Source organism: Dromiciops gliroides, chromosome 1 (assembly GCF_019393635.1).
Source record: "Dromiciops gliroides isolate mDroGli1 chromosome 1, mDroGli1.pri, whole genome shotgun sequence".
Classification (NCBI taxonomy): Eukaryota; Metazoa; Chordata; class Mammalia; order Microbiotheria; family Microbiotheriidae; genus Dromiciops; species Dromiciops gliroides.
Window position 1 is genome coordinate 152973364 of NC_057861.1, and position 72089 is coordinate 153045452.

General features: G+C 37.3%; 1 protein-coding gene across 2 annotated transcripts; it reads left to right on the plus strand.

Annotated features, from left to right (window-relative positions):
* Nucleotides 1-25403: 25403 nt before the first annotated feature.
* On the plus strand, nt 25404-59109 carry TMEM64 (transmembrane protein 64). Of its 2 annotated transcripts, XM_043979145.1 has the most exons (3): nt 25406-26264; nt 47386-47541; nt 56739-59109. In XM_043979145.1, exons 1-3 carry the CDS (start codon nt 25458-25460, stop codon nt 56928-56930), a joined length of 1155 nt encoding a protein of 384 aa, XP_043835080.1. In that variant the 5' UTR covers nt 25406-25457; the 3' UTR covers nt 56931-59109. The 2 variants fall into 2 exon arrangements, with proteins under 2 accessions (XP_043835081.1, XP_043835080.1); XM_043979146.1 differs by lacking the exon at nt 47386-47541 and having other exon boundaries at nt 25404-26264.
* The last annotated feature ends 12980 nt before the right edge of the window (nt 59110-72089 follow it).

Sequence of the window (72089 nt, forward strand, 5' to 3'; positions counted from 1 at the left end):
TGTGTGTGTGTGTGTGTGTGTGTATGTGTGTGTGTTTGTGTGCGTGTAGAAATGACAGGATGTGGGGAGCCCAATGGGTTGGAATTTTGCCTTTGCAGCTGCTGTAAGTCTGGTGGGAGGGGGGAAAGTAGGGAAATGTTGAAGGAGGCATTGTTGTTGTGTTGGAGACAAGCCCAGTTGGCTATGGGTTAGAGAGGAAAGTGGGATGCAATCCATCTTTCCAGCCTTTGATTGGTTGGTTATACATGCCTTGGGGTCAAGTCACAGACCTTTGGGTGTTATTCCATAGCTCCCCAGTGTTAAGGGTTAAAATTCTAGCTAAACTGTCTAAAATATCTAATGAGTGGTCGCCAATAAATTATAAACTTTAGCAAGAGTTAGACTTTTAAGCATTTATTAAGGAGAATAAGAATTTGGTAAAGAGAGAGAAAAAGGCCTAGATTCCTATCTATTAAAGGGAGAGCACATTTCTAGCTCCGCTCTCCACCAGAGTCCAGAGGAAAGAGAGCGAGACTGAGCGCCAGTCTCTTCCTTCCTCCTCCCACTAGTCCGCGTCACTTCCTGACTCCTGGTCTTGCCCTCAAAGACCTTCCCTTCATGGGCAGAACTCTTCTACAGTAAGTATCCAGCAGGTGGCATTATTCCAATCGTTACAGTCCCCCCTGTTGTTCCTCAAGAAACAAAATGTTTCCTTGACGGAACAGTAAAAAGAATATAATAACTATTGCTAACTAATAATATGTGAACAACAATATAGAAAAGGAAGAGAGGAAAGTTTTGTCCAGAGGGGCGATTTTTTTTTTTGTCCTCATGAACCGACGCTTTGACGTCTTTTGACGCTTTTTTTTTTTTTGCAAAGGGAGGGCCTCTGCAGAGAATACATGTTACAGATGGTGTATATTATAACAGAAAGAGAAAAAAAAACAACAAAAACAACAAATCAAAACTGTTCATTTAAAGTCTCTGAAAGTCTTTTCTCAGATGTCCTCTAGGTGTAGTCGTGGAATGGAAGTCTTTTCAGGGGTTGATGTGTGGATGCTGGTAATCAGCCAGGAAAATTTCCTACAAAATTGAGCTTAACACAACTTTAAAATAGCTTTGTCAATAATCAAATCAAACAATGAAAGTTCTCAAAAACATGTCTAAGGGAATTCAGAATCTTAGTTGTTACACATGAAACATATAATAAAACAAAAATTGAAACATTCTTTAAAATTATAATATTACTATAGTCCCCCCTTATGGAGGGTAATTGAGAAGATAATTGCTGCAATATTAATTATTAAAAATAATTTTTATCTGTTTCATCACTTTTTGCATCATCTGCCTAATTATCCTCATGCCATTATGAGAAATTTTAAAATCTAATATAATTAGTAACAGATGTCAAGGCCAAATTCAACACTGTTATTTATCATGACACCTGAGATAATTATGGGGGTTACCATAAAAGAACAGAGAAATGATGGGATATGAGCATTCCCACACTTGAGCAATATGTACTGCCCATACAGTATGCCAGGCTTAAAATAGGTGGATGGAATATATGTCCAAGCCACCGAACATATTGGAAGAAACTGAGTCAGACTTAATCAGATGCATGGGATTGAGATGTCCATGGCATCAGGCATATAGGAGGGAGCATAGAAGCCAGGTGTAGAAGTGAGATGGGTGGGATGAATACTTCCAGCCATCTGTACAATATTGTGGGGAAAAATAAAATAAAATATTAAACCAAGAGAATCCAACCTCAACATTTGTCAAAAGCCGTTCCCTCGGCCATACCTTAACTTCGTGCATGTCTCCCCTCATGTGACAGTTCAGTGTCTGCTCTTGCATGTATTCCTCTTGTGATTGGATGGCATCTTGGCCAACTGGCATCTGATAACTCAGAATAAAGGCAATTAATGTCTTAAATGATAAGTTCCCATAATCCAAGTCTCATATGGATTTAAAAATTGAGGATAATAAATGATTGCAAAAAATGTGAATACATCTTGACTCAGAATATAATATATAATTATGCAACAATTTCAAATAATACCCCTTTTTTTAACTTAGTATACAATTACTTTTGTGAAAAATCAGAACATATTTAAATACAAGTTAAAGCACAACAGAATCTCAAAGAAAACTTTTTTTTTTGAAAAAAGAAAACTTTTACAAATGTTCCCCTCTTTTTTTTTTTTTTTGGAATATGCTTATCAAAAATAATACTTCTAGAATCAATTTACACTTGCCATGGCAAACAATTTGCCAGGGAAATGCTTTAAAGAGTTTGATCAAATAATCATTTGAGAAAAAATAACAAAAACAAACAACTCAGAATATGGGAGCACAATACTCCTAGAATTAACACTGTATAATAAAATCAAAACCATCTTGCAATGTTTCAAAATTAGATAGACAAATGAATAGAAGAAAATACACATGGAACAATAAAAGACAGTGAAATTCAAACTAAGGAAATCTAAATGAGCATGAACTTAATATTAATAAGAGTATTATAAAATATAAACTTGATTACATGACTAAAAAGCTTTTACAAATATTCTCCTTGTTTTAAAAACTAAGTATAAGACACAATCTCAAAAGCATGAAAATCTCTATGAAAATAAACCCATACCATTAATTTCAAAATGTATGTGTAATAGCATAGAAATCCTATGTAACCTCTGAACTGACATTATTACTCTGAGTGAATTCAGAACACTTTTGATTCCGATATCTAAAATCCCCAATACTCATATCAATACCTTGCTGCTGACTTCTACATTTCTGTAAAATATATACCCTTCCATGGCAAAAGAAGCAGAGTCTTGAACTATGTTGATTGTCATTCTTATTCAGCTTAAGTTTTTCTTCTTTGATCCCTCTATATTGTCTGTCGGGCTTTTCACCATACAAATGCTTTATAAGATTACTAATTAAAGACAAAAGCAGGTTAGCAAAATTATGAACAAAACAAGCATATCTGGAATTTAAAGGGCTTTCTAAGGTTGTCTCAGAAGCACAGCCAGGCTGGGGAAGAGCTGAGCCTGAAGCTGCAAATGTAGTTAGAGAAAGTTGAGCATGCGCATCAGTTCTCTGGACTTCCCAGGCAGGGGAAGCAATGGGCTTGGCCATGGGAGGAGTAGAGGGTGGGGTTTGGAGAGGAGGGGAGGGACCAGCGTAATTTGAATCAGACTTGATTTTGAACTCAGGCCTGGATTCCTCTTCCCCCACTTTGCCTCCAGGCGCTAGGGGATTAAAAGCTACTAGAGGGTGGGTCATTGCCTCCAGGCATGCAAAATTAGAGCAACAATTAGTGTTAGAACTGGGAAAAGCTGCGGGAATCTCTTCAGGTTCCTCTGAAAAAGCATGGTTGGGAAAGGGAGAGATATTTCCTTGTGTGAGTAAGTTGCTGGCTCTTTTAACAAAAATAAAAAGAAAAATAGAAAATCCAGAAAAACAAAGCATTAACATGATCTTATCTCCCATTTGTCTGGTTAAACAGACTAAAATCAAAAATAGGGTAATTAGGGAGTTTAAAAGGTCCATTCGAAAAAATTTAAAGGGAAAACACAGCCAGTGCGCCAGTACTTAGCAGTTTAAAGGGTAGGGGAAATTTCTTACCCAACCGGAAGATCAGAAGTGAGGTTCAGCTTTCCTCTTCGTGGTCAGCCATCTGTTTAAGGGCTAAAATTCTAGCTAAACTGTCTAAAATATCTAATGAGTGGTCGCCAATAAATTATAAACTTTAGCAAGAGTTAGACTTTTAAGCATTTATTAAGGAGAATAAGAATTTGGTAAAGAGAGAGAAAAAGGCCTAGATTCCTATCTATTAAAGGGAGAGCACATTTCTAGCTCCGCTCTCCACCAGAGTCCAGAGGAAAGAGAGCGAGACTGAGCGCCAGTCTCTTCCTTCCTCCTCCCACTAGTCCGCGTCACTTCCTGACTCCTGGTCTTGCCCTCAAAGACCTTCCCTTCATGGGCAGAACTCTTCTACAGTAAGTATCCAGCAGGTGGCATTATTCCAATCGTTACACCAGGGAACCCTAGCCCCCACTTTGAAAACTATTGGATTAGGGAGCTGGCAAGCTTATGAATGGTTTTAACTGCACAAACTCACAGAATCAGTCATAAAATCCCAGAATTTGAAGGGATCTTAGAGACCACATAATTCAACTCATTCCTGAAAAGGAGTACACTCTACAAGATATCTGACAAGTGGGCATCCATCTTTTGCCTGATGACCTCCAGGAAGGCAACCCACTTCCTTCCAAGGCAGTCTATTTCACTGTGGGATAGCTCTCATATTTAGGAAGTTTTTCATTCTAACTGAAATAATCATATTTTATGTTCATCTCTATTAAATTTCATTTTATTAGATTAGACCCAATGATCTATCTTGCCAAGGTTTTTCTGTATCCTAACTCTTATCCCAGGTCTTACCTGTCCCTCTGAGCTTTGGATCATCTGAAAATTTGATAAACATTCTATCTATGTCTTCATCTAAGTCAATGATACCATGTTAAATAGAAAAGGGCCAAACACAGATCTCAAGGACAGTCAACTGAAAATAACCTTCCATATTCTTATCAAATCATTAATTCTTTGGGTCTAATCATTCAACCAGTTATGAATTTGTCTAACTGTACTATTGTCTAGCTCATATCTGCCTACTTGTCCACAAGAATGGCATGAGAAACTTTGTCAAATATTTTTTTAACTCCAGGCACGCTATACCCAAAGCATTCTCTTGAACTAAACATTCAGTAACTCTGTCGAAAATTAAATGTTTAGTCTCATTTGACCTATTGTTAAGTCATGATGACAGTCTGTGACCACTACTTCCTTTTGTAGATTTTCAGTAATTATCCCATTGAATAATTTATTCTAGGGCTTTGCTAGGAATTGAAGTTAAGATCACAAAACTATCATCTCAAGAATGCATTCCCTTTCTTTTTGATAACCAGGCCATCATTGTCATTCTATATCACAACACCTCCCCTATTTTCTATCATCTTTCCAAAATTACTGACAGATGCTTAGTATTCCCCAAAATCAGTTATTTAAGTTCCTTGGGATGTAATTCATCTGCCCCAGATGACTTGAATTCATCAAGAGCAGCTACGTGCTCTTTTCACTTGCCTTACTTTAGGGTCCATTTATATTGTGTCAATTTCCCATTTCCAAAAGAGAATACATAGAATTTTTAAAGTACTAATTACAAATGGTATTTGCATTCAAGTGTAATTATTTAAATATAGGAGTCACAAGAATAGCACTGATTAATTATAAAAAAATATTTCACCCAACGTAATGTATAAGAATAACCACAAAGGAATAAGCAGTACTAAGAAATCATGTTAATATGTTCTTATCAACTGAAGTAATATATTTTTAGAAGATATTTTATTTGACCTTTTAACATTAGGCATAATCTTGTGGGTGGCATTTTTAAACATCTAGACTTGCTCATCATAGGCATTTAGCATATTTCCTATTATCTGCTAAATCCTGTAAAGGTGATTCCTAGGTGATTACACAAAAAAACATTTTCCAGGGAAAATGTAGCATACCTGAGGAATGATATTAATAATCTTGAATAATGACATTATTATGAACTGAGGTTCATGTATCCAATAAAAACAGAAGAAAAAGTTCTGCTAAAATTCTGATTTGTACTTGAATGTATGAAGAACTCTGGCACAGAGGAAAATATATTTTGAAGGCCTCAGTTTGGTCTTTTTTTTTTACAAGTCTTTGCACTTCAATAAGCACTTACTCTTGGAAACTGGAGTATATTATTGTGGTTATTAATGATCTTCACATTATTTCCTATAACCTGCATGATATGGCTACAGTGTGACTCAATGAGGAGGATAAGATCAATTACGTACATCCTTCCTAATGTTGAACAGTTCTGCAATCTGACTCTCATTTAGCAATGAAAGGCAAATAAATAGGAGTGCTCACAACACATGTGGGCAATGCCAATGGTGTTCAAGGTTCAACTGTGTTATGTATTGATGTATTGCTAATATACTTTTTTTAATTCCTGAGGATGACATAAATTCGAATACTGAGTAAACTTTATTTTCTACTATAATGTGCAATATAATTTACAATTTTATAAGAGATTGGTATTTTATTGACACTAGTCTCAGTAAAATAATTCTCTTTTAGAAAACTAGATTCTTTTTCCCTTCTTAGTCTATTTTTCCTTCACATTAACAATGTTCTAAATTGTGAAAGTTATAGTGTAATAGAATGAGTGACAAACTAGGTAGTCCAGTGAGATCTGTGTTAAAATCTAGATTTTGTTATTTCCTATTGCACAGTGAATAGTGCTCCAGGCTTGGAGTCAGGAAGACCTAAGTTCAAATCTGGCCTCAGATACTATGATCTGTGGGATGCTGGACAAATCACTTAACCTCTGTCTCTATTTCTTCTATAAAATAGAGCTAATAGCATCCACATTTCAGGGTTGTTGTGAGGATCAAATGAGATAACTGTAAAATTGCTTAGCATAGTGTCTGTCACATAGTAAGCACTATATGTTAGCTGTTATTTATTATCATCATGATCATCATTATTACTACTTCATCATATTTTAACCTCAGTTTCCTTATCTATAAATTGGAGATAATACCTGAAGTAACTACCTCATAGAGTTGCTGTAAAGGGTATATATATATATATATATATATGGCAGCTAGGTGGACACTTACTAGCTCTATGACCCTGACCAAGTCACTTAACCCTCATTGCCCTGCAAAAAAAAAAACAAAAAAAAATGAAGAAGGTGTATTTGGTGTAGTTTTTATGCTCTTGCACATTTCTGAATATCAGAAATATCCTGGCTTGGAGTCAAGAAGACCAGAGTTAAAATCTGGCTTCAGATACTACTAGCTATTTGACTCTGGGCAATTCACTTAACCTCTTTTTGCCTCATATTTACAGGACCTCTGATTCCCCCTTTCCTGAAGCTGGATTAGTGGTACCTCTAAGCACCAATCTTTGAAGATTATCACCACTGTGAGGTCCCTATCTCCATTTATTTAATATCTTTCTTCTCCCAAGGAAGCATTCTTCAGTGGAACCCCAATTCACTACTGAAGCAATATTTCCCTCTTTCTTCTTTTTGATTTAACTGAGTTTTCTCCCACTTGAGATATTTGGTTAATTCTGGCTCTTTTTCTTGTGTTCCCTATTCCTCATTTTCTGACTCCTTCCCTTTGATGGAGAATTCTTCAGGTAATAGTCTTCAAAGTTGTCTCAGCCTCCTCCAACTCTGGACAATTTATATTTCACGGCTTTGGTTTCTGCATATAGTGACTCCTGAGGGAACAGAACTGACCCCAATTGAATGTCAGTCCCCCTTTCTTTAGGTTTAGTGGAGTTCCATATAGCCAACTTATATTGGTATCCTGCTCCAATGCTCTGAGTATTGTTGTAGCACACAGTATTGCCATGCTAAGTCCTAGGCAGAAGAAACTTCTGCCTTTTGGTTTTATAGAGCCCTGAGGGAGAGGGGAGGAAGCAGAGTTTAATTCTCCTATAAGCTCAAGGTTGGCTTGTGTATCCCTGCCAAAGCCTGCTAGCAGAAAAGGGTGCTGAATGAGCATTTTAGGGGTTAAGGGATTAGCTTTCTTTGCTGTTCACTGGGTTTTTATATTGCTGGGGGTTTTGGTGTTTTAGGGTGTGGAAACAGATGAAACTGCTTTATCTCTTGTGCATAATTCCCATTTTGAAGAGGTTTGAGAAGTTGTGAGGATCAGAGAAAATGAAGAATCCTCCATTGTGTTGTTCACATGACCCAGAAATATATTCATTCTGAGATGTTATTGAATTGGCTCTGTGTACAACAAATCTGCTTAACTGATAGAGCAAATGTGAAAATCAGTAAAATCTGAAACAAAAAGATAAAAACAAGAAGAAAATGTAGCAATGCAATTGTAACTTCAATTTGATCTATTCACAATAGAGATTAATTCCATAAAATAGGAAATTTTAAATTAAAAAAAAAACCATTCTTGGGGGCAGCTAGGTGGCACAGTGGATAGAGCACTGGCCCTGGAGTCAGGAGGACCTGAGTTCAAATCAGGCCTCAGACACTTAATACTTACTACCTGTGTGACCCTGGGCAAGTCACTTAACCCCAATTGCCTCACTAAAAAACAAAAACAAACAAACAAAAAGCCAAACCATTCTTGACATGTGCTATCATCATTTTCTACAGAAGTTTAATTGATTTAAAGAAGTCACCATAACAAGCAGGCTCAAAGAGTCTACAGTCTCAGTAAGCAAATACTTGATCCTCTTGACAATTAGAAAGTAGCCAAGAGTAACATGAGTTTAGAGTATAAACTTATTGTCAAAATCTTATACAGGAAGGTTGTAAATTATATTGAGCTACATTACTTCATAAAATAGAAACAGTAGAAGGGAAAACAAGTTTCCAGAAGGCTCAATGTGAAAACCAATTAAGGCATATTATCACAAGATCACTGAAGGATGAAATTGTAATAAGGATAACAAATAGAATAACAATGGGAATATATGTCAAGATTTCCATAGCAATCTATTTTTCTACCAATAATAGTGGAGCCAGCACATTTAGATTCTAATGTCAAGAAGGAAGGAAGGAAGGAAGGAAGAGAGGGAGGGAGGGAGGAAGGAAATTGAAGAATGCAACTGCCAATGAAGCCATTTAAAAAAAAAAAAAAACAATGCACAGGAAAGGACAAAAGTCCAGAATCACAGACAAGCAGGGAAACTTTGAATGTAACATGTTTAATATATTATTAGTAGTTGTTTCTTTTAGAACAAGCTGTACATAATAGAGGTTTGTGCTTTTATGCACAATCCTCTTTTTCTTTTCCACTCTGTTTAGGACAGGGATTCTTAACCTAGAGTCCACAAACTCAGGAATGGTCTGTGGATAGATTTCAAGGAGTTTGTAAATTGGAAAAAACACAACATTTTGATAACCATGCTTCATTACAATTGGTCTCCTTTGTAATTTCATGTATTTTATTCTATGCATTTAAAACCTTTATTCTGACAACATGTTCACAGGTTTCAGTAGACTGCCAAAGGAGCAGATGCCAATGAGGTTATAAGTCTGAGTTACTTGGAGAATAGAGGTATTTTCTTTTTTCTTTTTTTTCTTTTTTTTTGCAGGTCAATGGCGGTTAAGTGACTTGCCCAGGGTCACACAGCTAGTAAATGTCAAGTGTCTGAGGCTGGATTTGAACTCAGGTACTCCTGAATCCAGGGCCAGTGCTTTTATCCACTGCGCCACCTAGCCGCCCCCAAATAGAGGTATTTTCAACTGAAATAAGAATGTATGGAAGACATGAGAGTTTAATGAGGTAGAGGATGTTAATAGGATATCTAGGTTAATTCATACAAAGCATTTGGAGGGAGGAAAGGCAGTAAGCTCTCGGAACTCACGACACTATCACTCCAGAAAACCTCCAAATAATGCCATAGGACAATTCCTGGAGTAGCAGAACCCACAAAAGCATGAGCTGAGACCATTTTCTAACCAAAGAGAGCTGAGAAGGTCAGCAGGAGTGGGCTGCTGTGCCAGGGTAGGAGTGAAGCTCAACCCCGCAGTCACGCCAACACATATCCAGTCCTACACAGGCTGAGCCAGAGAAAGAGACCCCTGGAGCCTCTGAATCAGCTGCAGCACCAGTGTTGTCTGGAACTAAGTTCTCTGTCTGGTTAGAGGGCTGAGCGGTTGGCCAGGGGGAGATTACAGGGGTCTCTGCTGGCACTAAGGCAGAACTTGGGTGTTTCGCCCTTGCTGGGAACCAGGAAGTAGACTTGAGTGGCCAAGGTGGGGGAGGGGTGCAAGCTTGTCAGAGCTAGCAACCACAGCACACAAAGTTTTGCTGTCTGGTTAATTGGCGAGTTGGCCTGGGCTGTCTGTGGACTAGGGAGCAGGCCAGGTGAGTGAGAAACCTGACCCTCCTTAAATTATACCACCTGGGACCACCTGAAACTTGGGACAGGGCAGCCTGGAAACAGTTCCTCACTTCAAGGAGTTAAAAATCAAGTAAAAGATAGGCAAGATGAGCAGAAAGAGAAAGGTGAGACCATAGAAAGTTTCTTTAGTGACAAGGAAGATAGTGGTACACCCTCAAAAGAGGATAGCAACGTCAGGGCTCTTACATCCAAAGCTTCCAAGAAAAATATGAATTGGTCTCAGGCCATAGAGGCACTCAAAAAGGACTCTGAAGATAAAGTAAGAAAGGTAGAAGAGGGGGCAGCTAGGTGGCGCAGTGGTTAGAGCACCGGCCCTGGATTCAGGAGTATCTGAGTTCAAATCTGGCCTCAGACACTTACCAGCTGTGTGACCCTGGGCAAGTCACTTAACCCCAATTGGCTCACTAAAAAAACCCCAACAACAACAACAAAAAAACAACAACAATAAATATCCCAGAAGGAGAAATTGAGTCAGTCATAGATGAGTTAACAAAAGAAAAAAAAAGAGAGGTAGAAGAAAAAATGGAAAGAGAAATGAGAATGAGGCAGGAGGGTCATGAAGAAGTATTGGGAGATTCAGAACCAAAGATTAGAGAAGATATTAGAAATGTATATATTGACTTGGAATTTAGCTGTGTATAGACAATGGAACCCATGAAAGTGAACATTACTGCCAAAGGATAGAATATAAAAAAGAAAAAAGGGAATCAGGACAGAACCTTGAATTATATCAATGTTTAGCAATTTGAAGTTGGATGTCTGTCTGATCCTGAAAATAATCCTATGAGATAGGTTGTGCAGATATAAATGATTCATTTTGTATATGGGAAAACCAAGATTCACAGTAAGATTTTAAACTAGAAAGTGACTGTCAAGGCTAGTGAATATTAGAAACAAAACTAGAACCCAGGCCTAATTAGTTAGTCAGTCAATGAGCAATTATTAAATACTATTTGACAGGTACTTGTGCTACACACTAGATACACATCTAATCCTTTTTTCCACTATACAATTGTGTAATTTAAAATTCTAAATGTGGGTTCTAATCTGTCCCCCCAGTTTGGGGGGAAACTGACTAAAATCACTGATCAACGAATTTAGGTTTTTTAAGGGTTTATTGAAAGATAGTAAAAGAAAGAGAAAGATTGAGAACAGATTTCCCATAACCTGGTGATCCTAAACATCCCTGGCTTCCACTTCTGAAGTCTTCTGCCACCATGCCAATCTCTCACAGCCGAAGAGGCTGAGCTCTCTCAACAGCCCCCGATTCCTCCCTCCTGTTCCCCTCCCAGAAGTGGGAGGTTCTTCAAGCTGATTGGTCAAAGTTGTTAGCTTCTGAGAACAAATACTTTCTTAAGTACCCTTAAGTACCAGCTGGATGTGCTTACAATATAGTAAGCAGTCAACAGTCAATTGCCTTATCTAATTCAATCAGTTTAAATCTCCAGGTGGGTCCCTGAGTATCTGCTAAATCCATTATCTTAACACACCATGCTGCCTCTCTCTTAATTGAGCTAGCAAACACAAAGGACAAAGGAAAAAATTTTTATTAGCTGGTCTTTACCCTCTTAGAAAACCCCATATATAAAATCAACATAGGCAGAAAGAGCTCACTTGACATCTACTTTGTACATCAGAACATCTGGGGTGAGATTCCCCCATAAACTCACAAATCTCAGTTTTCCACATTCTATTGAGAACTCTGGGACTAGCTAACCATATAAGTGTCTTAACTGCCTCATTTCCTCAGATGAGTAATCTTGGTCCTCTACTGCCAATGTGCCACTCCAATCTACTTTCCTTCATATGTCTTCCCCAATCCCAGTCATCTAATGTTACCATTTTAGTAAGCAAACTTCAGGTTTTCAGCTAGGTTCTTCCTGTTTTTGTTCATAACATTGTCTGTGGCCTTGGCTCCCATCCTTCTGATGAATTCTTAACCATTCTTGAAAACAATACTTGAATACCACTTCTTCTAGGAAGGTATTACAACACTACCAATCATTATATTCTTTCCATGCTTAATTCTCACAACTCCAAAATGCTGACTAAGCATTCCTTAATGTCATGGGTCAGTAATGATGTTTTCCCTCTATGGCCTTGGACAGAACTTTGTTTTCATCTATCTTAACATCTTCACATATTATGTGGGATTGTATTTATGTTGGTCATATTCCAATACTAATCTATAAGCTCCTTAACATCAGGAAGGATCTTTACTTATGTGAATTTTTTATCTTCCCCTCCCCACAGCCTATCATAGTACCACAGTGCTTTATATACAATTCATATTGAATATTTTTAAGTGAATTAACATACATTGATTAAAATGTATTATTATTGAAAGCATTCCTAAATGAAATAGAGACCAATGAAATTTATATATATATATAGATATATATACATGTGTATATATACATTTATATTTTAACTTTAAGTTATATAATTATTACCTTTCATGATTTATATTTTATTAGGCTGATTAAAATTTTCTTAATTCTTATTTTTACCATATTTCATCTAACATGAATGTAAATAAACAAGAGATAGAAAGCACTGTGATGTATAAAATGGAAATTTTTATTATATTAAATTAAAGGTTTTTGTATAAATAAGGTCAATGTATATAAGATTAGAAGGAAAGCAAAAAATTCAGAAAAAAATGATAGACTGTCTCTCAGATAAAGGTCTCATTTCTCAAATATATAAAGAATTTTGTCTAATTTATAAAAATATGAGTCACTCCCCAATTGATAAATAGTTAAAGAATATGAACAGGCAGGTTTTTTATGAAGAAATCAAAACTATATATAATCATATATATAATGGGGGCAGGTAGGTGGTGCAGTGGATAAAGCACAGGTCCTGAATTCAGGAGGACTTAAGTTCAAATCTGGCCTTAGACACTTGATACTTGCTAGCTGCGTGACCCTGGGCAAGTCACTTAACCCTCATTTCCCTGAAAAAAAAAAGGTCTTAATTATTGACTGGAAAAATGCAAAATAAAACATCTTTTTGGGGGGCAGGGCAATGAGGGTTAAGTGACTTGCCCAGGGTCACACAGCTAGCAAGTATCAAGTGTCTGAGGCCTCATTTGAACTCAGGTCCTCCTGAATCCAGGGCTAGTGCTTTATCCACTGCACCACCTAGCTGCCCCAAAACAACTTTAAAATATCATATTATAGCTATCAGATTAGCTAACATGATAGATGCCCTTCAATTAGGAATGGCTAAACAAGTTATAGTATATGATTGTGATGGAATACTACCATGCTATAAGAAATCATTATCTAGTTGAGTTTAGAAAAAATATGGAAAGGTCTGCTATGCTGGGATGGGAATAGAACCCAACCCCAAGGTCGATCTGACACAGATCTAGCCACAGGCAGGCTGCACCAGAGAAAGGGACCTCCAGAGACTCTGAATTGGCTGCAGTGCCAGCATCTTCTGGAACTAAGCTCATGGTCTGGTGAGAGGTTTGAGTGGTTTGCCAAGGGGAGATTACAGGGGTCTCTGCTGGCACTAAGACAGAACTTGGTTATTTTATCCCTGATGGGAACCAGGAAGCAACCCTGAGTGGTGGTGGCCTAGGTGGGAGAGAGGTGCAGGCTTGCTGGAGCTATCAATCCAGTGAAACAAAAAATTTTGCTTTCTGGTTGAAGAGCAAGTAGGTCTAGCGTTATTTGTAGACCAGAACACAGGCCAGGCAAGTGAAGAACCTGCTGCTCCTTAAACCATACGACTTGGGAACCCCTGAAGGTTGGGACAATGCAGCCTGGAAGCAGTGGCCTACATTAAGAAGGACTTAAAAGTCAAGTAAAAGATGGGCAAGATGAGCAGACAGAGAAAGATGCAGACCATAGAAAGTTTCTTTAGTGACAAGGAAGATTAAGGTGCACCCTCAGAAGAGGATAGCAATGTCAGGGCTCTTACACCCAAAGCTTCCAAGAAAAATATGAATTGGTCTCAGGCCATAGAGGCACTCCAAAAGGATTTTGAAGATAAAGTAAGAGAGGTAGAGGAAAAAATTGAAAGAGAAATGAGTGATGAAGGAGGGTCATTAAAAAAAAAGGCAACAGCTTGAAAAGCGAAATGGAAAAGCTCTCTGAAGAAAATAATTGCCTAAGAATTAGGATTGAACAAATGGAAGCTAGTGACTTTATGAGAAACCAAGACACAATAAAGCAAATTCAAATGAATAAAAAAATAGAGGGCAATGTGAAATATCTTATTGGAAAAACCAAGAATCACCTACCCAGCAAAACTGTGTATAATCTTTCAGGGGGAAAAATGGAACTTCAATGAAAAAGAGGACTTTGAGGTATTCATGATGAAAAGACCTGAACTGAATAGAAAATTTGACTTTCAAATATAAGACCCTAGAGAAACAGAAAAAAGTAAACAGGAAAAAGAAATTATGAGGGATGTTAAAAGGTTTAAACTGTTTACATTCCTACATGGGAAGGTGATATGTCTAACTCATAAGAACTTTCTCAATGTTAGGGCAGATGATAGAAATAAATTTAGACAGAGGGCACAGGTGGGAATTGATTATGAAGGGATGAAATCTATAAAGCATTTATTTTTTATTTATTTTGTTTTGGTGGGGCAGTCAGGGTTGGGTGACATGCTGGGGGCAAGCAGTGGGTGGGGTTCTTATATCTGAGGCTGGATTTGGGCTTGGGTCCTCCTGGGTCCAGGGTGGGTGCTTTGTTCACGGAGTGTTACCTAGCTGTCCCATTATGATATCTTTAGAGTAAAATTGAGGGGTAAGAGGATTGCACTGGGGGAGGAAGGGGAGAGGGGGAAGGGGAGAAGTAGAATGGGGTGAAATCCCACATGAAAGAAGCAGGAAAGGGCTTATGGAGTGGGGGAGAGAGGGGGAGGAGCAGACAGGGAATGAGCCTTACAGTCATCAAAATTGGCTCAAAGACCTTAATCTCATCAGAGTTGGCTCAAGGAGGGAATAGCATACACACTCAATTGGGTGGAGTAATCTATCTAACCCTGCAGGAGGGTAGGAGGGGAAGGGGATAAGGAGGGAGGGGTGAGAGAAGGGAGGGCAGATTGGGAGAAAGAAAAAAATATGGAAAAACTCCCATTAAAATAATGAAAAAAATGAAATGAGCAGTACCATGTGAATTTTGTACATAGTAATAGAAATTTTGTCCAAAACCAACTTTGAATGACTAATTCATCTTGAGTAGCATAAATACTCAAACCAACTATAAAGGACATACAAAGGATGATGCTATCCACCTCCAGAAAAAGAACTGATAAATAGAAGTATGGATAGTATGGTTTTACATATGTATTTGCATTTGTGTTTAATTGTATCCTCCTCCAGGGCAGGATGGGGAGGGAAGGAGAAAAAATATTAAAAGTACAGAGCAGAAAACAAAAGAAAACTCAGAAGAAGCACAGAAAAGCAGGGTAGCTTTGAAAATAATGTGTAGTATTTATTAGATAGTTTTTTGAAAAAAGTGAACAGTTTGAAATGGAAGTTCCTGGTTATATATTGAATCATATCTTATGTTGTTCTGTGTATATAGCAATGTTCTTTATTGTCTTTTTGTATTTAATTTCAAAATGAGTAAAAGGATAACAAAACCCAAAATAATAATAATGTAAATGTAGTCTCAAAAGATTCACTGATGCCAAGATTATGCCCTTGCTTTTGTTTCTATTGTCAACCTAATTGATTAACTGTTGGATCTTAAAAAAAAACCCAATAAAAATGCATCATTTTATTCTTTTAAAGCTCTACTAACAAAGGCTGTACATACAAATGGTGTTGTTCATTGAACCTGGCAGAGTAATAAATTGTTTATATTCACTCTTTATACAACTGTTTAATCTTTTGTAAAAAGAAAGACTATTCTCTTTTTTAAATAATTGTTTTTTGTATTTTGAGAATACCTAATCAAGTAAGATAAACAAACCATTAAATTATGAACTAAAGCCCCAGTATAGTCATGATGTTCTCATTTCCTGATCTTTGATAGGCATTAGTTTTTACAAACATACAACAAATTAAAGTACCATAAAAAGTTATAACTGGAGAGGCTAATTAGTGTTAACCTCTCTGAAATATTATGCAGGCATATGCTTGAAGAAGAGTGCAAAGATATTTGGGAAAGAGAACAGGCAAAGCACACAGCTATGTCTTAACAATGTATGTATATACACATACATATGTACATATCTGTATGTATATATTTATGTATGTACGTATATATACATGAATATGTTTGTGTGTTATGTACACATACAAATGTATGTTACACATAAAAAGGAAATCTTGATTTAACCATGTTCCCCCCTTATTGTTCAAATAAAAGTCTATATAAAAACATATTAACAAACAAAAAAAACAGGAAAGTATACAGCAGGATCAGCCCAAACATTCTCTCCAGAAGTGCAGGGAGTCTGCCCTAACATAAAAGTACAAAGTCAGGAAGCAGGCTCAAAGAATGAATAAACAAAAAGTATGAATATAACAAGTTGGAAACAAATAATTAAGGTAAGAAATAATAAAAGGCTTCATATCCATTTTAACCTTAAAAAAAAACCCCAAACTTTAAGGGCCATAATATTCTGATCAATAATATTCACGTACAGAAATTTCACAGACTTCAATGGAAGTCACTTGTTTTTCTAGCCAATATATTTTTTAACTTCCTGAGTTGTTTTCCTTTTTTGTTATTAGGAATATTTGTTCATTGGTATCTTTCTTCAGCATTAGTTTCTTCTCTTATTACAAATTTCTTGCCTAATGCAACTATCTTCCATCTAATGACAAGCATTTTGCAAAAGAGAGTATATTTCTAGATCTGCAAAGGAAGTAAAAATTCAAGCAAGGTGTTTTTGTTTGTTATACCTTTCCTATTTTGAATGATTCATGATTTTATCAATGTAAATACTCTCCTCTCTCCTTGCTTTCTAATCCTGGGCAATTCTCATTCATATCTTCCCAATAATTCAGAGAATTAACCAATATGTTGGAAGCTTTACTTTTCTTAATAACCCACATATATAAAGCAGTTTAAGGTTTAGAAAGCACTTTCTATCAATGAGTCCCTACTACATGGTAGGCACTAGGGATTCAAATACACATAATGCAATAATTCCATGTGATTTTATATCATAAGACTGTGAGATAGGTAGGGAAAACATTATCCCAATTATTCTTTTCATTGTCCAATTATTATTTCTCATTCTCATTCCATTACTGGCCCATCCTCCTTTTTCAGCCATACATAATTTCAGAAATGTCCTTCATACTTGCATATATCTTTTTAGAAGTAGTATGACCTCATCAATAAGATTGTCAGAATTTGAGTCAGAAAGAACTGTGATCAAATCTTGACTCCAGTACTTACTAGCTCTGTGATCATGAGCACATGATTCAATTACTGATGGTGATGATGATGATGATAAATTTAAAACCCAACTTATCACCAGGGGGAAGGGCAATGGCAAAATAGGGAAAGGCCTCCTGCAAAAGGCGAGAACAGATCTGAGACTTGAAGGAGAGGCAGAAGTGAGAGGAGGGAGTGCATTCCAGACATAGACAAAGCTAGTACAAATTCATGGAGATGTGATATTAAGTGTCATGTGTCTATATTGGCTAATATAAAGTATATAGAAGAGAAGTATGTAGGTTATTCAGTTGTTTTTTAGTGCTGTCTGATTCTTCATGACCCCATTTGGGGTTTTCTTGGCAGAGATACTGGAGTTGTTTGCCATTTTCTTCTCCAGCTCATTTTACAGAAGAGGAAACAGGGTAAACAGGGTTTGTCAAGGGCCAGATTTGAACTCAGAAGATGAGTCTTCCTAACTCTAGGCCTAGCACTCTATCTGCTACACCAACTAGCTTTCCAATATGTAACTTGACTAAAAATGTAAGGAGGGGCTAAATTGTGAAAAGCTTTTAATGCCAAACATATAAATTTATATTTGATGCTAGAGATACTAGGAAGTTGAGTTTATTAAAAATGGGGAGGGGTATATGTTCAGATCCATGTATTAGAAAAATCACTTTGATGTCAGTATGAAAGATGGTTTGGAGTGGGGAAAAATTTGAAGCAGGGTGGCTATCTGAGTGGAAAGAAGTGGATGTGCGCCAGAGGCATTATGGAGAAAGAAAGTAAAAGATTCAACAAGTGATTATATAAGTAGGTGAGTGACACTGAGGAGCTGATAATAATTGTGAACCTGAGTGACTAGAAGGATGGTGCCACCCTCAATTATAATAGGCAAGTTTGGATATGTTAAGTTTGAGATACCTATGATACATTTAGATAATGATATGAAATTGAAACTCAAGAGAAAAGAACATAATATTGATATACATGTCGATGAGTCATCTGCACAGAAATAACAATTAAACCAATTAGGCTGGTGAGATCACCAAGTGAGAGAGTATAAAGAGAAAAGGGCCAAGGGGTTTGGGATAGATTCACATCTAGCGGACAGATGAAGATCCAGCAAAAGAGACTGAGAAGCAGCAATAAGACAGGTAAGAGGAGAACCAAGAGAAAGCAGGTTCAGAGAGGAGAGATTAACCAATGGGAGAGTGTGGTCAAATGTCAAATGCTGAAGAGAGGTCAAGAAGGATGGGGATTGAGAAAAAGTCATTAGAATATGCAATTTAAGAGATATGAGTCATTTCAGTGAATGAGAAGGTGAAACGGCAGGGGCATTAGAAGATGGTGAAAGAAGGGGGGCACCAAGTGTAGGTGGCTTTTTCAAGATTAGCTGAGGAGAAATACAAGGCAATAACTAACAGGGATTTTTATTTGCATAGTATCTAGTGAAATCAGATGCTTCATGGACTCCTGTCACTTCGAGGACATGACTTTTACAACTCTACTAATAAATATTTTTTGAATGGTTCGTCCCTAGTACTGAAATTTATAGTTGCATCACAAGCAATGACTTCAGGGTTAGTATGCCATTGCCAATTCTTCTACTTCAGGAGCTAAATATTGACCCAATTACCAAATATTATGATTATCTGCCCCCCTATACACACACACATACTGAGCTATGCTGCCTCATATTAATTTCATTTACACATTTAATATTGGTCTTTAATTACATTTTATTTTTGCTTTGTAAAAGTTCAAAATTAGGAAATAAAAATAACTGGAAGATTACTAAAGATCTTTCTGAATGCTTCCCTTCCTTAGTCTTTAATAAAAATATGTTTATTTTTCATAACAACTTCTGTGGTGGTAAAAGTGTTTCACCTCACCTAATCAAGAAATGTGTAGAGCTATGTGGGTAGTGAGCCAGAATAATGGAAATAACCTGTCATAAGTCTACATAGATTTGGGAATTTTATTAGCCCCTGCTGCATTTTATAATTCCAGAATCATGTGACTTCTTTGCAGTAAATTAGAAAGACCATTTTTTTTTGTTCTGGTTTTACTGCTATTGTGACTGATAAGCTCCCCTTCCATCTCTAAAATTTTATATTATCACTATGAAAAACTAATCTGTTACTAATTTTCTACTGTAAGACACCACTGCTGTTACTTTTATTAGTAGATATGACATGCTTTTTTCCCTTTTCTCCACAAGCCCAAGTCTATCATTTCATTTTAAGTTACAGGTCAATATTCAATTCATCTGTCTAATTTGTAGATGAAGGTCCCAATAAAAAGGTCATTCATTGGAAAGGGTCATTGCAGGGGATGAAATAAAAGGTAAAGAGAAAGCTTGGATAGGAAAATAAAATAACTCAAAGAGAAACAAAAATATAGTATTATGCACGGTAATTAGGGAAATAGGACAAGAAGGAAGGTTAATGGAAAGTAGTTTTCTATCATTTAGATTAAGTTAGCAGTGAAATGTCATCATTGTTATCAAGCATTTAGGTGATTACTATTGACCACCATGTTAAGCTCTGGGGACACAAAGAAAGGCAAAAAACCCCCATGGCCCTTGCACTCAGAGGGCTCACGTTCTAATGGAAGCCACAACATGCAAACAACTAGGTAAGTACAAGATTTATAGAGTGTAAGTGGGAGGCAATCTCAGAGGGCAGGCACGAGTTTGGGGTTGGTAGAAGGCAGACTGAGGAAACCTTTCAGAAGATGGGCTTTGAACTGAGTTTTGAAGGAAACTGGAGTAGCCAGTAGATGCTAAGGAGGGAGACCATTCCAGGTATGGGGATAGACAATTAAAAGTGTCACTGGATAGGATGTGGAGGGGAGTAAAGTGTAAGAAGCCTGGAAAAGCAAGAAGGGGGCAGATTGTGAAGGGCTTTAAAAGCCAAACTAGAGGATTTTCTATTTGGTCCTGGAGGTAATAGGGAGCCACTGAAGTTAATTAAGAAGGATGGCCAGACCTGTGCTTTACGAAGGTAACCATAGCCCCTGTGAGGAGAATGGATTGGTATGGGGAGAGACTTGAGGCATGGAGAACAGTCAGCAGGCTAGTGTAATAGTCCAGGAGTGAAGGCCTTCACCGGGTGGCAACTGTGGGAGTGAAGACAATCTCTTAGAAGTGTTGTGAAGGTAGAATCAACAAGACAGATTAGATAAACTGGGTGAGAATGAGGAGTCAAGGATGATGCAGAGGTAATTGAGTCTGCATGACAGGGCAGACTGTGGTGCCTTTGACAGGTCAAGGTTTGGGGGTGGGGAAGATAATGGGTTCCATTCTGGACATGGTGAGTTTTAGAAATAGAACATCCAGTATAAGATGTCTAATAGACATCTTATGATGTGAGACTGAATAATTTCTAACTGGAATAAAATTCAAAAATGAACTGAGATGGCATTCAGAAATGATCTTTGGAAATGTCCCATACTCTGGACTCCCAGAGCTATGTGTAACCTTTTCGCTTGACTCTTAACAACAAACATTTATTAAGTTCTTAGTATGTGCCAGACACAGTATTAAGTGCTGGGATTAATAATAAAAGCAGAAAGTCAGTCCCTGCCCTGAAGGAGCTTACTTTCTAAAGGTGGAAGAAAACATATTAAAGGAAGCTGAAAGAGGTAGGTAGGGTGGGGAGATGACTGTAGAGAAAGTTTCTTAGAAAAAGGAGATATGGGGGTAGCTAGGTGTTGAAGCAGATAGAGCACCAGCCCTGGAGTTCAGTAGTACCTGAGTTCAAATCCGGCCTCAGACACTTAACACTTACTAGCTGTGTGACCCTGGGCAAGTCACTTAACCCCAACTGTCTCACTAAATAAAAAAAAAAGAAAGAAAAAGGAGATATGGCTGGGCTGGATGTCCTCCTTAAATTTAGGTTTTGGGAGGAGGTATCTAAATAGAGGGAAAAGAGAGGTAGCAGGATATTTCCATTGTGTGAATTCCAATGCTGGTATTAGTTTCCAGTTTGAAAAGTTTCTCCTCTTACTGAATAATCTTAAAGGCAGGTAGAACACTTGAGAAAGAATTTTAGAGATGGATGGAATCTTAGATATCAATTGTCATTTACAGATAAGAAACAGATTTGCCCAAGGTCACATAGTAGTGCAACCCCATTCTCAAAGTCCATTGATATGGGATTCAGTTTTCTTCAGTGTGTTATTTAAAGTATTGGGGGACTAATATGGGTTTTCTAAAATATTACTAAATTATATACTAATGGCTATTGCACCAGTTTTGGCAGTAAGCATTTATTATTAATATCACATTATTAAAATTTTGATCCTGTCTCCCTAACTTCCCCACTAGACACAGGTTTACAGGCCTAAACAATTACATACCCAGTGTATTAAGCCAAGAGGAGAGGGCTAGTGGAGAGTAAAAGAGAGTCCAGGGAAAAAGAGAGCAAGTCCCGTGAGGTCCAGTCTTTTTCCTCTTTTCTATAGAGGCAGCTCCTTACACACTGATCAAAGCTAATTGGCTAGCATAATTCAATTCCACTGGTTGATGTGAGTGGGGGTTGGGTCCATATTAAAATGAGCTCTACCTTGATGATACCAGGGTCTAATGGGAGATCCCCTGAGGCACAAAGGCACATTCAGATAAATGTGGTTTAATTCCCTCAATTCACTGAACTAGACACAAAGAGTCTATTCTCCACCTCTATTGTGCCCTTAGGCTGGTCCCCAAAAGAGATTATTTTAGATTAGATTGGATTCAGTTCCTGAACTGAAGTAGGGGGTGGGGGGGGAGGGGAAGGGGGAAGAAAGTGCCCCCCCCCCAAAAAAAAACCCCATTATCAACAATTATTTTCTCACATCAGTCTTCATCTAGTTCATGTTAACTCTACTCCACTTCTCACACAGGGCAGGGCATTCAATTCCATCAATGAGGAGAGAGTCCCATCCCAATGGGCTTTGGGCCTGGGGTTGCAGTTGCAAGAGATGCAGTCTGGATCAGAACCCAGGTCTTTGACTCCTAAGGAAGAATGTATGTGTATGGGGGGTGGGGTGGGGTGGGGGTGTCTTTCCACTATACTTGTATACTACATACAGCTTAGCAGAGTGTACTATACATACTAAGTGCTTAATAGGTGTCCGTTTAATGAATATATAAAAAGTTATGCTGAACAGGAATCATTTAGGTACAGTTTAGAGATGAGACTTTTGGTTAGCAATTTCACAAAAGGTCAAGAGGTATACTAATATTAACTTCAATAACCAGTTGCAAATACAAAGCACTTGTCATACAAAATAAACTGAATCTTTCTACTTAAATGATTTACTTTCTAGGAAAGGGAATGTTTAAAACCTGCTATTTACAAATCCAATAATCAAAGGAAGATCCGCACTATTCTTCTGTAATTCCTCACTTAGAGGCTTCTTTCTTCTCCCCAACCGTGATAACTGCATTGTAGGCAACTAGAATTAGCCTTTCTGAGCTCAATATCTGAAGGAGCATTTATTTTATAGCTTATCTTTCCTTGAAAAGTTTAAAGATTCTGGAAACCTGATTAGATAAGAAATGTTGATTCCTATCCCAGTATCCTAAGGCCAAAGAATACACCTATAGTATATATAGATAAGAAATTGAGGATGGGGAAGGCATTTAAACATTTGGGACAGAATTTCCAAAACTAATCTCTATTCTGTTTTCTTAAAGAACTTTAATAATGTGTTTCCAACACAACTTTTACTAAAACACATATATCTAGTTTTAGGAAGCTGGAAAGTGAAATGGAGTGTAGAACTTGGAAACTTTAGTTCAAATCCTGCCTCAGATACAAAATAACTGTGTGACTGGGTAAGTCACTAAACCTCTCTGTGGTTCAGTTTCCTTATCTGAAAATGGGTATAATAATAGTGCCTACTTCATAAGGTTGTTGTGAGGATCAAAGGGGTTAATATATTAGTGTTTTGCAAGCACTAAAGCCTTTATCAGTTCTAACTATGGGATTTGCCTTGGAATTTCTTTAAATTTTGAGCTTCCTAAAGTAATTTACAATTTACGTAACACTTTGAGGCTTACAAAGTACAACTTTCCTAACAACACTGTGTGCTGGGAAGTAGTATTTCCCTGAGGCCCACTGTGTCACAGTAAAGATTCCACCCAGAGGGCAACTAAGAATGGGTGGAAGTTGTAGAAAGTGATTTTGGTTCCAAGGAAATAGACAGCCTCAAAAGAGTTGAGTTTCTTGACCCAAGAGGCCCTCAAATGAAGAGTGCATGAATAGTTCCTGGGATGTTGTAGTCAGAATTCTCAATAGTATATGGTTTGGACTGGATGACCTCAGAAATGCCTTCAAATTCTGCAGCTCCAACGCCAGTATTTTTGTCTTTAAAAAATTTTTGATTTCTTAATGTCACTTCCTAATGGCTTTCCTTCTCCTAAAAGAACCCTTCCTTCAAACAAGAATAGTCAAGCAAAATAAATACAGGAATCAGGAAGAACTTGAGTCACTCCCTTAGGAAATCACTTAAACCTGTCCGTACCTCAGTTTCCTCGACTGTAAAATGGGGATAATAATAGCACCTAACTACGTGGGTCGTGGCGAGGATCAAGTGAGGTATCTATACAGTATTTAGCACAGCGCCTTGTACACAGCAGGCGCTTAATAGAGCTTGTTCCCTTCCCCTTCACCTAATTAAGTAATTCACCACAATTTTATTTCGGGAAAAGTTGTGACTTTTGTTGAATAACACAGATAACATTTGTAAAACCGATGGATTTCCATTTCCTGACCTACCACCCCTTATTTCCACCCACCAAACCCAACACCAGTGCCCACAAGTAATTACGGAGTTTAAGAAGCCGGGAGTCTGAGGAAGAGAACAAAGAACCCGGGAGTTCCACAAACTAGATAATTAACACCTGGGGCAGAGCGGTTAGCCATTATCTGTTTGTTTATGGGGAATGGAAAGTCCAGGGAAATACCAGGGCCTGGAGGCAGCTGGGTAAACTTTGTAGATTCCTCCTAACCTCGGGGTGAAGGAAAGAGCTCGGGTTGTCCGCAGGCAAAGATAGTCGCCCCTCCCGGAGCAGGCCATCATTGCCCCACCCCCTCCCGGGCAGCAGCTCAAACTACCAAGGCCATTTACACATCGAAGTTATGAGGTGGCACAGCTTTCTTATACGCGGCCCGCCCCCGTCCAACCCCCTCGTAAACTTTTGGGTTAACGGTCCTGCAGCGCGCAATGCTCCCTGGTCCGGGGATCGTGCAACCCGCCCCCCCCCCCCAGGTTCCCCGAAGCGAGCGTGCAGCCACCCGACACTCGCAGAGCTTCGCCCGGGGGTTCTGTAAGCCAAGTACCAAGAGGGCTTCAGGTTAAAAGCGAGAGGCGCGGCGCCCACTCCCAGGGCCCGCATTCGGCTCTTGCCAACTCCACCCGCGCGCACGCGCGCACGCGCGCACGCACGCACGCGCACCGCAGCGAGGCGTTCTGCGAGAGGGGGCGCGCGCGCGACCGGTTTCCCCATTTACCCCCTCACCTCTTCCCACCCAATCGCAGCGACTCCCTTCTTTCTCCCCGAGGCGGGAAGGGTTTAGCGGGTGGGTAGGTGCACCCGCTCGGGAGTCCTCGGGCTGGGGCCCTCCCCTGCCATCTCTCCCTTCCTAGTGACCTCAGGGGCTGTTCCCCAGCCCGTCCGCCTCTCCCCTCCCCCTCTCCCCTCTCGACCCCTCGGGTTCAGCTGGGTCGGCGGTACGCGACGTCACGGGGGCGGGGCCTGGCGGCGCCCCGTCCCTTTTTTCTTTGCCCGGCCCCTTTGGGGGGCGGGCTGGCCCGGGTCGGGGGCGGGGAGGGGGGGTGCGGCGGGACTTTGCCTCGTTTCCCCGCTGGGGTGCTTTGACGCCGCGGTGGCGGCGGTGGGTCCGGCCCTCAGTTTTCTGTTCGGTCTCTTCTAAGGGGGTCGGAGCCGGGACTTCGGGATTGGGGAATCCGGGGGGACGGCGCGGAAGTAGGGGACGATGATCCGCCGCAGCGGCCGTCTCTGCCTCACGGCCCCCGGAGTCGCGGAGGGGCTGGCGGGCTGAGAGGCCGGGATTTCTCGGGGGTGGGGGGGGGGAGGCGGCCGGCGGCAGTGGCATGCGGAGCTCCGCCGGGAGCATGCTCCAGTTGCTCCCCAAGCTCCTCAAGTACGCGGCTTTGCAGAGTCGGCGGCAGGAGCTGCTGGCCCGCTGGGGCCCTCCGAGGGCTGGGGGAGGCGGCGACCCTGCGGACCGGCTCCCTCGGGGAGGAGGCGGCGGCTGCGGCGACGGCGAGAGCGCCGGGGCAGCGGACGCGCTGCTCAACCCCTACCAGGAGCGCAACAGTTTGCAGTCGGACTTGGAGCTGCCCGCCCCGGGCGGCTCCTATCCCGGGAACAGTAACAGCAGCTGCAGCGGCGGACCCGCCGCCGCCGCCACCGCCGAGGTGAGGACCTGGCGCTACTGCTGCCTCTTGGGCACCTGTTGGTGCAAGAGCTTCCTGCTGGTCTGCGCCCTGGCCGCCCTGTGCTTCTCCTCTCTGGCCCTGGTCCGCCACTATCTGCAGCATCTTCTCCTGTGGGTCGAGAGCCTGGACAGTTTGCTGGGCGTGCTCCTCTTTGTCGTGGGCTTCATCGTGGTCTCCTTCCCCTGCGGCTGGGGCTACATCGTGCTGAACGTGGCCGCCGGCTACTTGTATGGCTTCGTGCTGGGCATGGGGCTCATGGTGGTGGGGGTCCTCATCGGCACCTTCATCGCGCACGTGGTCTGCAAGAAGCTGCTGGCCCACTGGGTGGCCTCCAAGATCGAGGGCAGCGAGAAGCTGAGCGCCGTCATCCGAGTTGTGGAAGGGGGGAGCGGCCTCAAAGTAGTGGCCCTGGCCCGGCTGACCCCGATACCTTTTGGGCTTCAGAATGCAGTGTTTTCAGTAAGTAACCCCCCCCCCCCCCCAGTCAGAGCCATCTTCACTTTTTTTATTTTAGGTGCTTGTCCCGAGGGAGCTTTGAATATTTAGTGGCACACCCAAAGAGGATTCGAAATAACTTTGTGTGACACTGAAATCTCTTCCTTAAAGGCGAATGTACAAGTTGGGTCATAAGTCTTTATCAAAACTGCACCAAGATTTTTGGGACACCCTGTATAAGGAGTCTAGAATGGAAGTGATCAGACTAGAAGCATCACTGTGAGACGAGTCTTGCTTGCTTAGCACCACAGTGCCTGACAGTCAGTGCTTCAGAAAAGCTTGTTGAGTGTTTGGGTTGAGGAGTTGGGAAGATAAGAGTTTGAGAACATATTCTTTGGCCTCTTACTGGCCGATTGACCTTGGGCAAGTCATTAAGCTCTACAAGCCTTGATTTCCTCGCCTGTAAAATAAGGATACTACTATTTTGCACTCATCAAACCTTTTTTAAGTGCCTACTATGTGCCCCAGGCACTGTGCCAAGCTCTGGGGATAGATACAAAGGAAGGCACAGAGTTTGTTCTTGAGGAGTTATATTCTGATGGGGGAGACAACATGTATTTATGCTGTAGCTTGTATGTACCTAGTAATTAGTAATTACTAGGTACATACAAGACACAGGATAGATTACAGATACTTGCAATACTGCTTCATGAAGCTGTGAGGATCCAGTGGGATAACCATGTAAAGTGCTTTGTAACAAACCAGCATCCTTAACAAAAAAGAAAAAAAAAAGTTGCGTCAGATCTTGGATATTTGGTCCTGTACTTACTTTGAAGAGCGAAACACAAAGCCATTTCAGTAACACATTTCCTGGATTTATTTGGTAAATATCATTTAATAGAAATTAATTCAGTGCTCACATATTTTTTAAAAGTTGAGATATATATGATGCCACTTTTTTCCTGTTCCTACTTATATCTTTTTGCCTACATTTTGACGTTTGTCACTTAAAAGTATTGAAGGGAAGTGTTTGTTTAAAATAAAATTTTAGGTATGTATTTAGGACTGGACCTGTAATTTCATCAGTGTCTGAGGAGTTTCTGGTGAGCACCCTCTCTGCCCTATTTAGTATTAGCTTTTGTGAGGCAAAGGGACTTGCTCCATCCATGTTCAGCATCCAATGTGCCAGAAGCAGTACTTGAAGACAGGGCTTTCCAACTCCTACACCAGCTCTCTGTTTACTTCTGTATTAACAAAATTGAGAAAACACATTGAATGATTTTAGTTTCCAGTAGGTACATGCTTATTGACTGACAATTTGGTTTCTTAAAAGTAACTTGTTCATATTTTTAAAAGTTCTAAAACTTGGGATGCTATGTAACAAAAATAACCCTTAAATTCTATAAAAGTTTTGTTTGCTTAAAATAATATAAATCCTACAAATATCAGAGAGCAGTACATTCCTATAGAAGGGCAGTTCTCTCCTCCATTTTAAAAATGAAATCAGATGTTTTACTTATTTATTCTGTTTGTTTTTATAGCTAATGTTTTTATCCACGCAGGTATGCTAAGTACCAATAAAGCTAGTGTAAAGAGGACTGGATGGGAATGCAAACATAAAGTCTAGTCAGTTTCGTGACTTGTTTTTTCTAGGACCCTCACTGATCAGTCTCCTGATTTGTAGATTGAGTGGGCCTGAATTAAATCTTTGAGGTATCTTACATTGATGGAATTCTGGGATTTCAAAATATGTAGTTTATGCAGAATACATTGATCTTACACCTAAGGAATAATTGTTTTATATAACTGAAGTAGATATTCAGAGTTGTAAAGTTCACAATTAAAAAAAAAGCTATCACATAGTAATTCTAGTGCAATTGACTAATTCTGAAAGGAGGAATATTGTAAAATTCTTTGGAAACTGTCTTACTGTTTTTACATGAAAAAATGATTATTCTTTCTGCTATCCTTTCCCCATGGGATTGTGATCCTTTGTTAAAAAAAAACAATTTTTTTTCCTTTTTAGTTGATTTGTATTTCATGGCAATGTTTTGATTAGTATCTTGAATGATATGACAGGCTTGGGAGGAGTAGGTAAAAGACCTTTCTTTAGTGACATGTAGGGATAGGAAATACATCATTGATTTTATTTGTATAGGGAACAAATGGGTCAGAAAGTTTTCTTTACCGAAACTGGCATTTTTCTGCAACTTAGAGTCTTAGGGAGTTGCTTACTGGGACATTAAGTGAAGTAATATAGCCAATATGTTTAAGAGGCAGGACTTGAACCCAAGTCTTCTTGCCTTCAAGGCAGGCACCTAATCCACTTTGCCACATTGCTCCTGGGTAGTGGGCAGAAAAATTGATAATTGTTGCACCTTGAAGTAGTCTCTTTTTCCAGCTGTGTTTCTCTTCTCACTTGTGACATTTCCAGAGTTCCTTGTGTTGTCTGCAGGAAAAATAGAACCCAAGCTGCTTCATTCCTGACACACTTATTAGTGTAGGTTACTTGTCCACATGAGTTGGATAGAATCCACATCATTAAACCCCGTAGGTAGCTATGAGTCAAGTTTTTATTTTAATGATATACTTTTTTCATATTCATTACTTTAGAAGGATTTTATTTCATTAGGCCGATTTCTTTCAACTGACAGAGAAAGCAGTCCCTCTACATTTTAGTTACTGGTTGTGGAGAGTTACTGTGGTTAAAACAATTTATCCTCACTTCTGTACTTGTCCTGGCTGGTCTTTAGACAATAAAAATAGAAACAATCAACAACCGAGTCTACTTAAAGCTTTGTAGGATTTTTCAGAGCTTGCTTTCCTCTTTCATTACCTCAGTTGAGGAGGAGACTGAAGCAGACGTTGTGACTTGCCTAGGGATATACAGCTAGTAAGTGTCTGAGCTAGATTTGAACTCTGGTCTTCCTAACTACAGACCTCATGCTCAATTCACTGTGAAACAGAACATTGGTGTAGGTTTTTCCATGTAATGTGTAGATAAGGGGTAGTGGGAGTGATGAAAGTGGTTGGTGGTGGTCATAATCCTTTTTGCCTAGCCTTTCTTCCTGTTTTTAAAAGGAGGTAATTACATAGTTGATTTGATACATTTGGTGGATTTGAGAGTCTCAAGAGTGCCTTTCTTTGATGCCTCTGCATCTATGATTCTCTAAAAGTCAAACATAGTCATTTTTAAAGTATCTACTCTACATATTATTTTCAGGCTCTTGTGAGCTAAGCAAAATAGATGATGAAGTCCTTTGGGAAGTGCTTTGCTTACTTTTACTGCCAAGATTTTTTTGTTTTTAGGAGCAGGCCTTTTAAACCCATTATCTCCTTCTGCAGGAGGATCAGGAATGGCATGGGCTTTAAGAAGAAAGGAGACTGAGTTGAGGTGGTTGTGCAATCTCACACTCTGGTTCCAGGCTTCTCCCTTACTCCTTTTGGCTCTGCCTGAAAACATCCAGTGAGTTTGCCTGAATGTTCACCAGGTTTTAAGAAGATTTTTTGTTAGTAATTCAGCTTAAAGTGTGAATAAAGAAATAGACTGGATTTTAGTAAAGATATTTGCTTTTTTTAAAGAAGACGCTATCCCCAGGAGATTCCAGGATCAGACATTTTAGGGGATAAATGGATTTTAACTGGGCTTCTTTCCCTTTTGACCCCTTTTTCACCTTCGAAATTTTTATGCAACTCTGAGTTATATAGGCATACAAAATAGGAATTCATTAACTTTTGCCAAATTTTTCATGACCCCCACATTCAGTTTGGCAAGTGCATATGGGGTCATGACCCAATTTACAAAGCTTTGGTCTAATACAACCTTATTTTACTGAGGCATTAGAGAGAGGTTGCACGACTTACCTGAGGTCTTAGAGGTATTACATAGGAGGGGTGGAGTGTGGGAATACTGGATCTTCTCTCAAAGTCAGTGCTTTTTCACTACCCCATTCCCTGGTAAAAATGGTTTTTAAGTAGAAAAAAGATGGGAAAGGAAGGAGGTAGCCAGTGCCTTTGCATGGTCTTTGTTGGTTGCTACTTCTTTTTAGAAGTCAGGAGTTATAAAACTTTCTTCCCCGTTTTTGAAAGATTTCCAACTTTTTGGTATTCATAACATTTTATTTGCATATATATGTATTTTAGAAAGTTTTGTAGTTTTCTTAAAATTTATACTTGAAATATTTCATCCATTATGATATTCTTGTTTTTGGAAAAAAATAAAAATGAGTCTTCATATTAAAGGCATGTTTTATTTAGTATGGTATTTTTAAACATCCAACTTTTTAGACTTGTGACTTGTGTTTAAGTAGTCTTAAGTACTACACTCATGTTTATATCGAACTTGAACTAGTGTTTAGAAACCATGAATGAGTATAATAATATCTTGCTTAACTTAGAAATGAGATTTCCACCATCCACACTCTGAAGCAAAAAGGCACCTTCTCTCCCTGTAAGCTCTGTTTTACTTTTATTTAACACAGAGTAAGACGATTGGGTTCTCTATCCCAAAGGACATTGGAAAGACTTAGAAGGGCTATATTCTCAACAATAGCTTTGATGAGTAATAGGATAGTTAAGAGATGGGGGGCAGGGGGAAGAACTGAAATCATATAATGCCAGAGATAAAGGAATCTTGGAATTCATCTAGTCCAAGGTTTTGGGAAGCATGAATTCATTCCTTTTAAAACATTCCTGATAAATGGTCAAGCCTCTTTTCTTTAAGCAGTTCCTCCCTCCCATCCCCTATCCCCATCCTTGAATCTTTTACTTAAACCAGAAAAACTGAAACTTTGTACAATCACTTTATTGGAATATCTGACTTAAAATGAGATTTTGTGTTTATACTGTATAGTATAATTTTAAAAAATTAATCTTTGTTTTAAAACTCAAATGTTTTAGATTTAATTACTAATGTGAAAAATACTTTAAAAAAAGAGATGTATTGAAAGGCCCAAGTCAAGGTTATTTTGATGAGTTGAAAAATATAGTCTATAAAAAGGGGGTTTATATTGCTTTTTAGTTCTGCTTTGGATCTCTTCATTAAATATAGGAAATCGTCTATTAGAAGGACTAGGACAGTCATTGTTTCAGTTCTGTATTATGTATCATTCTGTGTATTAAATAATGTATATGTATATACATATACATTTCTCATATGATTGTTACAATAAATCCCTGAAGATAGGTAATCCTGATTAATCTAATTTTTTTGACCATTGGAAGCTGCAAAATCTGTAACAGACCATTACTAGTAATAAGATATTTAATAAGACTGCAGGAGCCATAGGAAGATAAGGACAAAATCTCCAGTTATAAATATGTTGTTGTTCTGAAAATGATGGAAGGGAATTCCCTAATCATAATTTGTCCAAATTACTCTGAGGAAATACTTAAGTTTTCTTGTGTCTGCATAGAAAAAATGAAATATTTCAACATTTTAAGAGTATAGATAATTAAAGTTTTGTGAAATTTCAATTCCTAGTGTTATTGTATAGTGGTGTTTGTTTTGTTTTGGTATTTTATAAGTAAGTGTTTTTGACGCTCTAGCAGTATAAATTTTCACCTCTCAATTCAGAGAACTTTTTTGTTTAATTATGTAAAAAATAGTGATTACATTTTCAACCTAACCTACAAGAACATATTTAATCTGCACCTAAAAGATCATTAGGTTTTCCCAGATTCCTTTGAGCCTTGAGCTCCCCGAACTGTGAGAACAATAGGGAGTAGATTGACAATTAAGGATGAATGAAGAAGGTTTAGTGGTTGGGCCGCACAGGCAGACTACTTTAATATAAGTTAGCCATCAGAATTTAAAAATTAAGCAGAACTTTGGAATTAACGTATTAAATCCAAGCTAAAAATCATGTATTCTGAAATAGGAAATAGTTGCTTTTTACTGAATTAATTACTTTCCTCTTCATCTGATTTGGCTATGTGATATGGATATTAATAATGCAAATTCACATTTATATAGTACTCAGTTTTATAAAATTAAAATCCCCCAACTCTGTGAGGCAGGTAGGTAAAAGTATTATTCTCTTCTTACAGATGAGGAAACAAAGGTTCAGAAAAAAATAAGTGACCAAATGTCCAAGGGGCACAGTAGTAGTGAATATGAGGGACAGGACAAGAGCTCAACCTCTCTGACTCCACAGTGCTCTTTTCTGGTCTACTTGAATGGTTACAGTAAAGGAAACATGAGTGGGTTAACATTGAGATTCATTATTAACAGAACCACTTTTGACCTTACCTTTGTATAGCTGTCATTTTGAGGAAGTTTTCCTTACATAGAAGAAAGATTTGAAGTTAAGGAGCTATATTTGATTCCCAGGTATACCCTCAAAAAGTTACTTAATTGCCTTGGAGCTAGCTCATTTTCCTCAGTGTGAAATGAGGGGGTTGGACTAAATGACTTCTGAGGGTATCTTTGGCTCTAAATGTTTGATATTGTGTCCCCAAGTTTAAACCTGTCTCTGAAGATTTCACCCACTGATCCAGTTATGCTCTCTGGGGCCATAAAACAAGTCTCAACTGTTTTCCATATGATATCCCTTTGAGTTCTTGAAGAAAGTAAATATATACACAGTACTTTAAGGTTTACAAAGCACTTACATACATTATAACCCTTGTGAGGTAGTTGCTATTATTTTCCATTTTTACAGATGAGGAAATTGAGGCTGAGAAGTTGTGACATGACTAGGGGGTTACACACCTTGTAAGTGACAGAAGTGGACTTGGATCTCATGTCTTCCTGGCTCTCAAAGTTCAGTGCTCTTTCAGTTATGCCACCTAACTCTCTCTAAATTAAAAATACCCAGTTCCATCAAGTTAACTTTTTATAAAATAAAAATGTACTATAGGCAATTTTTATTCAACAGATAAGATTTTAATTATATTGTTAAGGAACTTTGACATAGGAAGGACTCGTGGCTTGCTGAAAATAATGAATTTGATTGTCATTGAACTATAACTTAGGTAAACTTTTAATAATGTCACTGTAGTTGTACAATGCATTATACTCTTCAAAAAAACACTGGAACTTGGGGTATTACTATCTCAGAATTTAGGTGTTCTATGTAAAATGAATTAATTTTTTTGAAATGAGTAAAATCACTCTAATAATTGTACAATTAAAAAGTAGAGGTGCTTACAAATAATTCTTTTGTTTTTTTTTTTTTTCTGTGTCCTGGAAGATAGCAGCCTGCAACTTCAATGACTCACTCAATAGTGAGAGATCTAAAGATAGAGATTTCTCTGCTGAAATTTTTCTGTTGCCAGCTGCCTAAATATCATATTCAGAGATGAAGACAGGATGTTTCTCCTGTTCAAAATTAAGTACTGATTTAGGGAGGTATTGACTATTATTGTTAGGTTTTATTTGCTACCATGTAATGCAGTGAATCAGTTCCTTGTGACTTGGTTAGGAGTATGAAATGGAAAAACGTTTATTAAGCCCTTACTACTTACAGAGAGTGTGTGTGTGTGTGTGTGTGTGTGTGTGTGTGTGTGTATGTATGTGCATGTGTATTCTTATGACAGTGAACAACAAATAATCAACATTTTATCTTTCCTTTAAAACCTCTATTTGAGAAGCTTCTTTCATAGTATCAATTTCACTGGGGTTGATTATTTTCCTTGTGATGAGAATCATAAGATTTCCTCAGAGTTGGGAGACATATAGCCTGTCTTGCAATTCCAGTATTGTTCCAATAGATTCTAGGATCAGGGACATTTCCCCCAGAAATTCTCTTGTTTTCATGATTAAATGCATATGTGGTTTCATCAATGCAGATGTTGGCTCTATCAGCACAAACCACAACAGACATTTATTAAGCACCTACCATAGACAGCAGCTTTTTCATGCTTTTTCATGTCCTGTGTAGTTCTTTTCCATAAATCCTGCTATGGCAATCCACCCAACCCACTAGAAGACTTTTTTAAAAATGAGATTATCATTGTAGCACTTAAGCACTCTTATCTCTGACTTTACTGGTTTATGACCAGTCTGCTTTCTTTCTCAGCCATGTATGTTTCCAAAAAAAAAAGTTGTAAAAATTGTCCAAGAGAATCTTGATAATATGCTATAGACTATTTACACCTGTTTATGCCTTTTGTGTTACTTGTGGTTTTTATTCTTCTAAGACTGCAACATTCCATGATTCATATCCATGTAACCTTGTTGCAGGCAGTGAAAACTGACTTAATTTCTCAAATACTATTCAGCCAGATCTCCTCAGCCCAACCCATTGTCTAAGAATGCTTTGTTTAAGATCAATATATTGACAGAATAACCCAACAAACTTCCTTTAACCACTTACATTATTGTGAATATGCATTTTTTTTGTTAGTGAGGCAGTTGGGGTTAAGTGACTTGCCCAGGGTCACACAGCCAGTAAGTGTCAAGGGTCTGAGGTCGGATTTGAACTCAGGTCCTCCTGAATCCAGGGCCGGTTCTCTATCCACTGTGCCACCTAGCTGCCCCATGAATATGCATTTTTATCCATTCTGTTTTCACTTTGACATTGTTAGGGATTTTGCTGAGGAACTTAATAGTAGTTTTCTGGGGTTTCAACTAGAGACAAATATTGCCTCTTCTCCTAGAAGAGAGAGTGCCACTTATTTTACTATCTAAAGGGCAGCACTCAATGGGTGGAAATTGCAGAAAGGTAGATTTCAATCTGATGTAAAGACAAACTTGCTATAAATCAGAGATATTCAAAAGTAAAAGTATTGTGGGAAATATAACGAATTTCTTTCTCAATGGAGGTCTTTAAGCAGAGTCCAGTTGACCATGTTTTGAGCTTGTAAGAATTCTTGTTTAAGTACAAATTGGGCAGGGTTCCTATGAATTCTGAAATTCCTTTGATAGCATATTATAGTGTCTTTTTCAGGTGAGAACATTTGGCAAATGTCAATATCAGTGGTTCTTTTGTTTTAGTTTGGTTTAGGATATCTTCCAAGACACTGGTGAACATAGCTTTGGAGAAAATATCTTTCTATGTTGTACATCTTATTTCATATCAATACTCAGATCATTGAACAAGGTTATCTCTTTGATCACATCCATCATAGAGTTTGTTATAATTTAATGTAATACATGAGATAATCCTTGATGTAAGATTTAAAGGATGGATTTTATTATGAGCCAAATGCTTTAAAAATATATATAGTGGAATATCATTGTGTTTATGCTTCTTATTGAGTAATGTTACTTTTGAGATCTATTCTACTTTAGAAAGTCATATCTGTGAGAGTTCGCTTGTTTCCTTTTAAAATTATTTTTGATTATTCATAGAATGTTCTCAGATTTTATTGAAATGAGAAAGTACTTATTATATATGTCTGTATCGAGTCACTTTTTAGAGTTTAAAAAAAAGTGCTATATGTAGAAATTTGTTGGGTAACTTTTAAAATTACCTCTATTAAAATTTTCTTCTGCATTATTTAAATCTCCTTCAGTACTGTTTTCATTTTTTCATATAGCGTATTTGATACTGAGGTTGTAGAGGTCTGATGTTGTGTTTCAGCAGTGATGATCACTATAGAAATGTCTGCAGATCTGTTGTATTTTGGTCTTTGCATTGGGATGGTAGGCAGGTGGGTAAAAGTGTAAGAAGGCTGGAAAGATAGGAGGCCATATCATAAAGGTCTTTGAATGTCAAAGAATTTTAATTTGATCCTAGAGGGAGCTACTAGAGTTTATTGAATTGGGGTAATGACATGGTTAGGACTTCTGCATCATGATCTGAAAAAGATACATTTACTATTTCTGCCTTTTTATATTTGACTGTAAGGTTTTTATGCCCTAATACATGGTCAATTTTTGTGTATATTCCATTTACCACTGAGGAAAAAGGTATATTCTTTTCTACCTCCATTCAGTTTTCTCCAGAGGTCTGTCATATCTAACTTTTCTAAAATCCTATTCGCCTCTTTTATTTTCTTATTTTGTAGTTAGATTTATCTAGTTCTGAGAGGGGGAGGTTAAGATCTCCCATTAGTATAGTTTTGCTATTTATTTCTTCTTGTAACTCCTCTAAAAATTTGGATGATATACCACTTGGTGCATGCATACATATATAAACACATATGTGTGTGTGTGTGTGTGTGTGTGTATAAATATTGTTGATATTACTTAATTATCTATGGTACCTTTTAGCAAGATGTAGTTTCCTTCCTTATCTCTTTTAATTAGATCTATTTTTACTTTTGCTTTGTCTGAGATGAGGACTGCTACCCCTGCGTTTTTTACTTTAGCTGAAGCATAATATATTCTGCTCTAACCTTTTACCTTTACTCTGTGCGTATCTCTCTGTTTCAAATGTGTTTTATTTATTTATTTTTTTAATAGTGAGGCAGTTGGGGTTAAGTGACTTGCCCAGGGTCACACACAGCTAGTAAGTGTTAAGTGTCTGAGGCCTGATTTAAACTCAGGTACTCCTGACTCCAGGGCCTGTGCTCTATCCACTGTGCCATCTAGCTGCCCCTCAAATGTGTTTTCTTGTAAACAACATTGTAGGATTCTGGTTTTTCATCTGCTCTGCTATTCACTTCTGTTTTATTGGAGAGTTCATCCCATTCACACATTCACAGTTATGATTACTGTATTTCATTCCATCCTTTTCTCCCCGTTCATTTATACTTTTCTTCTTTCACCCTGTTCCTCCTCACCAGTGTTTGGCTTCCAATCACTGCCTCCCTCAGTCTGTCCTCCCTTTTATCAGGCCCCCCCCCCTTCACCTTTCCTCTCTTGCTTCTTCCCTCCCTTTTATCACTGCCCCTTTCACCCTTACCCTTCTTTCCTATAGGGTAAGCTGAATTTCTTTATACAAATGAGTGTATATGTTATTCCCTTTTTGAGCCAAATCCAATGACAGTCAGGTTGAAACAATGCTCACCCTTTCCTTCTTTCCCTCTATTCTAATAGGTTTTTTGCGCCTCTTCATGTGATGTAATTTACTCCATTCCACCTCCCCTTTCTTCTTCTCCCCGTATACTCCTTTTTTTCACTCCTTAATTTTTTTTATATCAACACATCAAATCAATTTATACCTATTCCGTCTATCTGCTGAAACAAGAGATACTATTCTTAAGAGTTATAAGCATTATCTTCCTTTGTAGGGATGAAAACAGTTTAACCCTATTGAACGACATGGTGGGTTTTTTTTTCTGTTTACCTTTTTATACTTCTCTTGAGTTTTGTATTTGAAGTTCATATTTTCTGTTCAGTTCTGGTCTTTTCATCAGGAAAGCTTGAAAGTTCCCTATTTTATTGAGTGTCCATCTTTTCCCCTGAAAGATAATGCTCAGATTTGCTGATAGTTGATTATTGGTTGCAGTCCACGCTCCTTTGCCTCCCGAAATATATTCCAGTAGCAATGTTGGAGGAGAACAGAGAAGGAGCCATGTTCTACAGGTAGAATTGAGAGGATGTGGTAACTGTTTGGACATGTGGGGACAAAGAAAGTGAGGAATTGTGGATGGCACCTAGGTTGTAAGCAATGGATGACTGGAGTATTGTAGTATGGAATACTGTTTAGACGTAGGTCAGAATAGATGAACTCTGAAGTTCCTTCTGACTTCAGGTTCCTATAATTGTGTTTTCAAGATGATCTAGCTTGATCTTATCATGTCAGGCCCTCTGTAGTCTCATTCCCTCGTTATTTCTTTCCTGTTTTGAGCTGTTATTGCTTAGCCTCTTTCATTGGCCTCAATGTTTTTGTTTGTTTTTTACAAATAAACTTTGTTGTAAAATAACACTGTAGTTGGTCATTTCATGAAGATGAAGTGTTTGCTGGTTAAGATTTCTAGGCCCTTTTGGCTTCCATGTGGTGACTGCTTTGCATGCTATTTTTCATATTTTAGAGTTGCCTTACTATTTAAATAGCTCCTGTTAGAGAGTCTGTAGTCGCATACTATCTTTTCATCCATGTGCTTTTAAAATTAATTTTCTTTTCTCTAAATAGTTGAGTATCTGATTACACACAAGCCTCTGATTCTGAAAGGACTACTTTATCTTTAACTTTTTCAAGATTCAGGTGATTTGGAGGGGCGGGGCAATAAGAGTTAAGTGACTTGCCAGGGTCATACATCTAGTGAGTGTCAAGGGTCTGAGGCCGCATTTGAACTCAGGTCCTCCTGAATCCAGGGCCAGTGCTCTATCCACTTCACCACCTACCTGCCCCCCCCCCCCGATTTTTTTTTTAAATGATGTCATTCTATACTTGACATCCAGCATCTTTTGATTCATTTCTTAGAAGTTATTGTTCTTTATGGAAAGATGGCTTCTTGATTCTAAACCATATATGTCTTAATTTTTCTATAATAGCATTTAGCACGAGAAGGGAAAATGGAAATGATCTAGGTTAGCTTGCTTATTTTACAGTTCAGGACCTTAAAGAACAGAGAGAATAAATTACTTGGTTAAGGCTACACGAGTAATAGCAGAACAGAAAATCTACACCAAGTCTTCCAACTTCAAATTCAGTGTGTTGCTGTTATGGAGTATCAAAATGTATGTTAGCTTTGTTTGATGCATCTTGTCAAATTATGAAGCTTTTCTATTTAATTCTCAAGTAACAAATGCTAACACTTAAGCCACAGATATGTGTTTAAACTTACAAGCAAGCACTGTAAAGTGATATGACCAGGTGTTCCATGAAATTGTTTCCTGTTAACATTTGGTGTGCCACAAAATCAATTCTGCCAACTACTTATATTTACCTCTTCAAGGAGAACATTGCAAGATAGTCTTCATTTTACCTGTACTTGTTTGTTTGATTTATAGCAGTAATTAGTACCAAGTAGTTTGCCAATGCCTTGATCATGGCCAAAGATCACACGCGAAAAGTGCTAGCAGTTAAATTAATCATAGGATCTAGAGCTGAAAGGGGACCTTTAAGGCATGATCTAGTTCAACCCCCACATTTTACAGTTGAAACCCAGAGAAGTTACATGATTTACTCAGTCACACAATTAATAAGTAGTAGAATTAGGATTTAAAACTAAGTTAACCAAATGAAGTTTTTTTTTTTTCACTATGCTATATTGTCCAAGTCTAGAAGAGAGATGACAGAAACACAGATAACTACAATATATAATGTTAAATAAATTCATTAAAGGGAAGGATAAAGATTTCACCCAGGACAGAGATTCATGACTTTTTTGTGTATCAGGGACCCCTTCTCAGAATAAGGTTTTAAATGCATAAAATATATCATCTCCCTCTGTTCTATTTGGCTTGATGGCTTAATCAGCTTCCATGAAATAAATTAGAATTTCTGTAGATGATTCTCAGATCTGTTTATCCAGCTATGACCTCTATCTTGACCTTCATTTTCACATCTCTGACTGCTTGATACCTTGAACTGGATGTTCCATAGACATGTTAAATTCGTCATGTCTAAAACTGAACTAAGTCTTCTGATTTCTGGATTACAGTGCAGGGTACCTCTGTCCTTTCACCCAGGCTTGCAAAAAAAGTGGTTTCTTCTCTTCTTCACTCTCATCCCTCCCATGTGCAATTTGTGCCAAGTCCTCTCAATTCTACCTTTTCTAATATCTTATATGCCCCTTCTTTCCTCTGATGTTACCACCACCCTGATGCAGGTCCTTATCTCATGCCTGTAATTATTGTAGAAGCCTGCTGGCTGGCCTCCCAGACTCAAGTCTTTTCTTAATTCTGTCCGTCCTGCACTTAGTTGCCAAAATGATCTCCTAAAGCAAAAATCTAATCATGACATTCTCCCTATTCACTAAATTCCAGTGGCTCCCCTTTACCTTTAGGATCAAATATAAAATACTCTATTTAGCATTCAAAGCCTCTTATAACCTAGCTTCTTTCTTCCTGTGTTTCCTGGCTTCTTATACACCCCTCCCCATATTTGGCAATCCAGTGGTACTGCTCTCATGGTTATTTTTCACATATGATACCCCATCTTGCAATCCTTGCGTTTTCATTGACTCTCCCCCCTGTTCCTGGAATTCTCTCTTCTCTTTTCCCTGCTTCTCTGGCTTCCTTCAAATCCCAGCTAAAAATTCTACCTTCTACAAAAAGCCTTTCCTGATTCTTCTCTTCATTCTAGTTCCTCCTCTGTGATTACCTCCAATTTATAGTATTTTTCTAAACTTGTTTGTAGTTTTTTCCATGCTGTCTCCCATTGAACTCCTTGAGAGTAGTGTCTATTTTCTTTTTTGTTTTGCCTTTCTTTTTATCCTCAGCACTTAATACAGTGCCTAACAAATATTAGGTACTTAATGTTTTTTGAATGAATACAAAGGAAACCAGTTATGTTGAAATTTAGTTATCAATATATTTTAAAAAACAAGTTCAGGAATAGCAGGTTAAGAACCTCTAAACTAGGAGGTGATATTTAATTTGGTCTTTAAATCATGGATACGAATTCAACATATAGAGTTGGATATGGAGAGGGTTTAAGATAGAGGAAACAATGTAAGCAGAGTCACAATCAGAAGTATTATTCAGGAAGCAATTTGAATTTGGCTAAAGCAGGGAAAGCATGGAAAGGAGAAATATGACTAGAAAAATAGCATAGTACCAGTTCACGGAGTAACCAAGAGAAAACTGTATTTAGTAGATACTAGGATATTGCTGAAGATTTTTGAGCAACAGAGTGAAATGACCAGATCTATATTTAACAAAGACTGTTCTGGAAACAGCTTGCAGAAAAAATTGGAGGGGATGACAGAAGTTGGAAAAAACTTTTTAGGTGACTGTTATAGTAGGCTAAGCCAATAATGATAATGATAACTTGGTTGAAATATGAAGAGACAAGTTCCAGAGGTTAGGTTGTTTGGACCTGAAACTAATTGGGTATGGCAGGTGAGGGTTACAGAAGAGTAAAAGATAACCCGAGGTTAATAAGGAAGGAGAACAGTTGAATGTACCATAGGTATAAAATAGTGACCTAAGGAGGAGCACATTGTGGGAAAGTTGATTGATTATGAGGTACCAGAGATGTCTAGGTAGAGAAATCCTGTAGGTAGTTGAAGATGCAGCTCTCTCCCCAGAAGAGAGTAACATACATACCAGTGGCATAAAAATGAGGATGCCAAGTAAAAGAGTATAGCAGCTAAAAAGGAATACTAAGAACAATACCTTGAAGAATACTTGTATTAATAGAATCAGGAAGATAGTGCAAAGGAGAAGAAGAATGTCTTAGAGAAATAAATGTTTCTTAAACCAAGGGAAGAGAGAGTATGCAGTAGGAAGCAGTGAGCTCATTAGAAGCTGCAGGGGGCTCAAGAAGGATGAGGAATGAAAAATTGGTCGAATAGGAGGTCATTGAAGGAGGGAGGTCTTAACTTTGGATAGGCTATAGGATGATGGGAATGGAAATCAGATTACAGTTGAGGAAAGAGTGGATACTTATGAAATGGAAGAATTGGATATGGATAGCTTTTTTTTTTCTGATAAAAGTATTTTTTTCCAGTTACATGTAAAGATAGTTTTCAACATTTGTTTATATAAGATTTCCAATTTCAAATTTTTCTCCCTCCCTCCCCCCCCCTCCCCCAGACAGCAGGTAATCATATATATAGATAGGTAGATAGATATAGATATAGATATAGATAGATCAGGGCAATAAGGAAAAACCTCAAAATAGAAAAACAACAGCCCCCAAACCAAAAGAAATAGTATTGTTCAATCAGCATCCATACTCCACAATTCTTTATTTTTTTCTGGATTTGGAGATCCCCTTCCATCATGAGTCCCCTGGAACTCTCCTGTACCATTGCATTGGTGAGAAGAATCTAGTCCATCACAGTAGATCAACACTCAATGTTGATGATACTGTGTACAGTGTTCTTCTGGTTCTGTTCATCTCACTCATCATCAGTTCATGCAAGTCCTTCCCGGTTTCTCTGAACTCCTCCTGCTCACCATTTCTTACAGCACAATAGAATTCCATTCCATTCATATACCGCAACTTGTTCAGTCATTCCCCAATTGATGGGCAACCCCTCAATTTCCAATTCCTTGCCACCACAAAAAGAACAGCTATAAATACTTTTGTACATGTGGGTCCTTTTCCCTATTTATTTATTTATTTTATTTTTTATTTTTTATTTTTAAATTTTTTTTGGTGAGGCAATTGGGATTTAAGTGACTTGCCCAGGGTCACACAGCTAGTAAGTATTAGGTGTCTGAGGCTGGATTTGAACTCAGGTCCTCCTGAATCCAGGACCAGTGCTCTTATCCACTGTGCCACCTAGCTGCCCCCCCCTTCCCCTTTTTATGATCTCTTTGGGAAAAAGACCCCAAAGTGGTATTGCTGGGTCAAAGGGCATGCACAGCTTTATAGCCCTTTGGGCATAATTCCAAATTGCTCTCCAGAATGGTTGGATCAGTTCACAGCTCCACCAATAATGCATTAGTGTTCCAGTTTTCCCATAGCTTCTCCAACATTTATTATTTTCCTTTTTTGTCATATTAGCCAATCTGATAGGTGTCAGGTGGTACCTCAGAGTTGTTTTAATTTGCATCTCTCTAATCAATTGTAATTTAGAGCATTTTTTCATATGGGAATAGATAACTTTGATTTCTTCAGAAAACTGCCTGTTCATATCCTTTGACCATTTCTTAACTGGGGAATGACTTGGATTCTTATAAATTTGATTTAGTTCCCTATATATTTTAGAAATGAGACCTTTATCAGAAGTACTGGCCATAAGAATGTTTCCCAGCTTTCTGCATCCCTTCTAATTTGGGATACATTGCTTCTGTTTGTACAAAAACTATTTAATTTAATGTAATAAAAATCATCCATTTTGCATTTCATAATATTATCTATCTCTTGTTTGGTCGTAAACTGTTCTCCTTTCCAAAGATCTGAAAGGTAGACTATTCCTTCCTCTCCTAATTTACCTATGGTATCACCTCATGTCTAAGTCATGTACCCATTTTGACCTTATTTTAGTATAAGGTGTAAGATGTTGGTCTATGCCTAATTTCTGCCATACCATCTTCCAGTTTTCCCAGCAGTTTTTGTCAAATACTGAGTTCCTATCCCAGAAGCTGGAGTCTTTGGGTTTATCAAACAGTACATTACTAATGTCATTAACTACTGTGTCTCCTTATGGATAGCTTTTCTAAGGTTTAGCGGTAAAAGAGAGAAGAGAAATGAAAATGTAGCTGAATGAAGAAAGCTTTAAGTGGTGTCCACAACGGGAAATAGTTCTCTTTCTTCTGTTGTGTCCCAATATATGAAGTCTTGTGTTCAGTTTTATGCCCTACATTTTTCCTTTCTTTTTTAGACAATTTATTATTTAACATTCTTTTTTTAAATTTTGAGTTCCAAATTCTCTCCTTCCCTCTGGCCCCTCCCCCCACCCTTTGAGAAGGCAAGCAATATTATAGCAATTATACATGTGAAATCATGCAAAACATATTTACATATGAGCTATGTTGTAAAAAAAAGAACAAAAAATAAAACAGAAAATAATGTTTCAGTTTGCAATCAGAGTTCTCTATCTGGAGGTAGATAGCATTTTTCATCATGTGTCCTTTGGAATTTGTCTTGGATCATTGTATAGATCAGAGTAGCAAAATCTTTTGCAGTTGATTATTACAATATTGCTGTTATTATGTACAATACTTTCTTTTGGTTCTGCTCACTTGCTCTTCATCGATTCATATAGATCTTAGGATTTTCTGAAATCATCCTGCTTGTCATTTCTTATAATACAATAGTTTTCTATCACAATCATCAGAAAACCATAAAGTTGTTCAGCTATTCCCCAAATGATGGGCATCCCCTCAATTTCTTTTTTTTTGTTTGTTTTTTTTGTTGTTGTTGTTGTTTGTTTGTTTTTTGTGGGGCAATGGGGGTTAAGTGACTTGCCCAAGGTCACACAGCTAGTAAGTGTCAAGTGTCTGAGGCCGGATTTGAACTCAGATACTCCTGAATCCAGGGCCGGTGCTTTATCCACTGCACCATCTAGCTGCCCCATCCCCTCAATTTCTAATTCTTTGCCATCACCATAAGAGCTGCTTTAAATGTTTTTTGTACATATAGGTACTTTTCCTTTTTTAGATTTCTTTGGGATACAGACCTAGTGGTATTGCTAGGACAAAGGGTATGTGCAGTTTTATAGCCTTTTGGAAATACTTTCAATTGTTTTCCAGAATGATTGGACTGGTTCACAACTCTTACCAGCAACGCATTAGTGTCCCTACTTTTCCACATCCTCTCCAGCATTTGTCCTTTTCCTGTCATATTAGTCAATTTTATACATATGAGGTGGTACCTTAGAATTGTTTTAATTTTAAATTCTCTAATTACTAATCATTTAAAGCATTTTTTTCATATTGTCTGACCATTTATCAGTTGGGAAATGGCTCTTATTTTTTAGAAATTTAGCACAGTTGTTTATATATTTGAGAAATTAGGCTTTTATCCGAGAAGCTTGCTGCAAAAATTCTTTCCTAGTTTTCTGCTTTTCCTTCTAATTTTGCCTGCATTGGTTTGTTTGTATCAAAACTTTTTAATTTCAGGTAATCAGAATAATTCATTAAACTTCTTGTGATCTTCCCAATCTCATGTTTGGTCATAAAATCTTCCCTTATCCATAGATCTGACAGGTTAGGTTTTTTTGTGCTCCTCTAATTTGTTTGTTATTACTCTCAGTGACAAAACAATGTTCTTATTTTGATCTGATCTTGGTATATAGTGTGAAATGCTCCTTTATGCCTAATTTCTGCCACAATGCTTTCTACTTTCCCCAGCAATTTTTGTTAAATTTTTTGTTAAATAGTGAGTTCTTGCCCTAAATGCTTGGATCTATACTAGATTATTGTGGTCATTTATTATTGTGAATTTGTGCTCTACATTTTAGAAAAGGTACTGACAAACTGTGCCTACCAAAGGGGCAGTGAGAATGGTGGTCAATTAGAAAATGGAAATCAAATAGATCAGAAACTGTGGCATAATGATACTAGTTGAAGGACTGCTTGATTAAAGAGATGACTTAGGGGACCTTACCCCCCCCCAGGTGATATGGAAGAAAGATTACATTTGTTTTAGCTTGGTATAACAGTAGTAGGCCTCCACCAGTCTCTGACGGGCCATGGGTCAGCGCCTTGAAGAGCCACAGACCACAGTGTGGCTGTGTGTTGTATCTACCCCATGAGGAGTAGCTCAAGTGTACTCTCCAGGGCGCTGGCCTGGGCAGATCAATATGGAAAACAAGCTATTTCCCATGCATAACAGTACAGAACTAATAACAGCATATGTTAAATGTTTCAGAGAGCTATATTTTAGGATTGTGTAAAGTAGAGATACCTGATAATTAGAGCTTTTCCCAAGTGAAATGGGCTTCTTCATCATTAGGTAGTAAATTTCTCATCACAGTATATGATAATATATTAGAGGAGATTTTTGTTCTGTTACGGATAAATTTACAATGGAAGATTTTTCCAACTCAGATTTTGGGGTTTTCTAATTAATCATGACATTCTCTTATGCCTGAAATGCATTCTTTCACATGGCTCAATGAAATATCAGTCATCCTTTAGTACTTAGACAAACTGACCCCTCCAGGAAACCTTCCTAGCTCAAGTCAAATTATTTTTCACATCTTCATCTTTGCATATCACTTTTTAATATCTCTTTTAAGTACTTCTGACCTACTTTGCATTGCCTTTTCTTTAATGTGTGTTTGAATCACTCCTCTAGGTTTCATGATAAATGGTCCTCTATTTCTCATTTTCCACTGGTCACAGTAAAAGAAGACTTGTGTTTTTTCCATTGCATAGCACAATATGTCTAAAAGAATTTTCAATTGATAAAATCTGGTAACCCAGGGTATCTGGCCTTGAGACAGTAGATATTTAGTCTTTTGGAGGTCTGGTATTTCTAGGGAAAGCACAGCTAAATCACCTTAGAAAAATGTATAGACTGTATGTTTAGAATGAATGAGCATACACTTGCTATTCAATTATACCGGGTGATGTTTTCAGTCATCTAATATAAATGTTATACTATACTGTAAGGATCAATTCTTAGGTGAAGTCAGAACAGTAGGACCAATTGATTTTTAGTGATTAGAAGAAATAAACTTTTAAATATGTTTTATATTATGTTATTCAAAAGAAAGATATACAGATTGTAGAGCATGAGAAAAAAGATTTCTTTGATCAGGCTGTCATATTTTAGGGGCTCAGGATTTCAGTTTGTTCCTTGATTGCCATTTTAATGATATCTACCTAAGAGTTTGTTATTTTAAGTGTTAGAAATCTAGTGTAGATATAATTGATTGTATATTGTCAATTTCATAGTTAATGCTAATTATATGTTGTAATTAAAGCACTTGTGTTGTTTTAAAAGCTAGTTAGTGGGGGCAGCTAGATGGCGCAGTGGATAGAGCACCGGCCCTGGAGTCAGGACTACCTGAGTTCAAATCCGGTCTCAGACAGTTAACACTTACTGGCTGTGTGACCCTAGGCAAGTCACTTAACCCCAATTGCCTCACAAAATTAAAAAAAAAAAAGCTAGTTAGTGGCAAATTTGCTTTCTGACATGGAGATAAAAAATTAATTCTTTAAATTCTACAAAGGTATATGTTTTATGACTTGGTATTATTCCGGTATAGACTAATAACATTCATTCTCATTTCATTTTATTAGAATTATGCTTTCCTTTTGGAGCAATGTACAATATTTGGTTTTATTCTAAAATTTTAATTGTTAACTGAATGGCAGTGTTACATAGTGGATAGAAAGCTGCTTCCCACGTCAGGAAGAAGAGGCAGGTTTGAGTCCCATTTCTGACACATGGGCTGTATGACCCTGGGTAATTTACTTAAACTCTGTTTAAACTTCCAAGAGTAGAAATTGTGGAGAAGATGCTGATTTGCATTGTTAAAGAAATCTCACTAGGCTTTCTCTACACTTGATTTTCTAATTATTTGAATTAAGATGTTTATAATAGCTTTATTGTACGCATAAAGATAGTTATAGTTTAAATGAATAGTAAAGTTTATGTACATTTTATACAACCCTTGCCTTTTTTTTAAAGAAATAAGAATGTTTTTATATGAAGATATTTTAGCTTATAGAAACAGTTTTTGTTCAATCAGAATGATATTAAGTAATGCGTTCCTCCTTTTTAATCTACTATTTTAGATTACAGATCTTTCATTACCCAACTATTTGATGGCATCTTCAGTTGGACTGCTTCCCACCCAGCTCCTAAATTCTTATTTGGGTACCACCTTGCGTACAATGGAGGATGTTATCGCAGAACAGAGTTTTAGTGGCTATTTTGTTTTTTGTTTACAGGTAAGTTTGGGTGAATAGTTGACCTTTTAGTGTTGACTTTAAAAAAAAAATACCAGACACTTTGATGAAAATAATTTGACAAATCTTTCCCTTTGTTCTCTTGCTTGAGCAATGCTGTCTTAAGTTGTAATCATATTTAAACCTCATGTAATACATATATATCTTATGTGTCTATCCTTGTGGGGAGGGGGAACCAAAACAAAGTATTACCATAAAGTTAGATGTTATGAGTTCTGTTTGCTTTTGTGTTTTTTCATAAGTCTCGTAATGTATTACAATATGCTTTATTATGTATGTATTCCATTCCATTTCTAGTTTGAGTTTTGGAATGGGTTTGCAACTAGTTGAGAATTTTCAGAACATTTTTCATTAGGTAAAGTGCAGTGATAGTACTGATTTGGGGGGTGGGATGGGCAGGGCCCGGGGTAGCGGTAGTAGTGAATAGGGAAACTCCTTCCATCAATGTAGATCTGCAGTTGCTCTGCAATTTATTCTTTGAGAATTGACTGGTCTGGCCTCAGACACTTGACACATACTAGCTGTGTGACCCTGGGAAAGTCACTTAAGCCTCATTGCCCTTCAAAAAAAAAAAAACAAAAACAACAGCAACAACAAAAGAGAATTGACTGGAACATTGAGAGGGTAAGTGATTTGACCATGTTCACATAGCTAGTATGTGACAGAGGCAGAATCTGAACCCACCCCTTGTTGATGCTAAGGTTATCCATCCCTCTATTCACTGCCTTTGATAGTATCACTAAATAAATAAAATAATATTATCTTAATTTTATTTTACTGTTATTCATTTTGAATGAACAGCACAAATGAAGTCAACTATCTCAAAATTGCACACAGGAAGAGTTCATCAGAAAGCCATTTGACGATGATTCTTTTATTTCCTGAGGCTGACTAAAATTGAGTAGTTGATGGGGTGAGCTGATAAAATTGTAGCAGTGTCATATTAAATTACATTTTTAGCTTTGTGGAGGCAACAACTGAATGGTTTTGACATATATGTCAGTTGAACATAAGAAACCATGATTGAAAATTTAGAGTTGGTGCTATACTTCATAAATTCTTAGGGGACTATATTAAAATCAGAAAATGTGATAATAAGTGTGGAACCAAAGTTAATTTTCTGTGTGCTTCTGATATAAAAATTTAATGAAAGCCTTGGAATATTTACATTTGTGTCTCGATTAAATAAGTTAAGTCAGAATGAAGTACTGGTTTTTAAATAAACTCATGTTCTTGTTGAAGTTTAGGAATTTTGCTCTTATAATTATTTGGATAACATAATTTTTCAGCAGAATTTCATTTCGTTTAAGAAAAATGAGACTTGGGGGCAGCTGGGTGGCACAGTGGTTAAAGCACTGGTCCTGAATTCAGGAGGACCTGAGTTCAAATACGGCCTCAGACACTTGACACCGTGTGACCCTGAGCACTTAACTGTCATTGCCCTGCAAAAGAAAGAAAAAAAAGAAAAGAAAAAAAATGAGCCTTTAGGATTAGAGTTTGCCATTTTGTGATTTAATTGGAAAATAAGTCCTCTTTAAGTGGAATTTCTATACATTTGCAATTTAATGTTAATTAATTGATCATAATAACCTTGAGGATTCTACAAGATTTAGATGTACCTTCTGAATCATCAAAGAAAGATTCAGTTATGTTTAGAATTATATAATATTCAAACTTAAAAAATTACTAAGCCATGTATAACTTAAATACTCTGGTAAGAATACTTCATTCTATATTCGATAACAATTCTTATAGTATTTGTAAATTAGAATATTTTACATTTCTATTGTGGGTTATGTAATGGACCTATAACAGCATGAAAGATTGAATGTTCCTTATTTGTTAAGAGTGCTGGTTCCCTAAAATATGGGAGGCTATTCTTTTGCCTCTTTAAATGAGAACTGACAGACTTTCGATACCCGTGGGAATAATTGCAGTGTAACCATTTCCTTAGAAGTGGACCTGGGTGGATACCAGGGTGGGGAAACCACTTGGGGTTCAAATAGGAATGGTAGTTCAGACTTAATCAAGACATTAGTCCAGAGACTGAAAAGATCTTTTCCTCCCCTATAACCTAGTATCCTCTTAGTCTCCTGCCATAGTTCATCACTAGCCACTGTAAACATTCAGAATACCTTTGAAGTATAACTGCTGTTTGCTTTTTACTCACATTGAGGTGTAATTGAAATGAGTTTTCAGTTTTTATTCATTGCTGCCATGGAATAACTGCTGCAAATTGCAGACCACAGGTGTGTAGTTTGAAGAGCTTACTTTACTTCTCCTTAGCCAAGTTCCTGAAATTAGTGTTAGAATTATCATTTGCAGAATTCTTAGAGATGAAAGGAGCTTTAAAATTCACTAGATAATATATGAAGCAGGAGATAGGGCTTTATAAAAATTCTGATATACACATAATTAGATGTTATCCAAGTCCTGACAATCATTGCCATACTTTCTTAGTAATATCATTCTTCAGAATAGCAAACCACCATCTTGTATTCTTTGTGACAGAAAAGGGACAAGTGAAGTCCAACAGTCAAATCAATCCATAAACATTAAGTGCCAAATATGTGCTAGATACTATTAAGCAGTGGAGATACAAAAAAGGTAAAAGACCGTTCTTGCTCTCAAGGAGCTCACAGTGGTGTAAGACAACACGAAAACAAACCATGTGCAAACAAGATATATAAGGGACAGATTGTAGAATGGCACTAGAAGTAAGGGGCACCAGAACAGGCTTCTCATAGAAGATGGGTTTTTATGACTTGGAATGAAGCCAGGGCAGAGGGACAGTATCTTAGGTATGGGAGACAGCCAGTGAAGATGCCTGGAGTCTGGACTTGGAGTATCTTGTGCAAGGAATAGAGAGGAGGTCAGTGTTGCTGGATGTTAATAAGAAGACTGGGAGGGGAGAAACTGGAGTAGCTTGTGAGGGATTTTGAATACCAAATAGAAAAGTTTATATCTGATCTTGGAGGTGATAAGAAGCCCCTGAAGTTTATTGAATTGAAGGGTTACATGATCACATTTGTGCTTTAGGAATATTTAATTTGACAGCTGGATAGAGGATGGATTAGAACGGGAGAGACTTGAGGCAGAGACCAGAAAGCTCATTAAAGGAGCAATTGTCAGGATCACATAAGATTTAGTTACTGCTATAAGGGAGCAGAGGACTAGGAAACTGATATTTCAAAAGGCAAAATATACTGTGCTATGTAATTGAGTTAACATTGTTAAGTTGTGTCTGACTCTTTGTGACCCCATAGACCATAGCATGCCCTTCTAGTCCTCTACTATCTCCTGAAATCTGTCCAAGCTCATTTTCATTGGTTCCATAGCATTATCTATCTCATTCTCTGTCATCTCCCTCTACTTTTGCCTTCAGTTTTTCCCAACATCAGGGGGTCTTTTCCAAAGAGTCCCAAATTCTCATTATTTACCAAAGTAGCTTTAGTATTTGACCTTCCAATGAACAATTTGAATTAATTTCTTTTAAGTGTTGACTGATTTGACCTCTTTGCTGTCCAAGGGACTCTCAAGTCTTGTCAAGCACCACAGTTCAAAAGCATTGATTCTGTGGTATTCAGTAGTCTAACTCTCACAGCCATACATTGCTCCTGGAAAAACCAAAGCTTTGACTAATATAAACCTTTTTCAGTAAGGTGATGTCTCTGCTTTTTATTATGCTCTCCAGATTTTTCATAGTTTTTTTTTTCCAAGGAGCAAGCATCTTTTAATGTCATGGTTAGAGTCACTGTCTTCAGTGATCTTTGAGCCTAAGAATATAAAATCTGACACTGCTTCCATTTCTTCTCCCTTTGCTTGCCAGGAAGTGATGAGACCAGTTACCAAGATCTCAGTTTTTTAAATGTTAAGCTTCAAGCCAGATTTTTCAATCTTCTCTTTCATCCTCAAGAGATATGATTGTTTTTAACTTTCTGTCATCAGAGTAATATTGTCATCATATCTAAGCTTGTCTGTTGATTTTCTCTGACCAGCCTTAATTCTGGCTTTTGATTTGTCTAGCATGGCATTTAGCATGATGTGCTCTGCACATAAGTTAAATAAATAAGGTAATAATATACAACCATATCATACTCCATTTCCAATCTTAAACTAATCAATTCTTCCATGTTTGGTTCTAGCTGTTGCTTCTTGACTTGCATGCAAGATGATCTGGTACTCCCATGTCTTTGAGGACTTGCCATATTTTGTTGTGATTCACGTAGTTCAGAGGCTTTAGTGTATTCAATGAAGCAGAAGTAGATGTTTTTTCTGGAACTCTCTTGCTTTCTCCATAATCCAGCAAATGTTGGCAATTTGGTCTCTAATCCCTCTGCCTCTTGGAAAACCTGCACTTTTGGTAATTCTTGTTTCACATTTCTGAAGCCTAGCTTTTGCAGAATCTTAAGCATAACCTTGCTGCTATGTTAAATAAATGCTATTGTTTGGTAATTAGAATGTTCTTTGTCATTGCCCTTCTTTAAGATTGGGATGTAAACTGAGCTTTTTCAAACCAGTGGCCACTGTTGAGTTTTCCAAATTTTCTGGCATATTGAGGGTAACACTTTAACAGCATCATCTTTTAAGCTTTTAAGTTGCTCAGCTAGAATTCTGTCACTTCCAATACCTTTCTTGTTAGCAATATTTCCTAAGGTCACTTGATTTCCTTCTGCAGGATGTCTGGCTCTAGAAAGTTAACATACCCAACAAAATTGAATATATTCCTACAGGGTAAAAAAAAGTGAACCTTTAATGAAATATAGCATTCTAAGCAAACATTTATTAAAATCCTACTATGTGCCAGGAACACAAATATTGTAGGCTATAAACACATTCTATTGCATTTTACATTTGATGAAATTATATTTACATAGTAGATGAGTAAAAAATATCCATTTAAATATTTATCTGTATACAGTTGTCCTTTGTCAAAATAAACCAATAAACCAAATGCTAGGTTGAGGAAATGTCTAATATTTATTGTAAGCTAGAATACAAGAGGAAATTCTCTTGCCATCCACACAAATATTGAGGTGTACATACTTAATTTATCAGGTCAGTCAAGAACAATAGATTTGCAAACACAGTGGATGTCTCCCATAGTTCATGTTTATATTAAATATAAAGTTATCTGTAAATTATCTTGGCTGTATCTAAATTCAGAAGAAAACTCCACACCATCATGACAATTCACATTCCATTGGAATTATAGACTCTGATTTCAGATTAGCTCTTCTTAAAACTCTAAATACATTTATCCTTAAAACAATGTTATAATTGAAATAATGCTGTTCCTGTTAAATTTGAGTTATATTAGACAAGAAGTAGAAGAAGCATTAGCCTTGGAATTAGAAGATGGTAGTTTCTATGTTAGCTTCTATTGTGCTTTGTTTTCCAGTTGTATATATAATAATTTTTATTAACCTTTTGTTGTAGAAAATGGAGACTTAAAAGCTATGAAATTGTTTTAATGATAAAATACAACTACCAAATGACTTCAAAGTTTGGAGGCGGCCTTTCACTTTAAATTCTAATTCATTTTATTGTTTTAATGTCCTCCTTTTGTTTTTAGCATTCATTTTTTTGTTTATTGTGATTTTATGATCCAATTTAGAATTGATTGAAATTTCATTTTGTTTCATGCTTAGCTCTACAATATCTGGTCCATTTGCAAGTAGGAATGTTCTGTAAATGAGCTGCTTTCCCTTTCATTGTAGAAGACTAATGAAATCTTAGTTGAAAGTGTAAGTAGTCAGCTATTCCTACCTTTTTGCTTAATATAGAAAATAAAACAAAACTCCCTTACAGTATCTCTTAACAGAGACTGATTTAGCACCTGCTTGAAAGGTGTTCAGTGATGGGAGTTTGTAACTTAAGGAACTAATTCTGGTTTTGGAAGGCTTTAGGAAGTTGTTTTTGAGGTAATATCTGCATTCCTATGATTTCTACCCATTTGTACTTGTTCTGTCCTCTAGAATTAGAATAAGTGTAATTCTATCCCAGCTTTTCAGATGTTTTAAGGCAGCCATTAACTTCCTTTTCCTTCCTGCCCATGTTTTCTTTTTTGCAGGGCAATGGGGGTTAAGTAACTTGTCCAGGGTTACACAGCTAGTAAGTGTCAAGGGTCTGAGGCCGGATTTGTTTGTTTTGTTTTTTTGTTTTTTGTTTTTTTGCAGGGCAATGAGGGTTAAGTGACTTGCCCAGGGTCACACAGCTAGTAAGTGTCAAGTGTCTGAGGCCAGACCTGAACTCAGGTACTCCTGAATCCAGGGCCAGTGCTTTACCACTGCACCATCTAGCTGCCTCCCTGAGGCTGGATTTGAACTCAGGTCCTCCTGAATCCAGGGCCAGTGCTTTATCCACTGTGCCACCTAGCTGCCCCCCCCCATGTTTTCTTTAGGTTAAATATTCCTAATTCCTTCAGCTTGGTGCTTAATAACAGCTTTCAGACCCTATCTATATCTGTCCTAGTAGCCCTCCTTTAGATGCACTTTATTTTGTCCTTAAGGAACTTGTACTGTTTGGCTGCCACAAAATAAACTTTCCTCAGTCTGATGACAATGCTTCTGTTAGTACTGTTTAAACGTTCGTTTTTTTTTTGTTGTTGTTGTTAAATGTTTTGTCACTCTTGTGACTCTACATGACTCTATAGTTGACTAAAATCTCTATATCTTTTCTGTTTATTAAACCTATTAAAATACTCTCTTATTCTCTATTTTTACACTTTTTTGCCTGAATGTAGTTCTAATTTATTTCTATTAAATTTCATACTTTTCATTTTGACCTGTTATTTCAGGCTGTCAGCATCATCAGGTTATTCTTAGATTTGATAAGCACACCTTTCTTTCATCCTAATAGTTGATAAAAATTTTGAACAGGATAGAATAAACAGAGCCCCAAAGCCCAATATTAGAGACACTTTAATTTAATTGATCTTAGTTGATAGTCACATGGCTCACATTTGTCTCTTTTCCTACAGGGGTAGCGTGAGATATACTAGAAAAAGCACAGACTTTAGTGTCAGAAGACCTGTATTCAGATCCTCACTCTTGTGTGACCTTGTGTAAATCACTTAACTTCTGAGGCTCTTTTTTCTCATATGTTAAATGAAGGGTTTAGATGTAAAAATGACCATTAGTTCCCTCCAACTCTACATTTGTGACTGTAATCCACGTTTAAATGAAGACAGGGTGTCTGTGGTGTTTTTGTTCAACAATCTAGCAGTTCTTTCAATAAAAGGAAATGAAGTTAGTTTGGCATTTCTTAATGATCTCATGGTTCCCAGTAATTACTTTCCAGAGTGCTCACAAATAATCTGTTTAATGTAGTAGTCCAGATATATTCCTAAATTTGTCAGGGACTGGCATCAAATTTAGTTCTGTAGTTTCCCAATTCCATAGTTTTAATCCTTCTTTGAAAACTTGACATTTGCTTGTCTGACACCTCTTCCATTTTCTGTGGTTCTTTGAACATCTTAGACATAGGATTTAATCATATGTCTAACTTTCACTAATTGTAATGGCAAAATGTAGTTTAAAAAATTCTCCTCACTTAATAGAAATACACCATTCTTTATAGGAAATTTTTAGCATAACAAGACAATTTAACTTGGGGACACCTTCATGTTTCAGTAAGAGTGGATGTCCCCCAAAGCTGACTCATGAGTCCTCTTTCAGAACTATTTTGTTTGTCAATCTCATTAGCTCCCAATAATTCAATTTTCATCTCCCTGAATGGATTCTTAGATCTCTATATCTAAGCCTCAGTCTTTTTCCTGATCTCTTCTCGTATCTCCAGCTATGAATTGGGTGTCTCACACTGGATGTCTTGTAGACATCTTAAACTCGGAATGTCCAAACTTGAGCTCAATATAGTATCACCATCCTCAAGTCACCCCAGCTTGCAACCTAAGTATCGTTGTCCTCACTCGAACTCCACAGCCCACTTCCCCACGTGCAGCTAGTTGTGAATACTCTTGATTCTATATTTTGCTACACCAATCTCAGTGCAGGCCCTTATCACCTCATGCCTGTACCGTTGCAATAATTCCTAGTGGGTCTCCTCACCACAGATCTTTCTAGCTGTAAAAGTGATCTTCCTAAAGGGCTGGTCTGACCATATCACTGCATGTTCAGTAAACCTCAGTGTGTCTCCCAATCACCTCCAGGATCAAATATGAAATCTTCTCTTTAGCATTCAAGACTTTGCTTTTCTTCTAGTCTTAAACCTTACGCCCCTCCATGTATTGTGCAATCTAGTAACAACTGACCTTCTTATTTATGGGACATAATTTTCACTGCTTTTCCTCAGTCCTGGAATTCTCCGCCTGGTCATCTCTGTCTCCTGGCTTCTCTGGATTCCTTCAAGCCCCAGCTAAAATCCCAACTTCTTAAAGAAACCTCTCAATCCTTCCTTTCATGTTAGTGCCTTTTCTTGTGATTTTATCTCTAATTTTTCCTTTACAGAGCCTGTTTGTATAAAGTTATTTGCGTGTTGTTTTCCCTTTGGACTGTGAACTCCTTGAGAGCAAGGACTTGGTTTTTGTTTTATTTTCTTTGTTTCCCCAGAGGTTTGCACAGTGCCTAGTACATAATAGGTGCTTAATAAATGCCTCTTAATTTGTATAAGTCATGCATAGTTTCGATGTGCAGAAGGGATCTCTGTAAGTTTGTTTTCTTATTTACAGTTTTAAAATAACTCATGAATTTTGGTTGCTTTTACTACCCTCAAGGAAAGCAGCTAAGGAAGGTGAGAGTGTATAACAACAAATAGTACAATATACATATTGTAAATTTTTATAAACATATAAAAATATTTCATTTTATCCTCACAGTAACTCTGGTAGGTAGGTGCTACCCATTTTACAGTTGAGGAAACTGAGCCATACAGAAGTTAAGTGACTTGTTCAGGGTCATGTAGCTAGTAAGTTCCTGAGGCTAGATTTGAAGGGTCTTCCTAATTCCAGGGCCAGCATTCTATCCACTGTGCCACCTACTAAATAAATAGTTCCTTTTCCCCCTTCAATATTATTCTGTGTAATAGTTTCAGAAAATCCCCACCTATACCAAACATTTGTAGAAAAATTTTATTTCTTCTTTGAATTTAAATATTTAAAAATTTTGAGTATTTTCCTGGTAGCATATTTTCAATTCTTACTGTTTCTCTTTTATTCACAGATTGTTATAAGTATAGGCCTCATGTTTTATGTAGTACATCGAGCTCAAGTGGAATTGAATGCAGCAATTGTAGCATGTGAAATGGAACTGAAAACCTCTATTGTTAAAGGCAATAAACCAAACACCAGTGGCTCTTCATTCTTCAACAAGAGGACTCTAACATTTTCTGGAGGTGGAATCAATATTGTATGAGCCCAGTAAAGAAATGTATATAATTATTAAGAACCTGATGTGTTGCTAAATGCCTAGAAAGCACTTCAGTAGTGGGCAAAGTCAGGTTAGAAATTAAAATTCAAGTTGTATTATGGCACAACCAACTGACCAGTTCTTAAATTGCACAATGGATTTTGTTTTGTTTTTAAGTGGAGGACCATTAAAGGGTAAAGAGTTTAAATCTAGATGTAATTTTGACTGCACCTTTTTACCATTTATTATGCCTGTTATGCCCTGTAGGTCTGCACTTTAGCAACTTTTTGTTTTTACAATTATTTTATTTCTGTGTACCTTTTAAATGGAGAAATAGCTCAATATTTTTCTTCATGGCATTTTTATTTATGTCTGTGAATAGTTGTATGTATCTTTCTTATTGATAAAAGAACCATAAAAGTATGCAATTTAGTGTACAATATTCTTGAATGTCCTTTGCTTTGGGAATATTTCTGGAACTGATAAACAGTATTTTATATATTATGGGACCATTTGGCTTCCCCTTCCCTTTTTATTTTAAAAAATGGACATTAACTTTTGGTTGAATGTATTTTTGTATATATCATCAAATCATTGCAGGGCCATTTATGCATATTCACACAAGCTTATATCCTACATTGTGGGACTGAAGTGCTCTTAAGATATCTTTTTTATTTACACTGTGTAATATGCAAAGCAGAAGGGAAGCTATAGAATAGTTGATGGACTGTGTGATTTCATAAAGGTTGGTTTAAAATTGAAATTCGTGATCTAATTGTGTTAGAGTGACATATTACCCTCACAAGTTCTTTCATAAAAGGGCTGTTACATTGCAATTGTACTTTTAAAAACTTTTTTTAAAATACGTATTTTTTTTTTTGTTTATAAAATGTATTTAATTAGGCTTTCAAAAGAAGGAGAAATTTCTCCCCTCAAAAATGCTGGAATTACTAATACTACAAATATAACACAGGTGGCCTTTAAAAAAAAGCAATGCCTTTTTTATGTAAAAATTAAGCTTTAAATAAACTTCATAGTTTTATTCAAGTATATTTTCCCCAAATTTCAGCTTTAAAAAATATGTACATTATTAATTTATGTGTCCAAATTTGGTGACATTTTCCTCTTTAAAGAACAAGGTTTATTTGGGGGTTGTTTTGTTTGTTTTATTTTGGTAAGACTCAGGAATTCTGAAATGTGAAATTGGAATAAACACGGGCTCTTGGTTCTTCATTATGTAGCCTGAATTTAGTATAGCACTTACGAGCGTAGGTACAATATATTGTTTTTAGACTTGTTTTTAATACAGTGGATATGCATTCTTCCCCATTTATCACTTTACATTTTAGCTTGATTTTGAATTTATAATTTGCTATTTACAAAGTGATTGTATATTTTTGTGTTAACTTAAAATTATGGTTTATATTATTTTCTGTAAAGAGTCAGCAGTCTTATTACAGTGCCTCCTTCCTTTTGGCCTTTAGGGCCAAAGTTTTGCCACTGATTTAACAAACATACATTCTAAAAGAATGTTTTAGAGGCAGAGGTTGTAGCCTAATTCTGGGGATGCATTTAATAATTTTGCTATTTTTTCTGTTTTATAATTTCAATTTTATTTAATGGTTCATATAACATGTAGCTCTCCCACTTTGGATCTTATGATCATACAAACGGAACTGCATTGAGCTAAAAGTGAAATTAAAAGACAATCAGTGCAAATGCTCCAGAGGCATACAAAGTACAAAACTGGTTTTCGATTTTTATTATTTTTCATTTCCTTGGATCACTATTAGAAGAAAAGATTAGTTTTTATTATTTGATACAAAATAATTTACTAAAGAGTGATTTTAATCAACCATTGTGAGTGACATTATGCCCTAGTTTGACTAAGCTGGTAAAAGATTTAACCTTTTATTTTTTGTTGATTTAAATAAAAGTATGATTACATTAATGATTTACATTGTTAATTGTTTAAAAAAAATTCACAAGTATGTATTTTGAAGTGCATTTATTTACATAGCATTTTGTAACTTGAGTAACTTCAAGTTTTTGGTAGTTTGAAATGAGTTCTTCCAGTTGCATTTTGATTGGTACTTGTAATACTTGTGTACAGATTAAAGAGTAATGTACATTTAAAAATACTTTTCTGTATCCTGCCAATCATAATTTTATATAATAAATTCACTTGGATTCCTTAAAGTAAAATGGCTTGGATTGAATGTTCTTAAAATCTTGAAGTATTAAATCTTTCTCTACTTTGTTTCTATCCTCTGCATAAACCATAAAAACCCTTATATTTTATTTTGATGAACACAGCAAAATTCTTTTCAGGCTCCATAGCATACAGCAAGTGTCTGGGTAATAAGTCAGTGTTTATTATACCTGCAACCCTGGTTTCAGGAAGTTACTTAACCCTGTTTGCCTCAGTTTCCTCATCTATAAAATGAGCTGGAGAAAGAAATGGCAAACCACTCCAGTATCTTTGCCAAGAAAACCCCAAATGGAGCCACAAAGAGTTGGACACAATTGAAACAACTAAGCAAATTATGATATAGCAGAGTCTAATGAAAACAAGAACACTGTTTTTGCTTTATAAGAATAGTAAAATTTTGCTTTTTATGGATGGTCTTGAGTTTCTAATAATATTTTATAATTATTGAACAGACATAGTGACAGTTAAAAGTTTAAGCCAAAAATTTCTGAATTGATTATTGGCTACTTTAAAAGATTTTCTCATCATTGAATGTAAGATACTCTAAACAGCTAAGTGAGTACAAGTTCTTGATAGGTCATCTAAAGCTTTTTATTTTCTTTTTAGTAGCCTTGAATATAATCAATTAAAATTTAATTATTTAGGTCTTAGCTAATTTTTTCTTATTAGCTAGTTAAATAATTAATGAAGAAATCATATGAATTAAAGAACACATAATATCCTCTACTTTTGTCATAGCTTACTGAGTGAAAGAGCAGTTTTTATATAAAATATCCTAATAGACGAGAGACAAGGACAATGTTAAATGGAGGGCATATTGGATCAAATAGAAAAACTAATCTATAAACTATGTATTGTTTGGGTTAGGCCTGTTATTTTAATGCCTACTTGTGCATTCTGTGACATAAAAATAGTGATCAGAACTACCATCAATATTTTAAACTCTGGAAATGGTGAAGGTAAAAGAGGCCTTTTTCCTTACCTCTATCTATAAATCTACATTTATTGAAATTGCTTTGGATTGTAGATTAATTAGCCTGCTTAAACTATAGCTGCAATTATCCTTCCAACTTAATAGTTTTCTGAGTTTACCATCTACTTTGCCTATCAAATCATCATGTTGGATGTATGCCCAAAGAAGACAAAATTAAAACCATTTGAGTACTATGCAGTTGACTGAGAAGCAATTCTGATCATGTTTCATAGTGCTGCATTCAGACAACTGCAAAGATAGAAGTGTCCTGAATAAGGGAAGCAAATCTCTTTGGTGCTGAGTTCATTGTTGGGAGTCAAAAAACTTAATGATTTGTTGTATTTTCCTAATCTGGTTTTTTTTTGTTGTTTGTTTGTTTTTTGTTTTTTGCGCAGGGGCAGGGGGTGGGTGTGGAAATACAGGATTAGGAGGGAACTTTAGTGGAGTAAGAATGTAGAAGTATGATTAATCTTATAATCAAGAAACAGTCTCCTGTTTGTGATGGATTAGGCCAGTTATTAACTACCTTAAATTTGACTTCCCTGGGAAAGAGGTCAGAGAAAATATTTTCTATTTGCCTGTTATGTAGGGGAATATTAAAAGAGGCATTTACTGTTACAAGGTCTAGTCACTCCCTTCAAAGAACTGATCATTTGTTAGAGGGAAAACATATACACACTCAAACCACTGAAGAATAGTTTTTAAAAATTTTTTTCACATTTCTGAATAGAATTTTATTTTACAAAATATATGTAAAAACAATATTTTAACATCAATTTTTTAAAAACTTTGTGTTCCAATTTCTCTTCCACCCCCAATTCCCACCCTCCACCCACAAGAACTCAAGCAATTCAAAATAAGTTATACATGCGTAGTCATGGGAAAAGTCCCATATTAGCTAGTTGTGAGAGAAAACAGTCAAAAACCCCAAAACTTCAAGGAATTGTCAAAGAGGAAAAGAAAAAAAAAATTTAAATGTGTTTCCATCTGTTTTCAGATACTATCATATCTTTCTCTGCAGATGGGCTGCAATCTTCATAAATTCTTCAGGGTTATATTGGATCATTGCTTTGCTGAAAATAACCACATGCTTCCCAGCAGATCATCCCCCACTATTGCTGTTATTTTGTATACAGTAGATTTCACTCTGCTTCAGTTCATGTAGGTCATTCCAGGTTTTTCTGATAGTATCCTGTTCATTATAACCTGTATATAGTGCCTTAAGCTTGACAAAGAATTTTCTTCATAAAAGCTCAGCAAAGTAGGTACCATACATTTTGCCATTATAATCAATCCCTATAACTATTTCCTTCCATTCCACTCCCTTCCCATGACATTTACTCTATCTTCTTTTTACCTATTCCTCCTCAAAAGTGTTTTACTTCTGACTATCCTCTCCCTCGCTCTGCACTCCCTTTTTTTCACCCTTCCTTCCTTATCCTCTTCTCCTCCTACTTTCCTGCAGGGTTAAATAGATTACTCCTCTCAGTTGGGTATGAAATCTATTCCCTCCATGAGCCCACTCCAATGAGATCGGTCCCTGAGCTAATTCTGTGTTCTAAATTTTTCTTCCTCCCTCCCTCCTCAACCCTCCCTATGAGATCATGCAATTCAATATGTCATACTGGTGCAGTAATGCAGAACATCTTCATCTTCCTTGAAAGTGTTTTGCTTTTTACTGCTCTCTCCCCGAACCTGCCCTTTACTCCTTCCCTTCTCCCCTCCCCTTTTCTCCCTCCCCTCCCTCAGGGCAAAAATATATTACCATACCTACTTGAGTATGTATGTTAGTACTTCTTTGAGCTAATTCTGATGATATTAAGGTTCACTCACTCCCCAACTCCTTCCCCCTCTTCTACTCTCCTCCATAAGCTTTCTTCTTGTTTCCTTCATGTGAACTACCTCTCCCCAGGCCATCTCTCTCCTCCCTCCCCCAGTTTATTCCTCCTACACCTCAACCCTATTTTAATGATGTCATCATGGATTTGTTAGGTGGCACAGCCCTGGACCTAGGGGGTCCCAAGCCCAAATCCAGCCCCAGACATAAGACACCCCACCCTGCCTGCCCCACAAAGAACAAAACAATAAATGCTTTATAGATATTATCCCTTCATATTCAGTTCAGTCCTGTGTCTTCTGTGAGTTTCTTACTGAGATAGTTCTTATGATTTCAAAGTATTATCTTCCCATGTAGGAATGTAAACGGTTTGATCTTTTAATATCCCTCATGAAGTCTTTTTCCTGTTTACCTTTTTATGCTTCTCCAGGGTCTTGTATTTGAAAGTCAAATTTTCTATTCAGTTCAGGTCTTTTCATCACAAATGCTTGAAAGACCCCTTTCTCATTGAAATCCCATTTTTGCCTTTGAAAGATTACACTCAGTTTTGCTGGGTACGTGATTTTTGGCTGTAGTCCCAGTTCCTTTGCCCTCTGGAATATCATATTCCATGCCCTGCAGTCCTTTAATGTAGAGGCTGCTAGATCTTGCTTTATCCTTATTGGAGCTCCACAGTATTTGAATTCCTTTTTTTTAGCTGCTTGCAGTATTTTCTCCTTGACCTGGGAGTTCTGGAATTTGGCTATAATATTCCTGGAGATTTTCCTTTTGGGATCTCTTTTAGAAGGTGATTGGTGGATTCTTTCAATTTCTATTTTAGCTTTGGCTTCTAGAATATAAGGGCAATTTTCCATCACAATCTTTTGGAGGATGGAGTATAAGCTTTTTGTTTTGGTCATGGTTTTCAGGTAGTCCAATGATTTTCAAATTATCTCTCCTAGATTTATTTTCCAGGTCAGCTGTTTTTCCAAGGAGATATTTCACATTGCCCTCTATTTTTTCATTCAATTGTATTTGCTTTACTGTGTTTTGGTTTCTCATAAGGTCACTAGCTTCCATTTGTTCAATCCTAATTCTTAGGCAGTTATTTTCATCAGACAGTTTTTAATCTCCTTTTCCATTTGGCTTTTCAAACTGTTGACTTTTTTCTCATGACTCTCCTGCATCACTCTCATTTCCCTTTCCATTCTTTCCTCCTTTTCTCTACATCTTTCTATTTCTCCTACTTTCACTTCAAAGTCCCTTTTGAGAGCCTCCATGGCCTGAGACCAGTTCATATTTTTCTTGGAAGCTTTGGATGTTGGAGCTTTGACCCTATTATTATCTTTTTCTTCTGAGGTTGTATTGTGGTCTACCTTATTCCCAAAGAAGTTTTCGATGGTCTTCTGCTTTCTCTGCCTACTCATCCTGGCTTACTATTTCTTGGCTTTTAACTCCTTTTTAAAGTGTGGCCTGGGGGATGGTTGGGCTTCTTCTCAGCCTGCCTGGCCTTGCTTTCATTTGATTTTAAACTCTCCACTTGGGGGGGGTGGGGTGGGGGCTGCTTCTCGGCTCCGCTCCTGTTCTCAGCTTCAGAGGGTCCCAGGTGTTTTGGGTTGAGGTGGGGCAGGCTTTAATCTCACCCGGCCTGTTCTCAGGTTGGGAGATAACCCCAGGCCTACTTATTAAGCAACCAACCAGCAAAGCTTTCTGTGGTGTGGTTCTCAGCTTCTGGTGAGACTGCTCCCCTGCTCCCCTCCCCTACCTGGGTCTCCCACAACTGAGGATTTCTTCCTGGTTCTCTGCTGGGGTGGGACAGTCTAATCCTTCCCCCCAGTCCACTGGTACCCTTGCACTTACCTCCCCAGGCTAGCCATTTAGCCCAATTGCGCGCTCGGTTCCAGAAGACGCTGGCACTGCAGCCGATTCAAAGGCACTGGGGCAAATTCCTAGGGCGGGTGTCTGGTATGTCAGCCAAATTGGGGGTTAGGCTTTATTTGTGGCCCAGCACAGGCCCCTGAAATCTATCTATAGCTGTAGAAAACTCTCAGCCCGAATCTCTGTGTTTCTCTTTTCCAAGGGCTCCTTTACTGCTGTTTTTGGGATGATTTCATCAGGAGCTCCGTGCGTTTAATGTCCTTCCTCCGCCATCTTTGAAGAATAGTTTTGCAGAACAAAAGTGCTGTATTGTGGATCAAACAGCGCATGGATGCAGCCTACAAGTTTTGAGTCTTTTTTCTGAAGGTTGATAATAAGGTTCGTAAAGTGAAAGAAAGAGCTGGGCAATTTAGGTAGCTGTGTAATATTAAAAAAAACAAAAGGAGCATCAAAAGTACCTTAACTTTGTGAAGTTTGATTTTATGTCTCCCCTGTGGTTCTGCATTTTTCCTGCCTTTAAATCCCTGCAGGGATTCTTAACTTTTTTGTGTCACTGTCTCCTTTGGCAATCTGGTGAAGCCAATGGACCCTTTCTCAGAATAATGCCTATAAAATCCATATAAAAATGCATAAGACCATGGAAGGATTGATTCATTTTGTCCAACTCCCTCTTTATACAAATGAGAAAACAAGGCCAAGAAGAAAAAGTGACTTGCTCAAAGATCATACATTGTAATGGAAGTGTTTAGGATTGGATCTCAACTTAGGTTGGTTGGTGGTGGTTGTTTTTTGGCAGGGCAATGAGGGTTAAGTGACTTGCCCAGGGTCACAAAGCTAAGTGTCAAGTGTCTGAGGTTGGATTTGAATTCAGGTCCTCCTGAATCCAAGGCCTGTGCTTTATCTACTGCGCCACCTAGCTGCCCCCTCAACCTAGGTTGTTTTAATGAGAGAACAAGTGTTGTTTCCACTGTTCCATGCTGCCTCCTAAAAAGCTGATTATAAACGTTTTTTGTACTCTTAGGTAATTTTGTCTTCATTTTTTTTCATGCAACATAATGGTCAGTGGGAACAAAGAATTAATTTGCCAGAATTTTTATTTTTGTTAGAAACCTTTGAAGCATATATTACATCAGAGAATATATATGATTACAATAGTGGAGATAGTATTAGACCAAGAATCAGGAGAGGTGGGCTGAACATTGTTTAAAATGCCATCAGACTATATTTTTAGTTACTTAGTGAATAGATTCTTGGTGTATTATGTATGGAATTTGGTCAAAAGTTTATGTTATGTGATTAACTATTTTCCATCTATAAAATAGATGTTAAAAATGTATAGGAGAGGGACAGCTAGGTGGCACAGTGGATAAAGCACCAGCCCTGGATTCAGGAGTACCTGAATTCAAATCTGGCCTCAGACACTTGACACTTACTAGCTGTGTGACCCTGGGCAAATCACTTAACCCCCATGGCCCTGCAAAAAAAAAAATGTATAGGAGATACATGTAGTGCCCATGATATTCTTAAGGCAATCTAAGACTTCGGCGGGGGGCAGCAAGTCAGACTGTGGACTTCAACCCCCAATATTTTCGAAACATTGAAATTTATTTAAAATTTTAAAGGTAAAATTAAATCAACAAAGGGCAACAATGTCACAGCCATGGGAGTATGCATGGAAAAGGAGAGTGCCCTCTGTTTTGCCTTGGTGGTTGCTGGTAATCCCCAACTTAAGTTTCTTTGAAATCACCCCAATTGGCTGTAACCTAGGAATTTTGTTGTTCATTCTGGTAAGGGGTTCCCTGTACTTGTCTTTTTGAGTCGCCATATTTTCCAGAAACATTGGACTTAGAGAATGCAGGAGGCCCTGAATGTGTCATGGATGAAACTCCCCGAGTTTTGTTATTGCATCCCAAGCTGGACTCCCTGTGTGTCCTTGGGAGGCAAGATGAGGCACCAACCAGTTTGTGCCAGGCCAGGATAATGCTTGTGTAGCTGGGGTCCTTTGCAGATGAGCAGACCCTCCTATATTCTTACTCTAGCAGTTCCCAAGGGAAAAGAATGAGGTTTTTGCCATCACCTTGCTTCTCCCCATGGGAGTGGTCTTGCCTTTTTCCCACCTTTACCCACCCATGTCACACCCCTTCCTGGTATCCCCCCCCCCCTTTGTCCTGCTGCTAAAAAATGTAAACTTACTTTACAGACTGAACCCATTGGGTTCCACATGCATGTTCATTTCTCTTGTAATAAACATGGTTTTCACATAAGTCTTGTGAAGTTGTGATTGTCTTTTACAATTCATGTCTGATTCTTTGTGACCCTGTGGATCTTAGCACACCAGTGCTGTCCATGGAGTTTGCTTGGCAAAGATATTGGAGTGATTTGCCATCTCCTTCTTCAGTGGATTAAGGAAAACAGGTTAAATGACTTGTTCAGGGTCATACCTTGTATGTGTCAGAGGTCAGATTTGAACTGAGACCTTCTGACTTCAGGCCCAGCACTCCATCCACTAAGCCACCTAGAGCTGCCTCAACCTAGGCATAGCTTCACTTTTAAAAGGATAATGAAATTCTGTTGTAATTGAATTGTAAAATACTTTGCAAATATGAAATCCAGTAGGAATTCTTATGAATATTTACTAAAATAATTTTTAAATATGGATGTTTTCCAAATAATTTTTTTCATTTATGTCATTGGGATGAAGAAAAGTGAATATCTGGGAAATATATGCCTAAATTTTATTACATTTGGAAAAATTGCTTGTTTTCATGGCAAAAGAAAGTATAATTTTCATTTAGGATTTGAAAGTGAAAACTTATTAGAAGTATTGAATTGAAATTTAGAAGAAATTGGGAGGGGAAGGGAAACAGTCCCTGTATATAAGTTTGAAGTATTAGGTCTTTTGATGTACTACCACTAGGTCATTATGTCAGATTATACAGTATTTTCTGATCTAACATTAGCCTCAAGGACTTAAGAACCTTTGAACTTTGCTCTGATCATGAGCCAGCTGAAAGGACCTCGTGGGTAGATTTTTGCTTGAACTAATGAAATCATCAGTACATCATGTATTGTGTTTGTTACTATTCTTTGTCTATATACGGTTATAAAATGTTTTCAAGTTAAAAGTACTCACGAAGTACCTTAAGAGCACACACTGAACTGCCAAATACACTTTAAAATGATTTTTTATTGCTGTCTTTTGATTATTGTCTTCTGTTTCCTCAGTATCTCTCTCCCTACCCCCGAGCCATCCCATATAATAGAGTATTTTTAAGACAAAAAAGAAGAAAAATAAGCCTAACTAATCAATACATTGAAAAAGTCCAGTAAGGTGCAACATGCAACATTTATGTACCTCCCACCTCTGCGAAGGGGTGTGTTGGTCGTATCCATTCATGTCTTTTGAGTTATGCTTGCTCTTTTAAGTCTCAATATATTCAGGGCTGTGTATATGTGTCTAGTTCTTAATCATTACTTTGGTATAATCATGTATATTGTTTAATTGACTGCTTACTTCACTCTGCTCATAGAGATCTCAATATAATGCTTCTCTGTATTCATCTCATGAATTATTTTTTACAGAACAGCAGTATTCCCTTACTTTCATGTACCTCGATTTGGTTAGCCATTTCCCAGTTGATGAGCAATTCTTTGCTATCACAAAAAAGTTACTATCAATATTTTAGTGTATATGATGGAATTTCTTTTTATCAATGACTTTCTTGGCATATAAGCCCAGTAATTGAATCTCTGGGTCTTAGTATGGACATTTCAGTCACCTTGCTTAATTCTAAGTTTCTTTCCAAAATGGCTGTACCAATTCTCAGCTCTACTTGCCATGTGTAAGGGTGTTTATCATCCCACAACCTTTTCAACATTGGCTATTGCCAGTTTGTCGCCTTTGCCAGTTTTCAAGGTGTGAGGTAAAACCTCAGTTATTTTGATTTGTGTTTTCCTGATTATTGGTGATTTGGATCATTCTTTCATTTGGTTGTTAATACTTTACAATTCTTGTTTTGAGAAGTGTTTGTTCATATCCTTTGGCCACTCATCTACTGACAAATGGAAGTTAGTCGTACATAAACACATATGCATACACATCCATACACACATATAAATGTATTTATTTATATATCTTAAATACCAAACCTTTACCAGAGAAATTTCATAAAATGATTTTTTTCCAATTTGTCCTCTTATGACGAGTGGATTAAATTTGTGTAGAAGCTTTTCAGTTCCACATGATCAAAGTTCTTTTGTAATTTCTTTTATCCCTTTTTTGGTTAAGAATATATCTCCTACTTATAGCTCTGAGAGATGTATGATCTATTTCTTTTATAACTGGATTATAGTATATCCTGCTAACAGACTCAATCTAGTAAGAGAAACTAATAAAATTATGCAAAATAGAAAATATTTAAAATGTATAGTTTCTTTTACAGGAAAAAAATGTTTCTTATTCATGTGCCAGTTTATTTAAAGAGGCTCACAATTTTCTTATAGTCTTTCTGCATAGTACTTTCCATGTACTTGTTTACAGTTTAATTCAGGTGTTTTTATATTAAACTTTCCCCCAAATCTCTTCCCAGCCCTTTCTCCCAAAAAATCAGCTGGAGAGAAAATCTTATCTAGATATGCATCAGACATTTTCCCTTCCTCTCCATTTCTCTTTTCTCTTTTCTGTGCTTCAGATTAGAATCTTCTGAGAAGCAATTCTGGATTGGAAATAGAGAAGTTGTTAACCTTTCAGAGGAGCACATGTAACCTGATAGTCCTTTTCATTAGAGAAACAAATGAATAACTAACATTGTAGACACTTAATACATAACTGATAATTCATTTTATGGTTTTAGGATTAAGATTGTTTACTGACCAAGTGCTTGCAGACTTAATTCTCTTCCCTTTTATGAAAATTGGAAAACTGCTGTGTTGTTTAAAATATTGGGGGGCTAACCTGGGTGTTTGTCTAAATTATTGGGGAACTTGGCTGGGGCTTTTCTAATATACATTGCTACTTATAAATTAAAGGCTATTGCACCAGTTTTGGCAGTAAGCATTTATTATTAAAATCACATATTATTAAAGTATTGGCCATGTGTCTGACTAACTTCCCCATTAGTTACAGGCCTAAGTAATCACATACCCAGCATGGGGTAAGAGACCCAGGAAGGGGGGCCAGGAGAGCAAGCCCAGGGTAAAAGGGTAAGAGAAGCATATAAGAGCCTAAGAGCGTGACCCTCTCCTGTCCCCAGGGATTTTTATCCTCTCTCAGGTAGAGGCGGGTCACTATTAATTGATCTAAGCTAATTGGTTAGCATCATTCAGCTCCATTGATTGACATTACTTGGATGGTGGGTAAAGTGTGTTTCCTCCCCCTACCTAATCAGTAAAATTAATCTGCATTCCTTTTGTTAAGCTACAGGTTCTTCCCAGGCTGGGGAGAGGGAGCTTCTAGGTTTCCCCTAGAAATTCATTATTAATAATTATTTTCTCACATTGCACTTATCCTCTCCTGGGGTCTCTTTATTCTTAATAAATTTTCAAAGATTGCTGATAGTCACCTAGCAGTCATGTATACTACTTTAGTAAATTGGGAATGTAGCTCATTTAGGCCTGGTGCCCTGAACTCATCATCCATGCAATATATGGTACCGTGGAAAAGCTCCTCTGTTCGTAATCATTCAAGATTTATTTAACTTGTCTGAGCCTGTTTTCTTATCTGTGAAATGGAGATAATAATGCTTGCAAATATCTACCAAACTGGGTTGTTGTAAGCATGAATTCACACACGTGTGTGTGTGTGTGTGTGTGTGTGTGTGTGTGTGAGAGAGAGAGAGAGAGAGAGAGAGAGAGAGAGAGAGTGTGTGTGTGAAACAATTTTACAGCATTATATAATTACATCTCCTCCCCCACCCCTCATATCCAATTAGCTACTGGTTAGGAAGAAAGAACATGCAAGGAACCTTACTTTTCTAACAGATACTTTAGTGTGGAGGATATGACTAATCCTGCAGTGGAAACATTTACTTGGTACTTTGATGATCTGGACAAAGAATAATTCCCCATCCCTGGTGGTCAGTTGTTTTTATCTCTTAGAATCATAGCTATTACTTGGAAAATCTCACCAAGAAAGCAAATCAAGGGGAAGAAGAGTGTTAGGGAAGCAGGTTGGGGGGTGGGGGAGATGAGAGAAACTACCTCTTTTTAAAAAAAAAAAGTTCATCATGGGTTGATCTTGACAAATGCAAGACTCCTTCCTTCCCCATCCTCCCCATCCCCTTTCAGTGGCACACTTAGTGACTGTGATATCTTATTCTTACACTTTACCAGAAGGTTTATGGAGAATTGTGGGAGTTCTCTTCCCCTTCCCCTTTTTTTTAAACATCAATATAGGATTATCTTGGGTCACCAGCACTATGCCAAATACAATTAAGAATTGCTTTTAGGAGAATGCAGCTAAAAATAGAAGTCTTTTGAATGTTCCTTGGAGTCCATATTTGGGAAGTTTCTTGCTGAATATGGCTGGCTAGAGAAAGGTCTTTAGTTTTTATTTTTTGGAGAGAAAAAATGTTAAAACAGCAGAAGCATTTGGTTAATATTTTTAGTGTACTGGCATAATCAGAACATTGTAAATTCTATTAAAACAAGACATTCTGAGAATCATATGGGGAAATTTTTCATGCTAATGTTTATAATCTCTTATTATAGTACCATAAAAATATATCCTTTAAATGTTTTAAGATGCATATTTGGAAACTTGCTTTTGTATTTTGTAGGATGGGAGAAGGGAGAAAGGGGAACAAGCATTTATTAAGTGCCTACTATGTGCCAAGCAGTATACTAAGCCATTACAAATATCTCATTTTCTTATTTAATAGACATCTAGCTGCTTAGGCCAAACGTAATCTCAATAGATAAGAAAAAATAATAATATTTTTTTGGTGGGACAATGAGGGTTAAGTGACTTGCCCAGGATCACACAGCTAGTAAGTGTCAAGTGTCTGAGGCTGGATTTGAACTCAGGTCCTCCTGAATCCAGGGGTGGTGCTTTATCCACTGCACCACCTAGCTTCCCCAAGGAAAAATAATTTCTACAAATTGAATACAATACATACTGTAGAACTTGGAGCCATAGAATTATAGAACTAATAGCTGGCTTAATGGAAGAAGGAAGGAAGGAAGGAAGGAAGGGAGGGAGGAAGGGAGGAAGGGAGTTTTATTCAAATCCCACTCACCTGCAAGTCACAGGACCATTATGAGCCTCAAATGAGATCCTGTATGCAAAGTGTTTTGTAAACTTTTAAGTGCTATATAAATGTTAGATGAACTGAGCACAAAACGATCTGTGCACAAGGGTAAAACTTGCTACAAAAGCAATAGTAAAGGTTTTTAGACATCCATAGATATTTCAGTAGTGTCTCTACATGCTGAGCATTATTGCAATTGTCAATGCAATATAATCTGCATTGAGTAAGAAAAAATTGCAAAAGATCTATAAAGATTTTTTCATAAGAAACTTACTTATCAATGATAGTGGAGCCACCGCATCAGAGTTCTTAACACTATAGTTTCTGGTATGTGCCTATAATTGGAAGTAGAAATGGCACTAAAGAAAACAAGGTGACAGAAACAGCTGGAATAGACCAAGTATATATAGACGATGTCTGTACAAAATTTTGAAGGTACTGAGGTATCAATATTTTAAAAAGATTATGCCCAAAGCGTGGAGCAAATCTTAAATGTTATTTCAAAACTAACATGAAAATAGCAGTAACTATTGGTTCCTGCCATATGCTCTCATTCTTACAAAATTCTTATTAGAATAATTGTCAGATGCATCAAAGACATGAGAAGATGAAAGAAGGAGAAGGAAATAGGCTGTCATAAACACTATAATGCAACATGACACATATTTAGTCTCACACAATTGACTCAGCATTGCAAGAAATGTAAGATATTACTGTGTCTATGGGGGCAGCTAGGTGGTGCAGTGGATAGATAGCATTCTGGGCCTGGAGTCAGGAAAACCTGAGCTTCAAATCTGACCTCAGACACTTACTAGCCATGTGACCCTGGGCAAGTCACTTAACCCTGTTTGCTTTCATTTCCTCATTTGTAAAATGAGCTGGAAAGGGAAATGGCGAACCACTCTAGCTTTGCCAAGAGTCACAGAGTCAAAAACAACTTATAATTGCGCTTATTGTGTTTTGACTATAAACACATTTTGATTCTGCAATACAAAATGCCACCTTAAACACTCTCCTTCAACAAAGGAGATAATGCCAA

Coding starts and splice junctions, on each gene's coding strand:
- TMEM64 (XM_043979145.1), top strand. CDS start 25,458: ATGCGGAGCTCCGCCGGGAGCATGCTCCAGTTGCTCCCCAAGCTCCTC. Junction 26,265..47,385: donor TTCAGAATGCAGTGTTTTCA/GTAAGTAACCCC, acceptor CTACTATTTTAG/ATTACAGATCTTTCATTACC. Junction 47,542..56,738: donor ATTTTGTTTTTTGTTTACAG/GTAAGTTTGGGT, acceptor TTTTATTCACAG/ATTGTTATAAGTATAGGCCT.